Source organism: Hibiscus syriacus, unplaced genomic scaffold (assembly GCF_006381635.1).
Source record: "Hibiscus syriacus cultivar Baekdansim isolate YM2019G1 unplaced genomic scaffold, ASM638163v2 tig00110833_pilon, whole genome shotgun sequence".
Lineage (NCBI taxonomy): Eukaryota > Viridiplantae > Streptophyta > Magnoliopsida > Malvales > Malvaceae > Hibiscus > Hibiscus syriacus.
Window position 1 is genome coordinate 404,424 of NW_024062884.1, and position 55,802 is coordinate 460,225.

Genomic DNA, 55,802 nt, shown 5'->3' on the forward strand with positions numbered 1-55,802 from the left:
AATTACTCACTTTTTATTTACATGTAGGAAAGAGGTGAATATTCACCATAAAAAATAAGATGGACAAATATTATTGGTTGACACCATAGATGACATGGTGAGTCGGGTCCATCTAATAATTTTTCTATTGTTTGAGATAAAAAAAAACTTCAAATTTGAGTTTAAAATCCTTTCAAGGTTATATTGCTTGTGTGACTAAAGGGAGATTTTAGGCGGTAACCAAGACTGATTTTACTTATCCTTAATTGTTTTAAAGGCTGAGTTTCATCTCCTGACGCACACCTTCATAAATGAGGTGTTAAACACTTCTGAGGTAACTCTGGGTTATCTGACCATAAATTTTTAATGGATTCTTATTGATTATCTTATTTTCTATCGTAGGGTGATATTGTAAAATATCTTTATGCTAAGCGAGGTGATTATTCTCTAAAATACCCAAATTCTGAGGTAGTAGTTTTAGGTTTACCCGAGGGGTAAGTGAACCCCGTGAATTTCATGTTTTAAGTCGTTGGGCTGAGTTGAGCTTAATTTGGTTGGTTTTGGACCCAATTAGCCATAAAGAGAGTGTTTTGAATAGTGGAAAGATGGGGAATAACCAAAAGTATAATTTTCCCATTTTGTAAAGTTGAGGGTTTTTATATCTCATTTCATATTTTTCTCTTCATTTCCATCCTCCCCATTTCCTCTCCCTTCATCTTCGATGGGTAGCCATAGCACAAGGTAAGTCTTAAGCCTTTTTCATACTTCATTTTTGTTCTAATTACCCCCAGCAACATCGTTTTGAAGATTCAAGCTTTGTGTTTTTATTTTTGGAAGAAAAAGAAAGTTTTATCATCTAAGCCCAAAAGAGAGTGTTTGCTAGCTAAAGGAGCTTCATTTCGGGATTCAAACATCATGGTAGTGTATTTATAATCATTTGGAGTATTAAGTTTCCATAAATTTCAAGAATTTGTTAAAATTAGTGTAGTTGAGCATATTAGGGTTTAAACTTGACTCAAAATTAAAAGATGTTTTAGGTGTTAATGAAGTGTTTTTATGACCCTTTAAGACCCTAATTAACTCTATAAAACTTTAGTACATGATTTAGAATCAAACAATAGTCGTTATAATGATTTTTGGGGGTCTTTCAAGCCTAATAAACCATTTTAGGGTTTAAGTATCGATATTGGATGAATTGAGATAAAAATTAAGGTTTCAGATAGAGAGCATTGATACTGTCAGGGAAAGTATCGATATTGCCCCTATAATATTGATACTCAGGGTGACAGTATCGATACTGAACCTATTTTTCAAAAAGAGAATGCATTTTTGGTACCGATACTAATAAGAGTATCAATACTTGACCCTAGGGTATCGATACTACAAGTAGAGTATCGATACTACTCACTTTGGATTGTCAGATTTGACTCGGTTAAGGTCCGTAAGAGCTAGGGACATAATTTAGTCCGTGAGGGACGTAAATGGCCAAATGGGCCCAGTGACACTTGTAGTAACGCGTTACAACCAGAGTAAACATAGCAGGCGTAATGCGTCCAAGTATCTTCAGTTGAGCTCGTAGCGGGCATCTATGGATGAAGGATCATTGCGTAGGGTGTACCGACAAGCGATATGACCGAATAAGCAAATTATGAAATAATATAGTCGTTTACCACAAATACGATTGAGAGTATTGAACGTTCAGTTATTGAGAGTGTTGAACGTTCAGTTATCCATTTTAATTAGAGGGCGAATTGAGGGAAAATGTAGTAATAATGAATAAAGTACTGCTACTCAGGAATGAACCCGAGTTAGATATCGGGCTATTTAATAACAAAGTCAGCAAACAACAAACTCAGTAATCGTCAATGAATCACGAAACACATAGAAACTTCTTTTGAGACAAAGTGACTAAAACACCCTTAAGTAACGAACGACCAAAATATAGCAACTTAATAAATAATAGTCGTAACAGACTAATAAGCCTTCAAATAATGTTCTAGATGAGAGAATGTGTGAGATAGCAGCTAGTGAGGATAACATCACTTTAGTGAGTCCATCTATGCTAGGGTATAGCCAGGCTACCTTAGTTGCCATAGTGAGACATTGTCAGTGAGCGAGGCACTTCAGGAGCTAACTAGGGCGCAAGGTCCAAACACTCGCGATGAGTGGGTTAGTGATGTTAGTGTTGTGTGGCCTTTGGGCCTTAGACATGTTTGTATAGTTGCATCAGTTCAATACATCAAATGTGTTAAAAGCTTGGCCAGAAAGCTATGTGAGATTGAGCCAATGCTTCAAATGGGTGGGAATTGTACCAATGTTATGTGACATCGGGTTCACCATCCATGATTTACCTGATGGCTATGTGAGGACCAGAAGATCATTTTGTATGTTAGTGGGAATTACACAGATGTTATGTGACATCGGGTTTCCTCAGTAACTAGTGTCTGATGGCTATGTGAGACCAGATACTAGTCAAGGTACATTTAGATAATACATAGTATGGTCAGGTTGCATTCAGATAATTCACATGAGTGTTAATGTCGCATTTAGATAATGCATATCAGTTATAGTCATTAGGGTTAGAGACCCTTTAGAGGCGTACTCATAGAAAAACTCTCAACAGAGGATTAAGGGAAGCGTGAGACCCCTAATTCAGTGATAGAGCAGTAAAGCCTTGAGTATGTAGCACTTGATCTATATCATGTATGTACATACTGCTCAGTATCATGTCTTCAGCATGCTTGTGTTTATGAAATTCTTATGATGCTCTAGATTAGCGATTATATTGTTGGGCTTTGTACGCTCAGCCTTCGGATGTTTTTCGTTGGTAGGTCAGTAGCTTGAGCAGTTTGTGGAGCACCATCACATCAAGACTTCTAGTATCTCCTTCAAGTGGTGTATTGTAATTTTAGTGGGCATGTGTATTCATAGAACCTTACTCATGTATTTAATTTATTAAACTCATAGTTTGTATTATTTTGGTTTTAAATTATATGTCACGAAGCTTCGGTTTTCTAAAGAAAAATTATAACAGTTATTTATGTTTTATTTATGATACCATTCAATATGTTTGAAAGGAAAATGAGCAGGTTCATGGAAATCAGGGGTTGTTTCGATAGCCCAGTGTGGTACTTTAAGCCCAATCGGGTTTAGTGTGTTACATTCTCTCTAGAGACATTCCCTTAAAGTTTTATCTCTCCATTAACATGATTTCAATCGACTAGTGGTTCTTCATTCACGTCAAAAATGATTAATCATAAAGTGTTGGTTTAACTAGGATTGCAATTGAGATGAGACAGGTCACAAGCTACTTAAGATCGACTCGGTTAAAGCTTGGCTAACACTCGAATCGAATGAACTCGATTTGTGATTGGGCTCAACTAGAAATTCTTTTTTTTTTTGTAATTGGGGTAAGTAAGGCAGTATTTGTTCAAAAATAACTCTAAACAATTTGACATTGCTTGCACCCTTGGTATACCTGGTGCTCGAACTCGAGACCTCAAGGAATAATAATAATTTTTTTTACCACCGAGACCGCTTGGTTCGTGTCTCGACTCGAATTCTTAATGAGATGAAACGAGCAACTTGATACCCCACTTGAAAATCTCGTGAGTAACTCAAAAAAATAATATATTAAATTTATAGATTTCTAAATTACATTATTAATAATATTAACTTCTATATGTTTTTTTTAAATGTAATATAATGTTTTTATGTACTTCAAGTTTAGATTTGAGTTCAAATTTAAATACCGTAAATAATTATATCAATAGTTGTGTATTAATCATATTTAAATAAATTGATAAAATACATGCATATTTAGATTAGAGAAAAAAATTAAATTTTACTCTTTGAAATTAACAATATCATTAAGAAAATATCTCTAAATTTTTTTATTCACATTAATTTTAAATTTATATCTTTTATCATTTTAAATATTGTATCACATGTCACAAATCAAAGTTCTATATAATAAAAAAATATTGAAATTAAGAAAGTTGTCAAGTATAAAACTATTACTCATAAATAAATCAAATTTTAAGGATCATGTTGAAAAGAAATACGAAATTTAGAGATTAAAAGTTACTTTAAGATAAAAAAAATACATGTATAAATATTTTACTCATGGATCGTATAAATATTTTCTGATAGATTGAATTAGATTTTTTAAAATATATTTAGAAATGAATAAATTTTGTTTAATTAATTAAGATAAAAAGATTAAAATGGTTGAGATTCCAATTTTAAGCTTTAAGACCAAGTTCGAATCTTACCACCGTCACTCTTGGTGGGTAATCTATAAATTCCTATGTAAATCTTAATTGTTTTTAGATATGCATTGACCCTGGACTGAGGAACCACCTCTGGCCTAAATTTTTTGTCCCAAAAAAAAAAGATTAAGATGGTGTTAGAGTTTGACTTAATCTAAATCTATTTCAAATCGATCGTAGAAAGTAAAAATATAATTTTATTGAAAGTAAGAAATATATTTACTTTTTAATATCAATTTAAAGTAAAAAATTTAATTTTAATCTATCTCTATTAATTTTTTTTATAACAAAGTAATCATCGCCATAAATAGGCCAAGTTATTAGTGACATGGTTGATTGCTTTTGAGGAACACTCTTTATTGAGCGATCTTAGGATGAAGAGGGACTAAGGGTTAGATCATTGTATCTCATATTGAAATATCCTTGATAAAGATATTTAGAGTCTTTTTTTAGTTGAATGTAGTAAGACAAGTCATTTGTATGACGTGTTGTCGTCGTCCAATCGACTCGAGTTGATTTAGATCATTTCAGATCATGGCCACAGTAATAGGTTATTAGCTGAGTTGTTATATGACAGTCAATAATCTGGATGATTTGTAATACCATTGATAGTTTATTCCGATCTTCAAGTGTATGAATTCATGTATAGACCTTACTAACTTCAGGAACGATTATATATTGTAACGATTACACACTCCGAGTCAAATTTATTTTTAAGACAGTGATTAATTTCATGACAAGTTAATTTATTGTTTATTTATTTTTATAAATTTTCAATCGGTACACGATTATTCAATTTCATTTTATAGTTTCTATTTTACCAACAAATTTATGGATGAGAACATAAAATTTTATGCTTGAATAAATTTATAAAACTTCAAAAAATAAATTTATACAATTTTAAAAGATAAAATATATTATCAATAATAGGTATCAATAAATATTTAAATTATATAAAAATTAAAAATTTAACAATTATCCGTAAGCTCTCTTTCAATTCATACCTAACTAAGGTATATATATGGATGAGCATGAGTCGGGTTTTTGGTCCACCCGACCCGAGAACAAGGAATCCTCCACCCGAGACCCGACCCGACCAGACCAAAACAAGATTTCACCAGACCCAAACCCGACCCAATATATAACTTAAAAACCCGACCCGACCCAACTCGAAATAATAAAAAATATTATTTTTATTCAATAAAATCAGTGACTTAATTGAAAAATAATAATATATAGATGGTATTGAAATGACCATCCAGCTCAGTTGGTAGAGCACAAGGTTTCTTAACATTGAGGTCGTGGGATCGAGTCCCATGAAGGGCATTTCATAATTTGGAGGTCTCCTATAGAAGCTGCTCTCAACTTAGTGTTGGGGGCAGCCTACTATCTTACCTCCCCCTTACCCCATTACATATGGGAATAAGGGACAACCATTTTTTTAAATATATAGATGGTATTATTGTAATTATTCTAAAATATATAAGGTAAAATTATATTTTTTTTTTGATCGGGTGGAGTCGGGTATTTTTCACCCTAAACCTGAACTCGACTCGACTCGAACATCACATAAAAAACCGACCCAACCCGACCCGAAACCGAAATTTGTGGAATAATTTAAGGTCAATTTTATAATTAATTATTAATGATGAAATGTGGTGTATTTATTAAAGCGGTAATAGCGGAATAATCACCCTAACTTATTTAAAGGTGTATCTAATAGATGTATAAATTATAAAGAGGAGCGTCGGTAGTCAACATCATAAAATGAGTAATTTGAGGTATTTAAATGGAAGTATTTACGACGTATCAACGATTTTTCAGTGAAAATATTGTATAATTTATTTTAGGGTAAAACATATAAATAGTTCCTAAATTTTAAGGGTGCTTATATTTTAGTCACCCAACTTTTAAAACTTACAATACAGTCATTAAACTTTTGGTTCATTTTCAGTAAGGCCCCTAAAGTTAACTCCTATTAATTTTATCTGACATGATACTTAATTCCCGTTAAATCCCCATTCTTCTTCTTCTTCTTCAAATTTTGCTTTGTTTGTTCATAAGAAAAAACCAAAACCAAAACCAACACTTTCACTTTCCTTTTCTTAATATGTTTGAGTTGCCTACTTCAGCAATCCAGCAATTGAGGCTATTCAACAGTAGCTGCTTTCTTACCAGGTTCACTTCTTCACTTTCAATTTACTAAATATGTAGTAATCCATGGTAGTTGTGACGATTCTTTATATCATTTTATGTTAATTAATGGTTGTTTAAGTTGAAATTTGATTTGGGTTTTGCTTGTTTGCCGCAAATAATGGTTCCAATCTTTATGCTGATTTTGAGGTTTGATTTTTCTGATAGGGTTTGATAGAAATTAGGGTTTGGTGTAAAATGTTGGTTTAAGCATGAATTCCAAAAGAAAAATAAGGCCTAATGTTAGATTGGGGGAGATAGGAGATGCATCTGCTGTTTTTGCATGTGGGTTTTCTCATAACATTAGGGAAATTTTGGTTAAAAAATATGGGAACCTAAACATGAACTTGCTTCTAAAGTTGAGTTTTATATGTAATTTACCAACGTGTTTTTTAATGGAGTTAATAGATTAGGGCAAATGAGACAATGATTTAAATTTCAGGGGCACAACGTCCCAAAAATACTTTAAAAGACAACTCAATAAAAAGGGTATAGTTTCGGGGGAAATGTGTATTTAAGCCAAAAACATAGTGTTTGAATTTTCACACACCCATACTCAGCGGTGTTCAAAAAAACCCGAAATCGTTAACCGTTAACCGATATAACTGTTATATTTAACAGGTTAATTATCCGAACCATTAATATTAAACGATTTTGGTTAACCAAACCGCTAAAAATGATGGTTATCGGTTAAGGTTACAGTTACAAGTTTTGATAAACGTTAACCGTTAGGAAATTAAATTTATAATTAAATTTATAATTTATTATATTTTTACACAAATAACTTAATATAGTTTTCTATTATTTATAATTTATATATATATTTAATAAAATTTGTATACAAATAAATTTAATATATATTGGCCTTCTTGTATAATTTAATATATATTTGTACACAAATAATTTAATATAGTTTTCTAATCTATATATATATTTAATAAATTTGTATAATTTAATATATATTTAATAAAATTTATTACCAAAATGAAATCTTGTGTTGGAAACTGAGATATTGGCCTTCTTCCGCAGGCAGCTTCGAGCAGAAATGCCCCGAAAGCAAACACATCGACGCAGGGTGTCGCTTTCCCGGTTGAGTGTGCTCTGGAGCCATATAGCCAAGACTGCCCACAACATGAGTTGTTTGTGGTTCAGTTCCATGATCACATAATCTGGCGAGCCCGAAATCTCCTAATCTTCTATTGAATTCACTATCAAGTAAAACGTTGCTGGCCTTGACGTCTCTCTGAATCACAACTTGCTCCCATTCTTCATGTAGATAAAACAATCCTGATGCTACACCTTTGATGATTCCGAATCTTTGTGCCCAATCAAGGGTCACCTTTGGTTGGTCATACAAGTACTTATCCAGACTTCCAACAGGCATGTGGTCGTAGACCTAGAGTAGCTCACCTTTAAGCCGGAAATTTCCGAGGAGTTGGACTAAATTCCGGAGACGGTGACTGCCCGTACTCACGATTTCCGTGACGAATTCCTTCATCTCTTGTCTCGATTCGTGTAAACTCTTTTCACTGCAACTTCGAGTTTGCCGGTTGGAAGAACTCCTCTATAGACTCTTCCAAATCCACCAGCACACAATAGCTCCTTGTCCTTGAATCCTTTTGTATCAATATAAAGATCTTTAAACTTGAACCTACTAGGCCCATACTCAAGCTCCCAATCTTCAACAACTTCAGCAAACTTCATCTTCCTCCTTAAGAAATAAACTACAACCCAGAACATAATGAGATGAGAAAATAGAGCCAGTTGAGGATGAAAATCCAACATACGTCTCATCGTTAACGATTGAAGAAAGATCAAGATGCAAAGATAAAAGTGGATTCTTGGGTTTAGAAACCTTAAATGGAGCCAAAGTTATATCCATTCGTTTCTCTAGACCATGATATTCGACCCAAACTTGTATCCTTTTCCCACTAATCAAACTCAGGTTTCTAAGCCGACGGCTGCCATCCTCGTAATATCCTGCTGGAGTAGATGCAATAGACCTTAAGCCATTATTATCAACCCCAACGTGATTTTCATTGATGTCATCAAACTCTCTACTCTGTATGGCAACGAGTTCTACAGCAACAACGTGGTTACTTGCATCGCCGTTGTTGGAGCCATTGAAGAGGCCAATATACTGGCTTGGAAGAGCTCCAGGAAGGCCCATGGTCGGCGAAATCACGAATGCGATCCCGTGGCCTCTGATAGTCGGATATTCGGAAGTAATTGCGAAGACGAAGGTGCTAGAGAAGGAAGAAACAGATCCCTTGATTGAATTCTTGAAGTTTACAGAGTGAGGGTAGAAGGTATGGCCTTTTTGTTGGTGGGTTGCATTGGTGAGCTTTGGGAGTCCATTGGGAGTGAATTGTGCGATGCCATCGAGGCTTAGATTAGCTGACCGGAACCCATTGTAGATGAAAATTAACATGATTCATTCCGGGCCTTTTAACAAGTTTTATAAATCCATCAACAGGTCAATTTTAATAAGTTTTTCCTACATATATGAAGATAGAACTCGAAATCTTAAAGGTAATAACAATTTCTTGATCACTGATGTTGGTTCGTACTTAACATTATAGTTGATAGAATATTTTTAATATTTGATTTAATGAGATAAACACTTTTTTGAATAATAAGATTTTCATGTAATACGTAACATTAATATTTTTTACTTTATTTAATTGTTTGACATGATTAAAAACTTCCTATGTATACTTTCTCTTTGTTTTCCTAGTTTGACATAATTTAAAATATTTTAATCAACGAACATAAATTATTTAACCATTTAAATCTATGTTAAAGGCATGATGATGAGCATGAATCAATATTAATGTTTATATAATCATTTACATAGATGATAAAAAAACAAAAGATCAAATTCATCTTAATACATTAATTGATTTTAATATAATCAATAATATAATACAAATTTAAATTATTACTTTAAAGAATGTTTTACAAAGTGTATTAGACTTTTGATTGATAGTTATCTTGGACAAATGACCGAGACTTCTTTATGTAACTTTTCATGTCTTCAATGAACGATAGAAATTAATTTGATCAAACGGTCTATATTTGTCAACTAGAATAATCCTACACGTATTAGAATTTTCTACTCAAATCTAAAATAATCGGGGTTTGGAAAATTCTTCCTAAACTTCTAATCTTCTACGAATATTCTAATATTTTAGAATCTTCTTCCATATTTACGAACATTCCATGATGTTCTAGAACTTTCTATAATATTCTAGAACCTTCCAAAGTGTTCTATAACATTTTAGACTATTATCTTTTACTTGAAGGATTCCTTATAAATTCAGTAGGCAATGCATGCATGCATTTGATACTTGCCAGCACATTGTGCAGTTACCGCTCCCTTATGGTTAATTGAGTTGAGAGTTGGAACGTGGCCCCACGAACACAACTGGCGAACCGAGCTCGGTGCCATAACCTAAACTACTTTGATTATGGGTATAATATTAAAATTAGGCCCCAACATTTATTATAATAGTCATTTTCGTTCATTTTTTTTTGGAACGTTTCAATTTTTTGTTAAAATAACTCAATCTTAATTGACTAACGATCAATTCATATTACTGACATAACATTTTTTACATGTACGTAATTATTTGACATGATACATACTACATCATCATTTTGGTGACGTGAGATATGACACATCAGTAATTTATCACGTGTGAAATATCACATTAGCATGCCAACATATGATGATTGTTAGTCAATTAATTGTTTTCATTCAATATGAACTATTTTGACTAAAAATTGAAACGTTAAAGGTTAAACTATTAAAAAATGATATAACTGAAATAATCATTCGAGTAAATATTGAGGACTAATTTTGATATTACGCCTTGATTATAATTATAAAAGAGCGACAGTGTTTCTTTCCCAATGTCAAGGGGGACTGGACATTAATGAAACGAGCTCAACCATCCTCGTGCGTTCACGCAATTGGATAGTGCACAGTAAAAAAATATCGCACCAGCATTTACCCCACTTCATGAGGGACGTCTCCTCCCTTTTATGTCTCCCCCATTTCTCCGTCCAACTACCCCCACAACCCCTTTGCTTATAACTCCTCTAAACTGCTAAATCCTTTTAACCCTCCATGATCTTTTGCTTTTTTTCTCTTTAGTTTTGTAGTGTCATAATGGCATGTACAGTACAAAGGTGACTACCATGTCAGACCAGCAGCCTCCCCAATTGTCATTATCATTGAAGAATTATAAAACTATCTCCGTAATGGAGAATTTGCTTTGTGATGAGGTATGGCTTTCGGGTCCTGAAACTCCGGACCCTAGCCATGAAACTGACCGTTGTACTTTGAAGGAAGACTCCGAGCAGGCTCTTTTAATATGCCTGAAGAAAGAGCTCAGTTACATGCCTGAGCCTGGTTATCTGGATTATCTCCAGTCTAATAATTTGGTTTTCTCTAGGTTTAGAGCGGTTCAATGGCTTATCAAGGTACATATTTTCTCCTAGTTATCAGATTTGAAGAGGGTTTTATTATTTTATATCAAATATCAGTCTGTTTTCTATGGTTGTATGTTTTTTTCAGACTGGTACTCGGTTAAATCTCTCCACTGGAACAGTTTTCAATGCGGTAAATTACCTGGATCGCTTCATATCAACGAGTCAGTGCCCTGTAAGGAGCAATTTAATTCTGGGTTTCATTTTTTTTTCCTTCTCAACTTTGAAGCATCAAATCATCTACTTTTTCTAGGGATGGAAAAACTGGATGGTTGAGTTACTATCCATTGCATGTTTATCCATTGCCTCCAAGTTCAATGAGACTTCCCTCGCTTCCTTGGATGAACTTCAGGTGAACACAATTTACCATTGTCAGATGATTATGATTACTATTGCATTATATTTATCACTGTTTTTATGAAGAATATTTGGATTGAAGATGCAGGACTTAGAACATTGTTTTCAATCGAGCACAATCCAACAAATGGAGCTGATGGTGTTGCAGGCTTTAAAGTGGCGTCTTGGTTCTACAACAACATACTCCTATATAGAGCTGATTACAATAAATATCATCCATGATCTCAATCATTACCTTCACAATGAGTTAATCAACCTAGTTAATAAGACACTTGTCAAAGCTATATTGGGTATATGCATGTATATATATATTCCTCTTTTTGTTTCTATCTAAGAAAAATTCCGAACAAATATTAATCCGGACCGATAAAAACAATGCATTATCTTGTAATGTTAACTTGTGCGCAGATTTCAAGTTGCTGCCATATCCACCCAGCGTTGTTGCAGTATCTGCTCTACGGTGTAACCTAGGAGAGTTAATTCCTTCGTCATATAATGTCTATATCACCAAAATTATGAAGCTCATAAGCCAAGATCACGAGGTAATATATATATATATATATATATATATATATATATTATAGTTTACTACTTTTGCATTGATTATATAACTAAAATATTCGAAGTGGGGCAGGATGATATTATGGAATGTCGTAGGATAATCAAAGCATGGCTGTTTCATCCATTCTGCAACTTGAAAGTTTCAGAGTCCCATTACTACCCGTCAAGTCCTGTGACTGTTTTGTTGACGGAGAGGATTGATATCAATGATTTCCAAGCTGATCTTTCACTGTTCGGGATGCCATTGCCAAGTTCTAGTGTTGATGATGATCGTGAATCTAGTGGGAATAAAAGGAAGAGAGAAGAAGAATAGAGATATCCTGGAAATGGTTTTTTCACAGTCGAAGACGAAAAGCCATGGTCTGGCCTATGTGATAACAGGAATAATGTTGTATACTTATCGTGTTTTTGCTTCAGAATTACATGCATTTAATCCTTCTACAGCTATCAAATTAATAGTGTGATTGATTGCTGTGACTGCAAGTATGTCTAGACTTTAGATCTGCCATTTCATTTACTTGTTAAATTCACACAAGAATCAATCTGGTGCTATAATTCTCCAGTAGTCCATGATCAAGAAGTACACATTACAAATAATTTCAATCTAGGGATGAAATTGAAATATTTAAAAGTTTAGGGTTTAATTTGAAATATATATCATATTTTGAGGACATATGATGCAATTAACTCTTAAAAGAATTATTATTATCTTGAGAGATCTTAGGTTTGAACACAACGATTAAAAGAAAAATAATGAAGAATTAAAAACACCAAAAATACATAAAGCGTTATTAATTTAAATTTTAAATTTTGATTAATAATAATAAATTAGTAATTAATTCTTGATTATTCAGTCAATAGATCAGATATTAGTAATTAATTCCAAAAAAGTTTAAATTTTGATTAATAATAATAAATTAGTCTCAAATATAATATAAATTAATTAATTATAAGTTTAAAATTATTAATTTTACTTAGTCAATCACAATTTAGTTTAAATTAAATTTTCATTATTTTGAAATGGGTTAAATACCCCATTCTTACATGAACTATATCAAATTCTTGATTTCATACATATAGTTTAAAGATTCTCGATTGCATACATGAGGTTTTTTGTCGTCAATGATTTCACCCACTTCCGTCAATGAAAGTGACGTGAAATCCTACGACCATGACACGTGGCACTTTAAAAAACATGTATTTTTTAATTTTTAGGTAAATTACACCATTTATCACTAAACTATCTTCTTACTCTTATTTTAGTCATTAAAGTTTAAATTCTTTTAATTTTATTATTAAGCTATACTATCCCTAAACCAGAGAAACGATCGTCTCCCCCTTCTTTCTCACAATCAAAGGCTTATGTGCTCACCAACGTCACCGGTTACTTTGATCGTCGACTAGTCCTACTAATGATGACCCTAAATCGCCCTAAAACAAACAACACTTCAAAACCTGCTTTGAAGCTTACCCAATGTCGATAACGACAAAAATAACAACAGTGACACGATCCACTGGTTGGGTCCTGATCGAATAACTCAATGGGAGGGGTGGTGAGATGTAACATCGATCGATTTAACTGACAATCGCAAAAAATTAGTGACAATGAGAAGTTTTTCGATGAACCTTCTAATCATTCTCTACGGCAAACAACAACGAGTCTCAGTGAGTGGGTCGATGGGTTATGATCAGACGAGGGAGGAGCTTCCACGGGTAAAGGCGGTGACGTTCACCATTCAACGGTGGCCGAGATCGATGATGGTGAGACCTGTACGATTCTTCACAATTTTCAGATGAACGACGTCCGGATGGGGGTAACTGATGGTCGGGTTAAGGTCGTGGAACGATGGCAAAGCTCCAAGGGTGGTGTTAAACGCCACGATCGGCTAGAAGAAGGTCGAACAACGACAAGGGAAGGGGCAACAGTTGAAGAGAAAACCATGTATTTTTTTCTTGGAATTGGTTTTTGTTTTAAAATTTTAGTGACTAAAATAAAAATGAGAATATACTTAAGTGATGAATGGTGTAACTTACCTAAGAAAATATTTTTTTTAAATTGCCATGTGTCATTTTATTAATGGTCGGAAGATTTCACGTTACTTTCCGTGATGGAAGTGAGTGAACCTGTTAACGACATTAAAATTATGTATTAAATCGAGAACTTTTAAACTATATGTATGAAATCAAGAATTTAGTATAATCCATATATGAAGGGGTTTTTTTTGAAATTAAAATTGAAAACATAAATAGAAATAAATAATACTATTACTAGGGTACAAACACAAGCTCTAGTCTTGGGGGACCCACTGTCTTTTAAGCTTAAAGTAGATAAAAGTTTTGTTTTGAAAATTGGATCGGATCGGTCGGTTCAATCGAAAATCGTTGTTTAATCCGGTTCAATCTAAACCGATTGAACCGCTATTAGTGAACTGGCCAGAATCGCTGAACTGTTCGAACCGGATCAGCTGAAAACCGGGAAAAACCGAAATTTTTGTTTTTTTTTTAAAATTAAACCAAACAACGTCGTTTGTTAAACGAGTCAAGTCGAACTCGAGTATTGCTGAGCTCGACTCGAACTTGAAAACTTTAAAAGTAAACTCAACTCAAACTCACAAGCTAAAAATTATCAAGTTCAACTCAAACTCGAAATATAATATTAAAACTTGAACTCAAAAAGGCTTGAACTCAAAAAAAAATTAGAAGCTCGATTGAAGCCTAAAATTCGAGCTTGATTGAAGTGTAAGAATAGTTCACTCAATGCTCACTAAAAGGCTCCATGATTTTGAATGCCAAATTACCTCTATTATTTATAGAAGTTAGTTGTGATGCGCTTCTATGTTTTTTAGCAATGTGAGATTGTTTTGTTATCATATTTTTACTCTTTAGACTTTTGGGATACTCTTCTATGTTTCTTAGCCATGTGTGATTGTTTTTAAAAAAAAAATTAAACCAAACAATATCATTTTGTTATTATTTTTTTTAACCTCAAATTTATTTTTTAATTATAGTTATATAATTATATTTATTATTTAATATGTTTTACCTTAAATATTATGTTGTAGTTAATTTAAATCATTTTGTTTCACTTGATTTTATGGTTTTTAACTTATATATGTTATGACTTGCTTTGAATATGACTTGTGATATAAAAAATTATTTTTTTATTAAATATTTTTGGTATTTTTATTTAATTTTTAAATAATTATGACGTCGTCCGGTTCTTTCAATCGGTCGAACCGATTCGACCGATTGAACTAGTAAATCGGTAGCATAACCGGTTCGTTAACATGTCCGGTTCTGAAAACCAAGGATAAAAGCACAGATAAACCACACGATGGCTTTTGGCTTTGGCTTTGGCAGACTGAAAACAATGGCTACTTCTTCACTCATTTCCTCATCATTTCTTATCCCAAATAACTTAACAGTTCAACCCCACAGCCAGCAGTATCATCACAGTACAAGCTTCATGAACCGAGAACCCTTCAAGGTCCTAGCTGCCAAGCTTCCTGCTGGGGTACTTTCTTTCTTCTAATTGTTTCATCTTTTTTTATCTTATAGGTTCAAATATTGCTGGGTTTTTGTTCTTACCAATTTTGTATCTGTTCAAAAAACCAATGTTTCAGGTTTGAGTGCCAAAGGTAGAGCAAAATTCAAAGCACCATTTCTGGGGTTTACGAGGAAGCTGAAATAAGGAATTCCACGGCCTGTATGATCGGCATAATTGGTGTTTTCGTTGTAGAACTGGTGAGGTTTCTACCTATTGGCAATAGAATTATGGTGTTGGCTGGTGCTCTAATTGTGAGGGTTTTTGGGTTTTGCAGATACTAAACAAAGGAATACTTCAGATGATTGGGGTGGATGTTGGCAAGGGTCTTGATATTCCTCTGTAAAGATTCAATTCATGGAGGCAAGCATTGCTTAATTGGGAGCAAGTAAAGACATTTTTGTTGTATTAAAAGCGAAAACACATTATCTACTCCAATATCTTAACTCTGTAACACTTTTTGGGTATCATATGAAATATTTCAGTTCATCTGTTTTCAAGCTGCAAATTCTAAGTTTTGACTGTAAATCTAATTTTTGAAAGCATATAACTTTTAACAAGTTTCTATACCATATGCTTCTCTTCTATTGAATGTAATTTATTGCCAAGGATATTATAAGCAAACTAATATTCTAACACATTCCTCACACAGCATGTGGAGGTGGTGAAACGATTTTTACAGCGGCTCCGAGGTTTTTCGTGTTTATTCGTCAATGCATAAATGATTTCCACAATCGAACAGGTACAGGATGATCTACAGCACTCAGCTTATTCGAGCTTCTATAACGGGCACCTTAGTGGAAGGCTCTGAGATGTCTAATGCATATTGAAACAATAAACAAGTAAGATTTTACCTCTAACACCCGAGGAGGAATGCGTTAAACCCTGAATTCTATGCAGCTTTTCAGTAGCTACTTCACAACATCCTCTAAAAGATAAACCAATCATCATAAGTTCCGAATCTAAAAACTAATGCAGAGCTTCACGTTATGTTATCCCTTTCCGAAGGCCTTTAGCTACGCTTTTGATGAATCTAGTAGCCTCAACAAATGCAGAGCTTCACTTTATGTTATCACTTTCTGCCCTCCTAAATGAGAAATGGCAAAGAAATAACAAGTTCGGTGCCATTGCGGCATCAGAAAGTCGATACCACTGCATATAGATCGTTTCTTAGGATTTCTATCAGTGGTTATTAGTTTTTAACTAGATGGATCAGTTAACTTCTCTTCATTTTAGGGGTATGAAGGTCTATCAGTAACTATATGGATGGAAATATAAGTTTTCTCTATGTGCAACATGTGTATATCTTATACTCATTTTTTCCACTTGGAGAGAAATATGGAGGGTACAGCAAAGAACATGGAAAGAACTGCAACTTGAACATAAACTATGATCCGTTTACTTCGAGAAGAAGAATAGAAAACAACCGTTGACATTTATGGGATGATGTATCCCAAAAGTTGTTGGAAACTCAAACATGTGAAGTCATTGCGATTATAACAAGGTATCCTAATTGTCTGTCAATATTTCCTAAGTCTAACCTGGATGAAACAGTTCATCCCTCCTGTCTTTATCTGATAGAAGCATGAAGTGTTATATATAGGAAGAACATGTGCCATGGTTCCCACAACAGTTTAAACACAGGAAAAACATGAGTTCAGATGAAACATTTACGGAGAATGAAGTGGCGCCCACTTAAGCTTGATCGATTCCGGTGCCTAATGTTCAAGAGCTGGTGAAGGAGGATCCTTTGCAAGTTCCACAAAGGTATGTTAGGGAACTGGAAGATGACCCAAAGATACAGATATGTCACAACTTTCTTCACTTATTCCCCTCATTGATTTGTCATTGATGTTAATGGGGAATAAGGAGGAGCTAAACAAACTAGATTTGGCTTGCCAAGAATGGGGTTTTTTCCAGGTACTGAGTTAGTTCGTGAAGGAATCAAGGCAAACAAGGAACAATGAATAATGTGCCTTTGAGAGCTACGATTGATTGAGACTTTGCAGGTGGTAAATCATGGAGTTGCAAAGGAAGTGTTGCAGAAACTGAAAGATGCTGCAGCTGAGTTTTTCGAGCTTCCACTAGAAGAGAAGAACAAGTATGCGATGCCACCAGACGACATACAAGGCTACGGGCACGCATATGTCGTGTACGAAGAGCAGATACTGGACTGGTCGGATGCACTGATACTTGTGCACTCTTCTCATTATAGGCAGCTCAAGTTTTGGCCTAAGTCAGCAAGAGGCCTCCAGTATGGATTCATATGACCTGACCAAAGAACTTCACTTTTTTTCCTTCATATTTGCTCCATGTTAACTGAAATATACTTCCATACAGCGAAATCATAGAAGAATATTCAAATGCAATCCAGAAAGTGGCAACGGAGCTCTTTCAATCCCTTTCTCTGATAATGAGAATAGACAAGGAAGCTCTGATTGGACTGCAAAAACAATTGGTGCATTGTTACCGAGTGAACTACTATCCTCCTCGCTCCAAACCAGACCAAGTACTAGGTGCTAGTCCACATTCCGACAATAGCACTATAACCATACTCATGCAGGACAACGACGTGTGTGGATTACATATTAAGCACAGCAACGAGTGGGTGCCGGTTAATCCGATCCCAAATTCTCTAGTAGTGATCGTCAGCGATGTCGTTGAGGTAACTAAATATGTTCCCATTGTTGACTGTAAACAAAGACAAAATTTGAGCTGACTTGATATTTTTACATTGTTCATCAGATATGGAGTAATGGCAAGTACAAGAGTATTGAGCATAGAGCTGTTGCAAATTATAATAAGGCAAGAATCTCTTATGCAACATTCCTGATTCCGCACAATGAGGTCGAGATTGAGCTCCTCGATCACATGATCAACCCGAAAACAAAACAGCAGATTTACAAGAAAGTGAAATATGGAGAGTATTTGAGGAGCTCCATGAAGAGAAAAATGGAGGGCAAAGCACATATCAACATGGCAAAGGTTGGAACTCTAGCCTAAGCAAACAAAAATATAAACTATTTGTCCCTTTGTTTATGTTTGTAAACCCTCTTTGCTTTAGTTTCTGTTCATTTCTGCAATGCTTTGCTCACTGCAATTGTTGTTAACAGAATCTCCCTTATTCAACAATCAAATAAAGAAAAATTGTCGCCTAAATAGTTCCTGCCAAATGTTTTTCAATTTCATCACCGAAGTTACAGTTTTAATTGATATAATATCATCTTCAGTCCTAATTGCTGATATATTTTATCAATTTGGTCTTAATTCTAACACAATCATCACTTTATTCTTTATTTTCTTCATACTGACCTTGAGGAGCATGGAAACAACTGTTGGATGGCCTGCCATGTCGGAAATAGTACGGTATGCCTTTCGAAGGATACCCCTTCATCTTACATGAACGAAAAGAGTATTATTAAGGGAAATGCTATTTTAATAAAAAAGAAAAATAGAGTAATATTTAAATATAATTGTTCAAAGTTTTAGTGTCTTGACCATAAAGAATTCTCCTCTGCCGTCCCAAAAGAAAATTTCAAAAGAAAAAATACCAAATTTGATTCGATGTGAACTACTGAAATGGTAAACTTTTGTCTGGTAATTTCAGACACACAGTCATTGTTTTATCAAAGAGATCCAACTGCATATGCCACTAATCCTATTAAGCCAATATCCCATCCCATCCATCTATGTTCCCATATGATTGAGACCATTTTCTTATAACCACTAGTATCCAATATATTTGATCGATTAATCTGGATTAGGTAATGCCGAGGCGAGGGCGACTCTCTCAACCCAATTTACTCCATTCACAATCGTCAGATTCGAACCCACGACATTACTTATGGGTTCTAGTATCTCATCCCACTAGACCAACCGGTGATTGGTGAGAACATTTTTTTTATATAAAATACACTATTTTTTTTTCTATTTTTTTAGTAGGAATCTTTCTTTCAGGGAGGGGTAATATCCGCTGCAACTAACAGTTAAAAAACGGATAAGCACTAAATAGGGGAAGAACATGTGCCATGATCTCCACAAAGCTTAAGCAAAGTAAGCAATGAGTTCAAATGAAGCATTTACCGGGAATGAAGAGGCACCCACCTATGCTCCATCGATTCCAGTCCCTAATGTTCAAGAGCTGATGAGGGAGGATCCTTCACAAGTTCCACAAAGATACGTTAGGGACCTAAAAGATAGACCAAAAGATACTGATTTGTCACATCTTTCTTCACTTATTCCCCTCATTGATTTTTCATTGCTGTTGTTGGGGAACGAGGAGGAGCTAAACAAACTAGATCTTGCTTGCCAAGATTGGGGTTTCTTCCAGGTACTGTAATATTATTTATGTACGAATATGCACAAGGTGAACAATGAAACAGTGTGATTTTTAACAGGTGGTAAATCATGGAGTTGCAAAGGAAGTGTTGCAGAAGATGAAGGGTGTTGCAGCCGAATTTTTTGAGCTTCCGCTAGACTAGAAGAACAAGTACGCGATGCCATCGGACGACATACAAGGGTATGGACACGGATATGTCGTTTTGGAAGAGCAGATACTGGACTGGTCGGATGCACTGATGCTTGCGGTTCACCCTTCTCATTATAGGAAACTAAAGTTTTGGCCTAAGTCACCTCTAATTGAAATGAACTTTCATACAGGGAAATCATAGAAGAATATTCGAATGTGATACGAAAATTCGGAACGGAGCTGATGGAATCATTTTCTCTGATCATGGGAATGGAAAAGGAAGCTTTACTTGGACTGCACAAACAGCTAATCCAAGTATACCGAGTGAACTACTACCCTCCTTGCTCTAAGCCAGACCAAGTACTAGGTGTTAGTCCACATTCAGACTCGAGCACCATAACCATACTCATGCAGGACGATGGTGTGTGCGGATTACAGATTAAGCATGACAACGAGTGGGTGCCGGTTAATCCGTTCCCATACGCTCTAGTCGTGAACGTCGGCGACGTCATTGAGGTATAAGAAAAAAATGTCTCCATAGGTGTTGATGGTCGAATTTTGAGCCTTGATTCTCTTTGTTTGTCAGATGTGGAGCAACGGCAAGTACAAGAGTATCGAACACAGAGCTGTTGCAAATGATAACAGGGCAAGAATCTCTTACGCGTCATTCCTGTTCCCGCACGATAAGGTTGAGATCGAGCCCCTGAATCACATGATCGACCAGAAAACAGAGCAGCAGATTTATAAGAAGGTGAAATATGGGGACTATTTGAGGAACTCCATGAAGAGAAAAATGGAGGGCAAAGCACACACCCAGATGGCAAAGGTTGAGGCTACCTTAGAAACTTTGTAACATAGTATTAAACTACAATTGTGGACAGTGGTTTTCGTTACCGACGTCGTGTACTGGTGTTACGATTTATAGATGTTGCGAACTTTCACAATAATTATGACGAATGTGAATTTGTCGTATAAAATTTATAATGTTTTTAAAATATTACACTAATATATTTTACAATCATGATTTGATGTTAATAAACTATCAGAATGTTCATTTTTTTTATTTTATAAATTTATAATTTTTAATCACTAGATTTATATATATATATATATATATATATATATATATATATATATATATAATTTTTAATTATTTACGTTATTTTTCACTTAATTTGAAAAATATACATTTAATAAATGTTATAAGCATTTCAATCATTGAAAGAGATTATTAAATTAATGACATAACATATTAGGAAAATAATTTAATCTTTAATTTCATTCTTAGACTTCTAGAAATATTAATAACCCCTAAATTTTAAACAAATTTCAATTTAACTTATCAATTTTAAATTAATATAAGAAACAAATTATATTTTAGTTCTCAAAATGATAATTTTATAATTTAACTCTTTAATGATAATTAAATTAATATCGTAATAATAATACAAATTGACCCACTTGAAAATTTTCTTGTTCTCTATCTATATTTAATTTAATATGCTACGAAATAAACAAAATTAAAAAGATAAAAAAGTTCTTGATTTTACTTTTACTTCTATTATTTCTAAAAAAATAATTATAATTTATTAACGATTAACCAATAATTAATCATTTATCAAAATTTATAATTATAACCGATAATTGTGACGGTTCAATCGGTTCAATTAATCAAAGTTGGTGTGTCTTGTTCGTATATTTCTTGTAGTGATATGGCATTGCTCTCAAGCTGAATCTACATAAGATTGGGCTAAACAATTAAGAATTTTTCGAGTATGACGATGAAATCATTTGTGCGCTTGACAGTAGCAATCGATCGATCTTCTGCAGATATCCCGTGATATTACAAAGCAAGTGTTGCGGAAATTGAAGGTGAGCCTTTTCAGCTTCAGCTAGAAGAAAAAAACAAGCCTGTGATTGCCACCGGACGATGTTCAAGTCAACAGTCATGCCGTTGCCGAAGAACAGATACTGAACTGGTCGGATACACTTCTGGTTCACAACTTCTCACTATAGGACGCTAGAGCTTTAGTCACCAAAAGGTCTACAGTATGTATTCAGATGATTGATTTTTTTTTATTTTTTTCTTTTATAAGAGTAATCAGATGACTTTAACCAAATGCAATACGTAAACTAGGAACAGAGCTTTTGGAATGATTTTCCTTCATCGTGGGAATGGAGAAGGAAGCTCGGCTATGGCTGCAAAGGTTACTGAGTGAACTACTACCCTCCTCACTCCAAGCCAGATCAAGTACTAGGTGGTCCACAATCAGTCACTACTACTATAGCAATACTCATGCTTGACGAAAACGTATGCGGGTTACAAATTAAGCATAACATCGAGTGGGTGCCGATTAATCTAATCCCGGAGGCAATCATGTATTCAAAGGAAAAAACACTGAAAAACAGGCCAAAATAAACATATTAGTGCTAATTTTACCAAGATATGATCACTAGCTATAAGTTTGGAGGGCTTGGTCCCAATAAAAGAGGAGCATCTTGCTTTTTCACACTGGAATTCGAATCAGTATTACGTGCCCAACCTCTGAGTGGAGGCTCAAAATGCTGGCTGGCAACATCAGGTGGGGGGTCGTCTTCACCAGGAAGTGCTAAAACTCCCTTGTCTCTAAGGGAAGAAGGCTCCTTATAACATGCACTCCAAAGGGAGTCCACAAGCTGCCTCTCCTCCCTTGCAGCACCTAGGTCTTCGGCAGACATCAAGCTGATACCCTTAATTTGCTCTTCAAGAATTTGCTTCAGCTTCTCATCGTCTTCACCTAGACCACCATTATTCCCGCCTGTCTTGTCCCGGGCAAGCTCAAGGAGACCACGGAGGGAAGCTTCTCTCACTTCTGCGTCCTCACTATTGGCAAGATGCAACATTATACGGGGAAACCCTAACTCACTTACGACATTGCAATCTGATTGATTTTCGTGCAGTAGGTATTGAATCAAGTTCAAAGCTTTCCTGTAAGAAAAAAGCAATTAAATGATAAAACTAGATGTCCAGATACTAACCAGATAAAATAATACAAACACGAACATCGAACTGTAGGAAACTACTTGATATCTAAAAATCATTTAGTTTCACAATGGAGACTCATGGAATGAAACCATAAAACCTAATATCAACAGAAAGATAATGCGGGCTTGGACTGCAAAGACATATCAAAAGATTACCTTTGAAATCTTACATTCTCTGTTCCCAAAGCATCTCTCAAGGCTGCATAACCATTTGCAAGTCGAAATGCTGCAATACCGGGTTTGTTATGGCGAATCAAGGCTGAAATCCAACGAAAAAGGAAGTCATGTCAAGATATTTTCAAAGATTCTGTACGAGCATGTTCACTGAATGAGAAGTATACAATAGAGCAATAATTGTACCCACAGGATATCGCATAAAGTGCTTTGGTTCGAACAGTTACATCAGGGTCGGAGGAAAAATTGGAAAGAAGAGGCTCTAAGCCATTTGCTTCCATAACCAACTGTTGACTCCGGGGATTGTTCTGTACAATGGTAGATACAACTTCTGCAGCTTTAGCTCGAACATTGGCACGCGAATTCTTCAAATAACCAAGGAGAGGGACAAACCCACCAATTGAGTGAAGATCTGCGTCGAACGCAAACAGACCATATAAGCATATATATATTTTTGGATCAATCGAAAGCATTAGAAGTGCAAGATTAATTTTAGAAGGAATAGGGCCAGAAACGGAAAGGACAAGGTTGTTAAAATGGAAATATAAATTAAATCATAGATAACATCCTTAGGAATCACTAATTCCATGAAACACACAAAAAAGATTCTCCTTGCATACAATATAATCAGGGATGGGGGGGACTGTCAATCCCTGAAAGCTTCAAATTCTTATATAATTTAGGTATTCTCTTTGAATTTTCTATTAATAATCCATTTTAGCCCTTAAAATTTCATAAGTTTACCCCCAAACATAAAATTATGCATCTGTTGCCGAAGATAATACGAGCAGGCGAAAATTATAGCTAGATAGCAAACATTAGAGATATATTGCCTCAAATTAAGCACGCCATGATAAAGAAAACTTACCATTGGCCATGTCAATAGACTCAACATGCTCTTGCAATTCATCCAACATATCTGCCACCATCAAATACGTAAACAAAGCTGCTCTTGCAACCCAGAAACAATTTAAAAAACAACTTAGATATTCTGCAAAAATACCATCAATATCAGCAGCCGTAACACCTTGTGCTTCCAATTCTTGCTCTGGAGTTTTCATAACCAAAGTTATCTCTTTCATCCGCTGAATCACATCAACGGTCTGCGATTGCATTGCTTCCATAAACCATTTTCTATCTACCTCGCTGCATAAAGAAAATAAGCAAATAATTAGTAATTACCCACTTAATAATCAATTAACGATCAGAAAAAAGGGTAATCACGGAAAAAAACAGATGGATTACCTTAAATTACGAGGAGGACGAGTTCCATCAGAGTTAGCAATGCTCCATTTCAGCAACCCATCCCAGTTAGGTCCGTCTTTAGCCATGGTTTCTTTGTGCGTACCTTAGAATTTCTTGCAGACAACTTAAAGAAGAGATTCCGGAGAACTTAGCGGAGTTCCCTTTATATACAGAAAGTGAAAATTCCAGGCGATTCCAGACTTTTCTTTTCAGAATGGAAAGTGGCGGAAAGCGCTAGCGCCTACACATAATTCTTGACTGAAGACCTATGCTATGTATTCCGATTGGATTCACACATGGGCCCAAATGGACCATGTAGGTTTGGGTTTACAGGCTCTAATTGACTATGTGACCTTCACTTAGAGTAGTAAATGAGATTAAACAGATCGTAAATGATTTGAAACGTTCAAATTTTGGTTAATATTTAGTTTGAATATACAAGACTCGAGGTTTAACTTGAAACAAATTCTCAATGAGTTGTTAGACGTATGCAAAAAAATTTAGACCTTTGTATTGATGAGTCACATAGTGCTTTTATTCCGGGACGCTTGATCACAGACAACATCATTGTGGCATACGGAATTTTACACACTGTTACTAGGAAGAGGGAAGGTAGGAAAGGCTACTTTGCACTCAAGCTTGATATGAGCAAGACTTACGATATAGTGGAATGTAATTTCATTTGGGTGATAATGTTGAAAATGGGTTTTACGGAGACTTGGATAGACATGCTTCGGAGATGTGTAACGTCTGTTTCTTACGCGGTGGTTGTAGACAATAATTTTTCAGTTCATTTTATTATTATTAATTATTAATTTATTATATTATTATTATTAAATAAAAAATAAATATTACAAACCCATTTTACAAGATCCCCGAGCCCATTTACAATTTGAAGCCCAACAGTGACCTAGAACCGGCCCAGACCAGATGGAAACCCTAAACCAATTTAGGGTTTCAGCTAGGGTTTTCAAGCCCTAGCTCCCAGCCGCCGCTTCCAGAAGGCTCAAGCTGCCTCTCCAGCTTCCAGACGCTGCTGCCGACGCCTCCACTGCCAGATGGTCCAACCAGTCGCTGCCGACGCTGCTTTTGCCACGCCACCTCGCCGCCGTAGATTCCAGAACACCAGATGGCAGCCCAAATCGAGCTCCATGGTGAGTCACCAGCATAGCTATGGTGACTCACCTAGACATCCCTCTCGGGACCGGTCCAAACAGAACCTCGTGGTGGCTATAAAAGCCACCATACCTGCGAAAGAAAAGAAGAACAGACAGCCACAGAGAGACAGAGAACAAAAAATAGAAAACAGAAAAAAAAACGAAAGGAAGAGATAATCACAGCAAGCCAATAACCAGAAAGAAGAGGAAAAGGAGCATCTTACCATCGTAGAAGCCTTTAAATCGTCTGGAACCACCGGAATCATTGTAAAACCGAAGGTAAAACCTTCGATTTATTTTAGATCTAGAACGATCTAGAGCATTTTAGGACAAACGGAGGCCATATTCGGCCTTAGAAGGTCGAGATCTATGCTCTAGAGTAATTTAGGAATTCCGGTCACCGTGAGCGGTGGCCGGCGGTGGCGATCGGCGCCGGAAATGGAGGCCGGTTTTCTCTTTCGGCGAGAGAAAACGAGAGCTTCTCTCTCTAAAGAGAGAGAAGCAAAACCAGAGAAGTGAGAAAGATGGCCCTTAGGGCCGGCTTAAATGGGTATAAATACCCTCATCAAAACGACGCCGTTTTGATGAGGGTATCTGTGTAATTTCCATCATGGGTAAACCATTTCCGCAGTCACTATAGTTTGTAATCCTTACGATTTAGTCACTGAAAGTAGTTTTTGATTATTTTAATTTGGTCTTCTAATTTTATTTTATTTTAATTTAGTCCTTATCAGAATATATATATATATATTTAGGTAAATATCAAATTTAGTCCCTCATGGTTTATTAATTATTATTTTAATACCGATTTTATATTTTTTAATTTATTTTAATTTATTATCCGAATTTTATATAGTTTTATTTTAGTCACTAAATTAATAAAATAAGAAAATAACATGTTTAAACCCTATAATTTTGATTAATTATGAATTAGGTTTTTAATTTTAATTTTACTATAATTTAGTCACTAATTTTAAATGTTTCATTTATTTTACTGCTTTTAAATATATCATTCTAATTGTATTTTTATTGTTTTAATTGTTTATATATTTAAATATTTTTATATTATTATTATATAGTCATAAATATATATGATAAATAATAATTTATATTTTTTTATATTTTTCAATATCGAAGAAAAGGACAGTCTTAATATAACTGGATGTCCTATTCTGGTATTTTAAAATTAAATATTATTAAAAATTATTATTTAATTTTATTTAAAATCAATTTTATTAATATCAAAGAAAAGAGCTGTCTTAAGGCACCTAGAAGTTCTTTTCTAATATTTTTAAATAAATAAATAAATATTATTTATATACTTTTGAAATAATAGGATTATAAATTAAATATATTTTTGAATTTTTAATTTTAATACTAGAGACAATTTATAATTAAAAAGTACCAATTTTGGGCGTTGTAGGGGTGCTAATCCTTCCCTAAACGTAACCGACCACGAATCCCTTTTTTTATTATTAAAAAGAACGAATTTTTGGTTAAAACACAGATCAGTTTATCTTTTAATTTATGTTTTCTTAAAAACTCTTTTAAAAGATATTTTTTAGGTATTCGACCTACCTGACCCAAAAGGCCGATGGCGACTCCTAAATTATTTCCAAAACCATTTATTCACATCAATTTCACCGCCAAATAAATATTTCGTGCCCGGACGAAAACCGGTTACGACAGCTTGGCGACTCCACTGGGGACCTGTCAAACTTCAAAATTAATTATAAATTGTCTCTATTAATTAGAAATTAAAAATTCATTTATTTAATTTTTAATTCTTTTCTTTCAAATTTTTATTATTTATTATTTTTATATTAATATTGTTTTTTTATTCAGGTATTAATTATTTTATTTATCTGTTAGAGGTTTGAACATTTCTCCTCACACACAACACTTGCATTGCATAACATAAAGCTCTATAATTGAGTTTGTCCCTTTTAAGTGGGAGTGAAAGCGACGTCTTCGTGAGAATTTATTCTCCGTGTTAGACCTAGCAAGTAACTTTCGGGGGTTCATATGCTCTATGTCTTCGTGAGAATTTATTCTCCGTGTCAGTCATAGAGAAATGTGTCCCCTCGAATTGAACTCGATCCGCTTAAGTCTGTAATGGACTAGGATTGAGGGTTTGACAGCCCAAGGGGGCATCAACAAGGACAGTTCGAGTACCTTTACTCCTAGAACTGAAAACCTGCATATAATAAACCCTAGAAACTCTCCCAATCTGAAACCATGCCGAAATTTTGTCAGTAGGTATACATAAAGGAGAAATAAAGCTTTAGCTTTTATTTTATTATTTTATGAATAAATGCCTGCGAATTAAAAATCATGCGGTTAGGTTAATTTTTCCAAACAAAGCATGGAACTAGAAAGCATGAGGTTAGGATTTATTATATACCATGATAAATAAATTTTTCTTTCAATTATTTGGTATTAACCATTTTATTTTTTCTTATTTTCCCATGTATGTTATTTTTGCTCTAATTTGTTTAAATTATTTTCTTTTGTTTGCATTACATGATCATGACCAAAAGGTGTTAACTGAAAAGACTGTTCATCAAATTAGAAAGAAATCATAAATGAACAAAAAGTTCTATGATCAAACAAAATATGATGCGGCCAAGAAAAGACATCCTGAGGGAACTTTGAAGATAGAGAAGAGCTATTCACCCAAAGATTGTATGCCCATTGAAGAGCAAAAGGAAATACGAGAAATAAGAGAGCAGATGACCAAGATGATGGATAGAATATCTGTTTTGGCCAAAGGAAAAGAGATTCCAGCACAGAAAGAGAGAGAGCTCAATGAATCTAACTCTGCAGTTTCAGATACGCAAGGGATTTTGATTCCTAACGAATTAGAGAAATTACAGACAGTCATCATTCGTATTCACAAATCGTATGGAGATACCAAAGAAATGGTGACGACTGTACAAGCTCCCAGAGAAGAGAAGAAATCATGTAATCAGAAATCATCAAAGTTTGGTCTGCTCCCGACGTCTAAAACTCAGGTTCAAACCAAAACAAAAGGTGTTTCTCATGTTGATGTTGTACCTATATCATATAAAGATTTGTATGAAAAGTTACTTGAAGCACGAGAAATAGCTCCATATTACATAAAACCGTTCCAACCTCCGTATCCAAATTGGTATGACATCAACGTTCATTGTGAATATCATGCCTGAGCTCAAGGACATACTATCGAAAATTGTCTTGCCTTCAAACGCCGAGTCCAAAGTCTTTTGGATCATGGAACCTTAAAATTTATGGTAAATGATCGACCTGGTTTGGTAACCAAGGGTCCTGATAGATTAATACCAAAAATCTTCAAAGGTAAGAATATCAGTAGGGGCACCCAGAGAGAAGAAAGTTTGCTGAGGTGTGAAGCTCAAATACGTCATTTGAAGATTGAAAACAATAAATTGTGCACCAAAATGGAAACCATACATGAAGACTTCCAGAAGGTCAGTCAAGCTTTTCAAAATGCTGGAATAGGAAACACCCCAGAAGAGTGGATATCAGGGGTCACTAAACTGAAAAAGAGTTGCAGCATACATGAAGATCTTCTCCAAAAACTTTTTGAACACAAATGTTCACTCGCAAAGGAAAATGATCAACTCCAAGAATTAAACATAGGAGATGAAAGAACCCCAGAATGTCATGGAAGAAGCTGCAGTCCAGACAAGCAATATGGCCCATAAGCTGATAATCTAACTTGGTTTTAGAGAAGAAAATGGGAAAGTTATTCCCTATATGTAAAGTTTTGTTGAAGTTAGGATTAAAAGTTGTCCCCTACATGTAAAAGTTTTGTTTGATGTACTGAAGCTTTTGTGTTCAATGAAATCTGTTCTAAGATGATCACTCTTAAGTAACACCTTTTCATACATGCATTTACATTTTGTATCTGTGCATTTTCATTTTGTATTTTTATATCTTTGAATTGCACATTGTGCATTCTTATTTTTCCATTTATGCATTTTTCACATTTTTATTTAAGTACTGTCATGTACTTTAATTATAAAAACATATAAATAATTCATGAAAGGTTTCTGTAACAGTAAAAACCAAGATCATTCATTTATTTTACTGTACCATCATCATGAAAACAATGGAGCAATCTTATGAGGGACTACGAGACCATTGGCCAGAACCATTGACAGGGTTACCTCGGGATACAAGGAAAGAAGTTTCAGATTCAGTACCAGATGGATCAGATCAAATTATCCAGGGAATGGAATCTGATAAAGAAGATACAACTGCTATAGAGAAATCGTGCTATCAGATTGAAAAGTCGAGAAAGATAACATACCCTGGGGCATCCCACTCAAACCCAAAGAATAGCCTCATTAATTATTCACAATATGAGGAGAAAGTCAAGAGGACAGAGAAAGCAATCAGAAACATGAAAGATGTTAGTGCCTACCACAAAGAATTAGAAGCAAGAGAGCTTAGCTTAGTTCCAGATTTGATTATTCCCCATGAATTCAAAATGCCTGATTTTGAGAAATATGATGGCACCAGTTGTCCCTTAATCCATTTGAGAATGTTTTGCAGAAAAATGGGAGGATATTTAAATTCTGATGACCTGTTAATTCACTCTTTCCATGATAGTCTTGTTGGCCCAACAGTAGTCTGGTATAATCAGTTGACCCAAGAACAGATCAAGAAATGGGTAGATCTAGCTGATGCATTTTTGAGACAATATCGGTATGTTAAAGGCTTAGCTCCAACACGTATGGATCTTCGAAGAGTAAAGAAGAAAACCAATGAAAGATTTCAAGAATATGCCCTAAGATGGAGAGGAATAGCAGCACAAGTTCAACCTCCCATGTTAGAAGAAGAAATATCACGTATGTTTCGGGATTCTATTCCCACTCCTTTCTGCGAGTTAATGCAGGCAAATCCGACGAACGAATTCGAGAATCTTGTGACAAGTGGAGATTTAATTGAGAATGTAATCAATGAAGAAAACACAAAAGTCACATACAAGAGCCCAACAGATCAAAAAGCGAAAGCTGATAATGTGAATGTATGTCGCATCCAGAATCCCCGCAACTGCAAAAGAAAAAGAGTAAGTAACTGTTCGGATCGACCAAAGAAAGTCATGAGATCAAGAAAAACTTTAGAAGTGTTCCAAACTTCTATTTCAGACTTATACCCTCATTTGGTTAAAGGTCAGTACATCACACCAAGACCAACTAAAGTGACATCAAATCCTTCTGCTCATAGCTATGATCAAGATAGAGTTTGTAATTTTCACTTGGGGGTATCCGGGCATTCTACAGGCAATTGTAGGCCACTGTTAAAAGAAATTGAGATGCTTGTTGACAAAGGGGTTTTGACACAAGAATAATCAAGAAATGGGGGGCAAATAAGGATGAGAATCCTGATCCTATTACATACCCAACATTAGAGGAATAATGAGGCATGGCAAAATAAATAAGTGGAAGTATTATCTACCACTGTAGTACCTTTCTACTTTCAGCATCTTGTTTGAACTTGTTTTTTGTTCCTTTCTCCGCCTTTTGTATAATAAATAATTTGTGTTGCTTTTATGGTTATGAGCAAGGAATCAAATTTTAATCTTGAGATTATTGAATATCAAGTAGATTAAATATTCTTTTAATTTTTCAAGAGTTATAGATCTATTGGCAAGTGGTAAAATTATATCTTCAATATCCCATCCAATGCCAATTACTCGACCCTTACCAAAACCAAATCCTGACACTACATTTATCTGAGATTCTGAAGAAATGTCTCTATTTGTTTTTGAGACATCAACTCTAGATGTTCACCTTCTCGGATAGAGTTAATTGGTTTATGATATTACCCCTTCCACCATATACATACTTTAAGAGTCACACATTTATCCTTCCAAACACAAAACCATCATAAACTAAAAGACCTCAAAAGAACCAAACTTTCAACTATTCGTGAATATTACTGCAAGAAGAGACGAGATGAGGCATCATGGACCAACTCATTGATGATAATTTCGAGTGATTAGGGCATACTCAAAGAAGAAGGGGAAAGTGATTGATTGAAATAATATATCATGCATTAATTACATTTTTCATGTAAGTAAAATTAATCTTGAATATTCATTCCCCTGGAGATACCTCTTTTTACAAAGGTTTATGTGTATGAGATGATGAATGGCATTGTTTCATTTATCCTTTAATATATATATATATATATATCCTTTGTTATCCCCATTTGAGCCTGAATAATTTTTCTTCTGATTCAATCCTAACCAAGGATCACAATCTACATTGCGGAGCAAGGTAAAGGATATTGGCTCACAAGAATAAAGATTGTCAATACAGTTTATTACGAAGACAAGTTTCCATGAAGTCATGAAAGTTTTGAACTACAAAGTATGTCAAATACAGAGTGCTTGAAGATCAATCCAATCAAGAATAATGGAAAACCTCCAAAATGCAAAAGGAAAAAGAGGTGCTCAAAGCAATTGAAGTATTATACTCATCCAGCAAAGAAAGAAGAAGAAGAAAAAGAAAAAAAAAGAGAAAAAAGGAAAATCGAATAAAGATGGGTGATTTATTGAGCCTCAAGTTACAAAGTTGATCAAGTACAAACAAGAAGAGCAAGAAATGCTGGAGATATGAGAAAATGGAAATGAATCCAAAATTTGGCACTCTAGAGGGATCTAGTTGATGGAAAATTCCTCAGCAAGGCAGATCCAAGTCAAACAAAACAAGATTGACGGCATCAGAATGAATTGATCCTTGGTTGATGACCCTAAACACTATTTGGGCCTTTTTATCCCTTTCTTTCGTAACCATAAGCCATGGCCTACGTTAGTACCTGAAAAGTCCATTCTAATCATACATGGGTTTCTAAGTAAAAGATGATATCTTTAGAATTCATTCCGCCTTCCAAGATTGATTTTTATTTGCAAAAATTAGTTTTTAAAATCTTTAATGCATGATATGAAAAATGATAAAGGTGGGTTCAAGATATAAATTTTTAAATAACATCTTGAAACCAAAGGAGGATTCGAGTTGAAAACCTGAAAAGGCGGCTCGAATATTGAATGGTGCAACAACGACATAAGAGACGATCTTAGTTCTTAATAAAGCACCACACATCTCAAAAACGTTCCTGAGATTCTGGAAACGAGAAGCATCTCTACAAGATGAGCATAACAACCATTTCTTCAAGTTAGTGGAAGCCCGAAGCGACATACTGAACCAACTTGAAAGAACCTACTTTACCAAAATCAACCTACACCTCAAATCAGTCAATAATTTTGACACTTGCCATAGGACTATGATTTTGAACGATTAAAAGTGTAGTTGATTTATTTGATATTCATTAAACTCCTTGTTTATGATTCGATTATATTGTGAACCTGAAAGGGGTAATACTTTGCAAAATTCTTTCATTCTTCAATAAAGAAAGGAGAAAAAACATTTTCAAACAGTACAGTCTCAAATGAGGAAGGTCCTTAAAGCAATTGTTGCTTATTCTACCTCTGTTGTAGAAAAAGAATGAACGAAGCCAGAATAATGAAGCACTTCACATTTTTGAAGGCAAGTGGTCCAAGAAGCCAGAAAGTCTGGAGAATTGAACTTGTAACACTCTCCTATGACATTATTAGCAGCTCATCAAGAAAGATCGTTTATCTCATACTGAGGACAATAAGGATCACCAGACAGATTATTTTCTCCAACCATGAATTCATGTTCTCTAGAAGATTACATTATAGAACCATGAGCAAGTCACTACCTGCACTCTGGTTATAGCGTGATGTTGGCTCAAGTCTTGATACATCATTGCTACTTCTTCTATGCCGATCACTTTCTTTGTCAAGATGATACCCATTATGTCCTTCAGAAGATTGCTGAATTTGAATTTGAGGACTTAGGGCACAGAATAAGATATTGGAACAGATTCTACACTTGTATGCTGTACAGGATTCCAAAAGTTGAGATAACCAGTTTTACCATCAACTAAACCTTTCCATAGGTTAAGGAAGAGTGAGATATGGCAGTGTGTATTTTGGAGCAGCAGAAGAGACAGCTGTCGTAGCAGTCATTACAAGAAAATGCACCAATAAAAATCTTCTAGTTAATCATGATGATGTTTATGCTTCCGGTTTTACCATCAACTAAACCTTTCCATAGTTAAGGAAGAGTGAGATATGGCAGTGTGTATTTTGGAGCAGCAGAAGAGACAGCTGTCGTAGCAGTCATTACAAGAAAATGCACCAATAAAAATCTTCTAGTTAATCATGATGATGTTTATGCTTCCGGTAAGATTGTTACATGGGATGCTACCGACAACAAGGTCGAATCCGCCAAATCTATTCATCAATTGCTCCAACCGATCACCATTCAGTTCTTGCACCTCTGTTTTCAAAAGATATACTAAGACAGTAGAAGGCGATCTTTGCAGCACTGATTCCAGCAAAAAGAAACAAGATATTGATATCACTGGGAAACATGTCTCTAAACAGATCCTTATGTATGGTTTTTAAGGAAACCTAGAAGTATTTCCACCTCATCAGGTTCAAGTGGAGCAACTTTATTCCTTCCAACCCATACTAGATTCCATTTTCAGCACTCATTAAGAACATACTTCTGGACACTCTAAGGTGGCTCATTGTCATAAGCTTCAAGAACCTTACAGACCCTTTCTGTTAATTTGGCACTTCCTGTACATGTTTATAAACAGTTCAACTTTGTTTTTGGATTCCAAGAAGGCCATCATTTCTTTGTCAATGGAAAAGCATCAACACATGGAGGAAGCAGAATAAGAGAAACTCTGTTCTTAATTGGCAGATTATGAATATAGCCTATTTTCAGTGTGACAGCATGAAAATGCTTCGAATCTACAAATTCTGGCTCTACATCGAATAAGCATTATGATATCCTAGTCCAAACATTAACTGGAACAAATATAATGTGCTCAATAGCATCTTTTGGGAAGTGTTCTTTGAGTTATCTGATCTGGTTGGACAGAACCAATCATTGAATTTTGGAAGAATAATGTGCTCAATAGCATCTTCTGGAAGTGTTCTTTGAGTTATCTGATCTGGTTGGACAGAACAATCATTGAATTTAGAAGATAAATTTGCCAATAGCATCTTCTGGAAGTGTTCTTTGAGTTATCTGATCTGGTTTGACAGAACTAATCATTGAATTTGGAAGAATAATGTGTTCAATAGCATCTTCTGGAAGTGTTCTTTGAATTATCTGATCTGGTTTGGTAGGAACCACAGAACCAATCATTGGAATTAAAAGATGAATTGCATGATCGTCTTCATTAAGAAGCTTCTTTTCAAGCTTCTTCTGTTTCTTCCTTTCCCACAAATCATAGCCCAAGTTTCGCCTTTGCTTGTAATTGGGATCATTGCATAATGGCTTCCTATCTTCTACCATAAGAAGTGCATCAGTAACCTTAGCCATTTGATCAGCACATATAAAATCTGTCAATTCTGCAATTGATGAATCTGAACCACATCTCTCCATGGTTATTGAAGCCTCAACCTCTGAGAATCTCATTTTTGTCAAGTATAACAGTTTACTCTCCTCATCAGAATCAGAATTCATGATTTCCTCGATATCAGAAGAACTATCAATATCTGTGAAATCATCCTGAAAGATCGCTTCATAATCAGACGAGTTGTTATCAGAATCAACATGTTGCATGGGTATGGATTTTTTATGAGCATGTACCACTGTATATGTAGTCTTGCTATTGCATCAGATTACTGTTCGCATAAATTGGTTTCTCTCCCCACAGAAAAGTATATTTCAGAGATGGCTTTCACTGAAAGATGATAAGCCACTGTGTCAGCCTGGAACGGATTACCAAACTATTTTCACTGCTCTGTCTGACTAAATCCCTCCAGATACAGAAAATGGCCACCTCATTCAGAAGATACCTATCTCAGACGTTTCTGTCAGAATGATTGAATACTTCTTAAGTTTGACAACATGAAGAATTTCCTCTAGTTACTTGACAATACTACTGTTTAGTGACACCAGAATGAGCATTCAAGATAAATAGATTTGAGGCACAATAAAGCCTCAAGTACTACAACAGTGTATTGTCAAAATTGAACCTTGTAGGGATCATGATATTCAAGTCAAACAGACATCGAGAGTAAACCAGAAATAGAAAATTGAGGCATCTAGAAAGCCCAATTTAGACAGATCTAGAGGGACATATTGAAGGCCAATTTCTACCAGAAATAGAATATTGGGGCATTTGAAGGCTCACAGCAATATGAATATTTGGGCATTTTTGGAGGCTCATCTCAACAAGAAGTAATGTTGAGCACACTTTTAACATCTGTATCAGCAAATGTTGGGGCATTTTAAAGGTTCCTTCAGACAGATCCATTTGGGCATTTTGAAGGCTCAGATTAATAAGAAGCAAATATCGGGGCATGTTGAAAGCCCATTTCAATCAGAATTAGGACTGTTGATGCATTTTTGAACGATCGTATCAGCAATTGTTGGGACATGCTGAAGGCCCACATCATCATCCTGTGTCAAGATCATTGACTTGAAAAAATATTTCCAATGAGACAGAAAGGTGTGAAGAATGAAAATGGTAAAACAGTGACAGTCGAACTGACTATACATAATTGCTTCGTTCATCAGGCAGTTACATTATGATCATGTTGTTGAACAAATGTTACTCAGCAAGTATGTTTTCAAAAACCTAATATTCTTAACCGTATGACAGTGTGTTCTTTGATAAACTACATTACGGTTGCATAAATAAAGATGATCCTCAGGCAGACTATTCGATCCAGGTTTCAGTTCCTTAAGATTTCAGCATTGAATTTGGCCTTCTGTGTCGGTGATAATTGAAAATATTTCTTTGAGATTCCTAGCAAATAGTTCAACTATACTATTGAGATTATGAAGCTGTTTTTCACATCAGTTTTTGCTTCCTGATGACATTGAAAAGGGAGACTCGACTCTCACTTATTACTGTTATTCCCGTTGTTATTGGGATCATCATTGCTAGCCAGGGTGAACTGGGTTTTCATCTATTTTGGTTTTATCATGGGTGTTTCATCCCCAGCGGCAAAATTCCATGAACCTCTTCCTGTACATGGCCCCTATAGCTGATATGTTTCTAATTCTTACAACGCTCATTACAGAAGAAAACGTGATCAGTATCACACTTGCCTTTGCCCGAGATGATATCAAGATCAGTTGGTGTCTCTTCTTCAATTTAGCACTAGCATATCTTGTGGATTTGACTAATTTTTTGTCATACCAACATCACACTTGAATCCCCATGGAGTTTTGTTTTCAAAATGGTCTTGTGACATTATACAAAGTTTTAAACACTATGCAAAGAAGTTTGACCGGCAATCCAAGCAGAAGCCACATGAGATGATGAATGTGTTGTCAAATGTTTTATGAACCAGTGATTATGGTGTTGAACCAGTGTTGCAATCATATGGTTTCCATTTATTGACCCAAGATGAATTTTGTCTTCTTCAACTTCAAGATTAAAAGTGAAATAATGAAGACTTCTTTCTACAGAAGGAGAGATGAAAATTTTGACAACAAGAAACTAGTGGAGCCAACTAAGGTTGAACGACAAGTTGTTGCTAAGCATCTCGACATGATATGGTCCAAGTTGCCTTATTCGAAATCTGATTATGTGGAGACATGAAAGGAATTGGAATAAATCTTCCTTGTGATATGTTTCAAGAGTCAAATTAGAACAGGCTCTACTCTCCTAATTAATCCCTGCTGAGTCAGGCATATCTACATCTACACTCTTCAAAGATGATAGATCTCTTTTTAAAGATGACAGATTCTCTTTTCAAAGATGAAAACTTTATGGGATTTCTACACAAGTCCAAACAAATAAGTGGTTTTATCCAAGACAAGATGGGGCATCAAAGTCATAGCTCTGACTATAGCAAGAGTTCCAAGTAAAACAATTCTTCTGAGACTTTCATGAAGCAAAGAAGACATAAAGATACAAGTTGATCATGGTTCTTCAGAAATGCAAGCTTGATAGCATAAGTTGCTACACTGATATCCAGAGGTGACCCTGGCAATAAATGATGAAGTGGAGGAAACCGAGTTCACCATTTTGAAGTTAAACGAAGATTGCATCAACATTCATGCATCATATTTAGACATTTGCAAAATAGGAGCATTTTCATTCATTTTATACATGTTGAATTCTGACAGGAATTTCAAGGATTTTAGCAAAGATTCAAATCCATCATTCAATGGATCAACATTCCAGGTCGAGTTCATAATGAGAAGAACTCATCTGAAGAAGGAAGAAGAAATTCATAATGAGAAGAATTTGTTCAACCTTTTGCTCAAATCCATCATTCGATGGATTGACATTTCCATAGAAGTTCATAATGAGAAGAACTCATATGAAGAAGGAAGAAGAAGTTCATAATGAGAAGAATTTGTTCAACCTTTTACTTGAATCCATCATTTGATGGATCATCATTTCCAGAGAAAGTTCATAATGAGAAGAACTTATCTGAAGAAGGAAGAAGAAGTTCATAGAAGAATTTGTTCAACCTTTTACTTGAATCTATTATTTGATGGATCATCATTTCCAGAGAAAGTTCATAATGAGAAGAACTCATCTGAAGAAGGAAGAAGAGTTCATAATGAGAAGATTTGTTCAACCTTTTGTCTGAATTCATCACTGATGGATTATTTTTGCCAGAGAAGGTTCATAAAAGAAGAACTCATCTGAAGAAGGAAGAAGTTCATAATAAGAATTTGTTCAACCTTTACTCAAATCCATCACTGATGGAACAGCTTTTCTAGAGAAGTTCATAATGAGAAGAACTCATCTGAAGAAGGAAGAAGAAGTTCATAATAAGAAGAATTGTTCAACTTTTTGCATAATTCTATCACAGAAGGAGATAGATTAGCATCAGCCTTTCTAGAGAAGTTCATAATGAGAAGAACTCATCATTATTCAACTTTTTGAATGACTCTATCACAGGAAATAGGTCACATCATCCCCAGCGGAAAGTTCATAATGAGAAAACTCTTCTGAAGAAAGAGAAGAATTTATTCAACATCTCCATATTAATCAAGTGAAGAAGAGATGGATGCAATCCACAAGAATGAAAATTATCTTGAAATTGGGGCATGTTACCCAATCAACATGTTATTTTGAAAAATAATGAGAAAACGATTCCATAGTTTCTCATTCAATCTTTTCTAAAAAGAAATTGTTGAAAAGTAAGAAAACGATTTCCTTAGTTTTTTTTACTTAGTAAACTATTTCCCTCATCTATAAGTCCTTCAGTGCATGATGTTTCCAAAAAGCCTTCGAGAGCTTTTTGATGTTCTTAAAGCCTTCGGGTCATCTGTAAGTCCTTCAGTGCATGATGTTTCCAAAAAGCCTTCGGGAGCTTTTTGATGTTTTTAAAGCCTTCGGGTCATCTATAAGTCCTTCAGTGCATGATGTTTCCAAAAAGCCTTCGGGAGCTTTTTGATGTTTTTAAAGCCTTCGGGTCCTATAAGTCTTCAGTGCATGATGTTTCCAAAAAGCCTTCGAGAGCTTTTTGATGTTCTTAAAGCCTTCGGGTCATCTGTAAGTCCTTCAGTGCATGATGTTTCCAAAAAGCCTTCGGGAGCTTTTTGATGTTTTTAAAGCCTTCGGGTCATCTATAAGTCCTTCAGTGCATGATGTTTCCAAAAAGCCTTCGGGAGCTTTTTGATGTTTTTAAAGCCTTCGGGTCATCTATAAGTCCTTCAGTGCATGATGTTTCCAAAAAAGCCTTCGGGAGCTTTTTGATGTTTTTAAAGCCTTCAGTGCATGATGTTTCCAAAAAGCCTTCAGGAGCTTTTTGATGTTTTCAAAGCCTTCTGGTCATCTGTAAGTCCTACAGTGCATGATGTTTCCAAAAAGCCTTCGGGAGCTTTTTGATGTTTTTAAAGCCTTCGGGTCATCTGTAGTCCTTCAGTGCATGATGTTTCCAAAAGCCTTCGGGAGCTTTTTGATGTTTCAAAGCCTTCGGGTCATCTGTAGTCCTTCAGTGCATGATGTTTCCAAAAAGCCTTCAGGAGCTTTTTGATGTTTTCAAAGCCTTAGGGTCATCTGTAAGCCCTCAGTGCATGATGTTTTCAACATTTCCATATTACTTAAAATAAGCCGAATGAAAAATTATGTTTTTTTCGTCTTTGCTCTATTCTTGTTAACACAAGAATGAGCAAAGAGGGCAGCTGTAGACAATAATTTTTCAGTTCATTTTATTATTAATTATTAATTTTTATATTATTATTATATAAATAAAAAATAAATATTACAAACCCATTTACAAGATCCCCGAGCCCATTTACAATTTGAAGCCCAACAGTGACCTAGAACCGGCCCAGACCAGATGGAAACCCTAAACCAATTTAGGGTTTCAGCTAGGGTTTCAAACCCTAGCTCCCAGCCGCCGCTTCCAGAAGGCTCAAGCTGCCTCTCCAGCTTCCCGACGCTGCTGCCGACGCCTCCACTGCCAGATGGTCCAACCAGTCGCTGCCGACGCTGCTTTGCCACGCCACCGCTCCCAGCCGCCGCTTCCAGAAGGCTCAAGCTGCCTCTCCAGCTTCCAGACGCTGCTGCCGACGCCTCCACTGCCAGATGGTCCAACCAGTCGCTGCCGACGCTGCTTTTGCCACGCACCTCGCCGCCGTAGATTCCAGAACACCAGATGGCAGCCCAAATCGAGCTCCATGGTGAGTCACCAGCATAGCTATGGTGACTCACCTAGACATCCCTCTCGGGACGGTCCAAACAGAACCTCGTGTGGCTATAAAAGCCACCATACCTGCGAAAGAAAAGAAGAACAGACAGCCACGAGAGACAGAGAACAAAAAATAGAAAACAGAAAAAAAAAAAAAAACGAAAGGAAGAGATAATCACAGCAAGCCAATAACCAGAAAGAATAGGAAAAAAAGAGCATCTTACCATCGTAGAAGCCTTTAAATCGTCTGGAACCACCGGAATCATTGTAAAACCGAAGGTAAACTTCAATTTATTTTAGATCTAGAACGATCTAGAGCATTTTAGGACAAACGGAGGCCATATTCGGCCTTAGAAGGTCGAGATCTTTGCTCTAGAGTAATTTAGGAATTCCGGTCACCGTGAGCGGTGGCCGGCGGTGGCGATCGGCGCCGGAAACGGAGGCCGGTTTTCTCTTCCGGCGAGAGAAAACGAGAGCTTCTCTCTCTAAAGAGAGAGAAGCAAACCAGAGAAGTGAGAAAGATGGCCCTTAGGGCGGCTTAAATGGGTATAAATACCTCATCAAAACGACGCCGTTTTGATGAGGGTATCTGTGGAATTTCCATCATGGGTAAACCATTTCCGCAGTCACTATAGTTTGTAATCCTTACGATTTAGTCACTGAAAGTAGTTTTTGATTATTTTAATTTGGTCTTCTAATTTTATTTTAATTTAGTCCTTATCAGAATATATATATATATATATTTAGGTAAATATCAAATTTAGTCCTCATGGTTTATTAATTATTATTTTAATACGATTTTAATTTTTTAATTTATTTTAATTTATTATCCGAATTTTATAGTTTATTTAGTCACTAATTAATAAAATAAGAAAATAACATGTTTAAAACCCTATAATTTTGATTAATTATGAATTAGGTTTTTAATTTTAATTTTACTATAATTTAGTCACTAATTTTAAATGTTTTCATTTATTTTTGCTTTTAAATATATCATTTATTTAATTTTATTTAAAATCAATTTTATTAATATCAAAGAAAAGAGCTGTCTTAAGGCACCTAGAAGTTCTTTTCTAATATTTTTAAATAAATAAATAAAATTATTTTATAATTTTGAAATAATAATTTTGAAATAATAGGATTATAAATTAAATATATTTTTGAATTTTTAATTTTAATACTAGAGACAATTTATAATTAAAAAGTACCAATTTTGGGCGTTGTAGGGGTGCTAATCCTTCCCTAAACGTAACCGACCACGAATCCCTTTTTATTATTAAAAAGAACGAATTTTTGGTTTAAACACAGATCAGTTTATCTTTTAATTTATGTTTTCTTAAAAACTCTTTTAAAAGATATTTTTTAGGTATTCGACCTACCTGACCCAAAAGGCCGATGGCGACTCCTAAATTATTTCCAAAACCATTTATTCACATCAATTTCACCGCCAAATAAATATTTCGTGCCCGGACGAAAACCGGTTACGACAGTGGTGATCAATGTCTCTGTCGGAGAAAGTTTTGTGCCAGCAAGAGGGTTGTGCCAGGGTGATCCCCTAAGTCCCTATTTATTCCTAATTTGTAGTGGGAGATTATCTTCTCTCATGCGCCAAGCTGGTAGTAGGGGTGACCTCCGAGGGATAAAATCAAATCGTTATGTTCCATCAATATCTCATCTGCTATTTGCAGATGATAGCCTTGTATTCGGCGAAGCTAATGTGAGGGTGGCAAACAAGATACAGGAGGTGCTTCAGCGTTATGGTGATTGTTCGGGACAGTTGATGAATTTTGACAAGTCAGGTTTATTTTTCAATTCCAATGTGCATAATGACAATCGTAATGATGTGTGTCGTATTCTTCAAGTATCGAATTGCTCTAATCCGGAGAAGTACTTAGGTCTTCCGGCGATTGTGGGACGGAATAAGAGAGAGGCGTTCACATACTTGAAAGGCCGTTTCTGCTCTCGTACCCATAACTGGAGTGCCAGGTGTTTGTCTCAAGGGGGTAAAGAGGATTTTATTAAATCGGTATTTCAAGTTATTCCTCTTTATGCCATGAATTTTTCCTCCTTCCAAAGAGTGTGTGGAGATATGGAAAATATTATGGCAAAGTTTTGGATGCAGAATCAGAAAAGATGCGCGGTCTACATTGGAATAAGTGGGATCGACTTTGTCAACCAAAGGCTTTGGAGGGCTTGGCTAATGATTCGTTATGCCCGATTAGTAATATCCATGTGGAGACGAGTGTTCATGCCATTCGAGATTGTCAGTTAACTGCTTCCTTTTGGAATTTATTACATGTTCAGTGGCCTCTGCAGATTTTAGCTTATGATTTTAATGATTGATTTGCTTGGATGATTATGCAGCACAATTCAGATCGTCTAACAGAAATAATATGGGAATTATTGAAGGAGACTCCAAAACAATCATTAAGAAGCTTTCATCGGACTCACCAGATTTCTCAGAAGTTGGGGCGATTATAGGGGAGATAAGAGGTCGAGCAAGGAGTTTGCATGCATGCCTCTTCCACTTCATCCCTCACGATGGTAATCGGGTGGCGCATTTTCTGGCCACAGAAGCCTCGCTCGGACATGCTGATCAGTATTAGACTGAGGAAGCGGCTAGGGGCGGAGGTTTTAGCCGCAGAGGATCGACGACGGTTAGAACCCCCTTAATCCTCCCAATCATGATGCTTTGTTTTTGAAATAGGATCGAGTTATTTCTTCTTTCTCTGCCTGTGTGGTGCTAACACCGTTTTCTCTTCCTTCGTTCGCAGGAGAGGGAAATGTCGGCCGTTCATTTGCTCCTTTTGAGTGAGGGGTTCCTCTCGAAAATATCACGTACGTTAGTCTTAATTAATATACAGTTAAAAAAATATTATCTAATTTATTATTATTTAAATAATAAAATAATAAAAATTATCAAAAATATTATTATTTTTATCGATTTTATTATTATTATACGTTTTATCGATTTTATTATTTTTTCTATTAATTTTATTATTGTTGGACACTTTACGGAAAATATTAAAAAGCATCGATGATTTATATAGAAATTAATAATTTTTTAAATAATTTTTTATCAATTTTATTATTTAAATAATAAAAAAATCAATAATATTTTTTAAATTATATATTAAAGGTGTCACACATAACTTCTCGGTTCCTTTATATTTTGCTTTGTGTTTGTTTTGTTTCATCCAGCTAGAGTCCATTAATTGCCCTTTATTCTTTCTTTGATTTTTCTGTCTGTTTTGGTTTTCTTGTTTGTATAACTTTTCCTTTTAGTTAAATTGAATAAGGGCCAGCTTTTCAAGTTCAAAATTTTTTCAATGAATTGAAACAATTAATTTGGTATCCGATTCAAAAAGTTCCCCAACTCAAAAAAGTGAGTCTATTAATTTTTAAATTAAATTATTATATATTTTTTTATAAAACATATATTATAAAGAACTTAAATCGAACTTCAATTTTTTATTATGAATTTGAGCTTGATAATTTAAAGTTTGTGAATTTTTGAATTGAATCGAGTTTAATACTACTCAAATTCAACTTATTTTTAATCTTTCTTATAACAATCATTAGTAAATTTAGAAATAATCTTTTGCATGGGCATACACATATTAATAACTCAAAATTTATATAAGACTATGTATAATTAACAAGATAAATAAATAATAAAATAATTAATTAATCAATGAAAATTCATATTTTAGTAAAAGTTACCGATAACAGTAACGCCTAGAATCCTGGGTTAGTAGTTCGGGTCAACCCGAGACCCATAAATTGAGCCAAATGACACATTAGAATAGTTTAGACTTAATTAAGTTGAGAGTGGTCTTAAGTTGGGCTCAAGAGTTAGTGGCGATATAAGTTGAAATAGAAAATAGTTAGACTAAAAGTGCAATTTACCCCTTGTTATTTTTAAATCTGAAAACCCCCTCCCTATTTTATGATTTCACGTAACCATTCCCCAAAAACACTATTCCTCTTCCTCCTCCTTTTATTTTTCCTCTCTTCTTCTTCATTTCCAAGGTGAACGTTTAAGGATTTCAAGTTTAGTTTGGTTAAACTAAGGTAAGAATATTAATTTCCACCCTTCAAGCTTCAATTTAAGTTTCATTTCTCAAGTTTTAGACTTAGTTTTCAAAAATGGGTTTTAGGAAGGTTTAAGAGAATCTATGAATTCTAGCTTATTTTTAGTGTATTCAAGTTATATGAAGTGTCTTTAACTTCAATCCAAGAATTCAGTTGAGTTAGTAATTCCCTTTTCTTACCATTGTTTAGTGAAGGAGGTGGGAGAGAGCTCAAAAGGAAGAGGGAAAGAAAATGTGTCTCTTAATTGATTTGGGATAGGCTTAAGCAACAAAGGAATTAAGGTTACACATTCACAACTCCTTCATACCAATTATGGGTCATTAGAAATGCATTCTAGCTTAAGAGTTGAGCTCGAAGCATGTTGACTATTTTTATGGTAGATTTCATGTTTAAGAGTTTTAACATGTTTCTAAGCCTTATTTATAACCTCTTGTTATCACATAAACCATTAATAATGATTGGGAACCTCAAGATGACATTTTGGGTGAGTTTGAGTGTCAAATTCGAGCCTAAGTAGAGTACTTTCGAGCTTGAGTAACAGTACTGGAAGAACAATATCAATACTATTCTTATAAGAGGTATAAAAATCAAGTGATTTTTTAGAAAAATATTGATACTCATCCTAAGAGTATCGATACGCAGGGTTCAGTTTTAAAACCAGACGGATAGTATCGAGACTGATTTAACAGAGGAAAAATTTGATATTTGTACTCAAGGGAGTATCGATACCCAGGGGTTGAGTATCAATACTCCCCATAAGAGTATCAATACCAGAGTTATTTTTACAAACATCGAATCCAAATTTGATATCGATAATCTGGCAAGTATCGATACCTTAGCTTTGGAGTATCGATACCTAGTATGAGATTATCCATATTATCTCTTTTCCCTTAGTAAAATTTTGGAAGAAGAGTTTCGATACCCTAAGTGGAGTATCGATACTCAAGGGTCAGTACCGATACCGAGGGGACAGTATCGATACCAACGTATAAGTTCAAGGCTTAATTTCTAAGGGATTTTTAAGAAGGTTCGAGGTTCCCAAGAACTCTATAATTCCTCTCAAATAAAACTACAAGTGAGAATAATATTAATATTCAAGTACACTTAGAAATGAGATTAATTAGGGTGATATAAAACTAGCCTTGATTGAATACTCTGGAAACGATCAGGATACCCGAGTTACTTTAGTAAATGATACTAGTAAAAATGAATAGAATCAGTCCATATATCCTTAGGTAGTGGGCGAGGCACTTTAAATTGACTAACTAAGGCCGAGGCCGGACACTCGCGAGGGGTGGGTTCGTCGAGGGTGTTGTGTCCGATGTAGAGTTTCGGGCCTCATCCTCGATAGACTAGAGGGGTCCGTGAACGATGTAGCACCCTCAGTCGCTCCATGATGTCTATCATAGAGTAGAGAGTGGGTATACGAGTATACTCACTGATCCATTAGACTTGATAGCTTGAGCATTTATTGGCTTTTAGTATGATTTAGTTGTTAGTGTGGCACTAAGCTAGTGAGCTCAGCGTTTGAAATTTGTTTCCTTACGTAGATTAGTAGGTGGAGCATTCGAGAGTCTTGAGAAGCCGAGATTCAGGCCAAGTCCAGAGCAGAGTACGTCTTGAGTTATTTCTTTAGAGGGCATGATATTTTAGACACTGTTTGTATATTCGAGTCGTAAACCATTTTAAAGTGGTCTGTATATTTTTGAGATATTTATTTTGGGAGCTCCCGATGTAAACATATTTTATATAATTAATTACGGTTACTTTATTTTATTTGGAATGTTTTAGGAGTCATTTTTAAATGAGAAATCAAAGAAAAAATTTTGTTAGCCAGGTTCCGTGTGGCATTCAAATCAGTCAACTGTGTATCATACTGGTTTAGAGTGTTACAGTAACTAGAGACATTATAATAATATTATAAAATCAAAAAAATTTAAATTTAGGGTAAATTATTCGTTTAGTAACTAAACTATCAGTTTTGGTCTGTTTTAGTATTTAAACTTAAAAAAAATCAAAACCATACCTTACATGTAGCTTTTCTTTTCATTTTATTATCTCACCGTTAAAGACCTAATGACACTGCATTTTTTATAAATAAATTACAACATTCATTACTCAACTGTCATCACATTCCTATTTTGATACTAAAGTTTAAAAAAATTCAATTTAACTACTCAACTTTCAAATTACTCCTATTTTAATAACTCTATATTATTCTATTAAAAAAATTTTGTGACATAAAATTTTTATTATTATTTTATTAATATATAATTAAAAATAAAAAGTGAAAGTTATAGTGATTAAATTAGGAGTAATTTTAAAGTTAAGTAATTAAATTTAAAAAAAAAATTAGTGACCAAAGTAAGAGTGAGAAGATATTTGACGGATAAATATTGTAACTTACCCATAAAAAGATGTCACCTACAAATCACCCTTTAAGTTTTTATCAGCTAGATACTAAAATGAAACAAAAACTAAACATTAGATATGATTTTGAAAAATTAAAAGTTTAGGCACTAAAATAAATCAAAACTAATAGTTTAGATACTAAACATATAATTTACCCTTATAATGCCTATGGATTTGTATAATTCTAACCAGGTGTCCCCGCCATCCAAATTCCAACGCCTTAGCGGTGCCGCTTGTCCCCATATCACTAACGTCGTTAACTAGATAACTCAAAAATCAACTAAATTCCGTTAAAGAAGTAATTGCAATCGTATAAACCACGCGCTTATACCATTGAGTGTTCAACGCTTCCTTTGCCCTTTTATCATTTCTATCTCTGTCCACCCTTTTTCCACCTTTAAACTCGCCCTCCCTCCCTCCCTCCCTCCCTCCCTCTTTCTTTCTATACGTCTCTGTAATTCTAGGGTTCTTCTCAATTTCTCTGATTTCTCAATTTCCACGTTTTTATTTCTTGATTATTTTTTTGGGTTTATTTTCCATGGAATCGATTAGATCAAACTATTGGTGCTACAGATGCAACCGCTTCATCCGGATCCGGGTCCGTTCTCCCCATGATTCGATCAACTGCCCCGACTGTGGCGGAGGCTTCATCGAAGAAATCGAAACGCCCTCTCGATCTCCCATCCACCACCGTTTCCCAGCCGCCGCAATGTATTCCGACACGCCAAGCCCCGCTCTCAGCCAAAGTCCCAGCGCCACTCCTCATCTCCGCCGCAATCGTCGAAACGCTGGTGATCGCTCCCCTTTCAATCCTGTTGTTGTCCTCCGTGGACCCACCTCCGAAGCCGATGGTATAGTTGCCGATAGAGGTAATAGAAATTTTGAGCTTTATTACGATGATGGGTCCGGGTCGGGACTTCGTCCCCTGCCTGCAAGTATGTCGGAGTTTTTGATGGGGTCAGGTTTTGATCGGCTTCTCGATCGGTTATCTCAATTAGAAGCGAACGGGGTTGGCCGTCTCGATCAACCGCCCGCCTCAAAAGCGGCAATTGAATCAATGCCGGTGATAAAAATCCTAGGAAGCCACGTAAGGTTGGAATCTCACTGTGCAGTTTGCAAGGAGCCTTTCGAGCTCCACTCGGAAGCTCGTGAAATGCCTTGTAAGCATATATACCATACGGATTGTATTTTACCTTGGCTTTCTATTCGAAACTCTTGTCCAGTTTGCCGCCATGAATTGCCAACAGAAAATAACGGAAATAACTTAGTGGAAAACGATGCTGTTAGAGATGAAGAAGCTGTGGGATTAACCATATGGAGGTTGCCGGGAGGTGGGTTTGCTGTGGGGAGATTTTCTGGAGGTACGATAGCGGCGGAGAGGGAGTTTCCAGTTGTGTTTACTGAGATGGATGGTGGATTCAATACTGCAGGTGCTCCTAGGAGGATTTCATGGGCGCCTAGTGGGAGAAGGTCGCAAGAGAATAGAGGATTAGGACGTGTATTTCGGAGTTTTGTTTCATTTTTCGGGAGGTTTAGAAGTTCATCACGTTCAGGCTCAGATTCTGGATTTGCAAGGGGAAGTAGATCGAGTTCAGTATTTGGGAGGTCATTGAGAAGGGATAGTGAATGGGATTTTGAGGATTGAACGATGGTCGAATGTACCTTTTATCCATTGTTATGTTAACCTTTCTTTCCCATTTAATCTGATACTACATTAACTGCGGTTTTCCTCAAGGAAGGGATGTCTGTATGCTGTATTATTTTACTTTGTTGTAAATAACAACACTTTTGGTGAAGGAGTGAAGCATTGGACGCGTTTAGTTCTTGTCGAAAGAGAAAGAAGCTTTGATGAGTCGTTATGTGCACCAATGCTGCGGAAGGAGAAAGTTTTGTGGCTAGTAGGGCGGGTCATTTAGTAGTTGCTGAGGTACTAACCTCACATATAAATTTATCTTAGGCCTGAAAGGTTAATTCTTAAGTTTTGTCGCCATAATTTATGTTGTTCTTTCTTGCATGTATTTATTATCAGAAATTTGTTGTCCATTTGCAATTCTTAATTCAATTGAGTTAATTATGTAATTTTTTGGGTTTACTTGACTGGAAGCTGATCTACCTGCAGCCACTGGTCTACTTGTTTTATTGTTTGCTTGAATTACTTAATCATGTGATGGATTCTGCAAATTTTAATTGTGCATAAATGTGACACTGCACCAATTGGGGCATGATCAATTAATGTAGATGTGGATAGAGACAGGTAGAAGTCCAATGCATTTGTTGGTTGGACAGTTATCATTTACATTGAGATAATGGGAAGTGGTCCTAGCTGGCCTTTGCTTCTGTTTGTTCCTGATTTCAACATGAAGGCTTTAATTTGTGAATAATTATTATTGAAGAACAGTCTGCCTTTGAAATCTGTTTCTTAACTTCTATATTAACAGGGCTGCTTTTAATAGTATTCATTTCTGATTCCCTATAAAATTGTTTACTAGTTAGAGATTTAGAAAGCAAATACACTAATTTCGAAATTGACCTTCATTACTATATTGCATTTCTAGCACTTTTCTATTACGGTTGTTCTAAGGGTACTGCTTTATTACATCATTGCTTGCATATGCTTTTTATGTTATGAGTACAACGTTTTTCTTTGAATTCATGGTGTCCTCAACATAGAAGGCCTGCTAAAATGCCTTTATGATTCTGTAGGAATCACGGACGACGAGCAGTGTTTGTAAAATTAGGCTGATAATTTAACCTTATGATATCTATCTAAATAATCCGTTTGAATTGCGATGAACCGTTCTTCACCATAGCTCGTGGTTTGCGTGTCATTTGGTGTTAATTTTGTTCAGCGCTTTCTTGAACATCATGCTGCTTGTGAAATGATGTTATCACGTTGGATACTTGATCATGTTAGGATGAAAACATTTGACATCATAGAATTTTATTCTATGTTCAACTTGTTTGCTACTTTTTGTGTAAGATGATATATTTACAGAATCTGGAGTTCCAACCACTGATGGACGGTAGCCCCTAGTAGTATACAAATCTGTTGACACATGCTGGATGCGACCCCGGCACAGAACCTGTTGTGTCTTTACGAACATTCACAACCTTTGCAGACTTGAAACAGACTCTAATATCAGCTGGTCGTCATTCTTGAATTTGATGGTTCTTGTAACTCCCCGAATCTTGAGTTAGTAGTTTGGGTTAACCCGAGATTCATATTTTGAACCCAAAGGATTATTAAAATAGTTTGCACTAAGTTTAGTTGAAATTGGACTTGATTTGGGCCCAATAGAATTAAAGTAAGGTAATGAGTTTTGATGGATTAAAGAGAGGAGGGATTAAAAGTGCAATTTACTCTTGTTTCAAATTAAAGGCTGAAACCGCTGTTATTCTAAGCTTGTTTTACGTGAACTACTCCCCTTTAGCTCACCAAACTTACTTCTTCCTTCCATCTTTTTTTCTTCCTCTTCCTTTCCAAAGTTAAGATTTCAAAGCTTCATTTCTCAAGTGTTTAGCTTTAGAACCGAAAATGTGTTTTTGAGAAGTTTATGAGAATCTATAGATTCTAGTTTGTTTTTAGTAAAATTCAAGTCTTAAAAAGTGTCTTTAACCTTAATCCAAGAATCTAGTTGGGTTAGTAATCCCTTTTCTTCCCTTTTCTTACCCTTGGTTGAATTGGAAAAAGTTCTAGCAGTTAATGGATAAAGGTAACACACTTACAACTCTTTTATACTCCTTGTGGGTCAATAGAAATGCAACATTAGCTTTAAAGTTGAGTTGAGGCATGATGAGTTGTTTTTATGATAGATTATATGATTTAGAGTTATAAAATGTTTAAAGCATTATTTATGACCCTTTATGCTCACATAAGACATTAATAAAAATTGGGAACCTCAAGATGGAATTTTGGGTGAGTTTAGGGTAAAATTCGAGCCTAAGAAAGATCATTCTCGAGTAGAGGTATCAATATTGTATGAATAGTACGAATATTGTCCTGCTATCAGTGCAAAACTTCTTAAGTTTAAAGAGGGAGTATCGATACTCGGGGTCTAGTATCGATACTCAAAGGGTACGTACCGATAATGAGGTATTTTTGAAAACAACGAAGCTAAAATTGGTATCAATACTCATGAGAGTATCGCTACCCCAGGGGCAGAGTATCGATACCGAGTGAATTTTTAAATCATCGAATCAAATTTTGATATCGACACCCAAGTTAGTAACGATACCTCAACTTCAAAGTATCGATACTAGTCGGAGGGTATCAATACTATCCCTTTTCTTATTAGTTAAATACAGAGTATAATATCAATACCCAAGGAAAAGTATCGATAGTGATACTAAAGGGCCAGTACCGATACCATCATACTTTTTAGAGCATGAACTTTTAAGGATTGTAAGAGGGAAATGAGGTTCCCAAGAACTCCACAATTGCTCTCTAATAAGACTACAAGTAAAAACAATAATAATGCTTAATTACACTTAGAAATGAGATCAATTCAGGTGACATAAAACTAGCCTTGATTGACGCTCGGGAAACGAACAGGACACCCGAGTTCCTTTGGTAAAGATAGTGATGTTGATGTATAGAATCAATTCGGATATCCTTAGGTAGTGCACGAGGCACTTTAAATTGACTATCTAGGGCGCGAGGTCCGACACCCGAGAGGGGTGGGTTAGTAGAGGGTGTTGATTCCAATGTAAAGATTCTGGGCCATATCCTTAATAGACTATGTGTGAGCTCTGAGATACTAAACACTCAACCGCATTATGATGTCTACCATAGAGTAGAGAGTGAGTATACGAGTATACTCACTGATGCATGAGACTTGTTAGTTGAGTATTTTTCTGATACACTTTTAGTATGATTTAGTTGTTAGTATGACACTGGACTTGTTAGCTTAGCGTTTAGAATTTGTTTTCTTACGCAGATTAGTAGAGGAGCAATGAAGAGCCTTTTGTCTAGCTTGGTTCTAGACCCATATCCAGAGCAAAGTATGTCTCGAGTTCCTTAGAGGGCATGTATATTTGTAATTCTTGTTTTGTATATTCGAGTCGTAAATTATTTGAAAATATGATATATATAAATTGAATGATTATTACTAGTGTAAACTCTTTATATAAATGTTGTTTTATTCCATTGTGAATGTTTTTAAATGATTGTTTTAAATGATCGAGTAAAGAAAAATTTTGGTTAGTTGCTCCGGTGATTTTATGTGGCACTTTGATCGGTCAATTGTGTGTCGTACTGGTCTAGGGTGTTACAGTTCTGGCATTTACGGATCTAGAGAGGAAAGCACTAGGTGCTCGTTGTAATTGCCTTGGCAAAGGCAAACCGAGACAAATTAACAAACGAGTGCCTTTGCTCCCCTCTATTTTGTCTCGTTTTATGGTTCATGAAGAAATATTGTCATCATATATTATGATTCTTAATTCGTGATAAAGGCATAATATGAAAATGAGTGTCTAAACTATATATTATGTTAATATTATATGTTTAAAGTATTTTTTGTTCGAAGTAAGTGTTTAATGTTTTCAATGTTATTCCTTTGACTGTCAGTTTGTAACTAATAGAAAAGAGGGTTCAACATGTGTCGTGTTTTATATCTTTTATAATTTTTATTTTTTAAAAGAAGAAAAATAATATTATTTTAAAAAACCCAATTTTTTAATCATAAAAAAATCAAAACATTAGGATCTGTTTGGTTTTTGAAAATATAGGTTACTTTCATTTTCATTTTCTTAAAAAATAAAAAACGTTGAAGAAAATATATTTGGTTGTAAAATTGGAAAATGATTTCTAAAAAATGAAAACAAAAATGAGTGAATTATGAAAATGTAAAAAAGATATTTTCAGTATATTCAATAAAATCGTTTTGAAAATTTAAAAAAATAAGGAAACATGATATCTACACTTTTAATTTATACATGTTTAAATCATTCTAACAATAATTTTTTTACTTAATTATATATGAAATCTTCAAACTTTTGTAAAAAATCAATATGGTCCCTGAACTTTTTTACACTCAATGTAGTCCTTAAATTAATTTTTTAATAATTTAATTAATGTAGTATTTTTATATTTAATGTATTGAATATTTTAATAATTGTTTATATTTTATATTTTTAATTTAAATAATTTTTTTAATTTTTTTGAAAAATTAAATAAGTTCTCAAATTTTTTAAAATAATCAATTAAGTTCATCTACCACATCATTGTCCATCGTATACTATCACAACAATATCAATATTGTAGATTGTCATGTAAGTTTGTGAACTGTAAAATAAGTGTCGTGACGATCAACATTTGATTCAACTGTTCAAAGGGCTATATTATTTTTTTCTAAATTTAAGGATAACATTTGGTGCAAAAATTGTTCATGGACTACACTAATTTTTTTTCTCTCAAAAGTTTGAGCGTATCAATTACCACTCAACATAATTTTTATGTTAATGACACTTTTGTGTGCTATTTTTTATAACAATATTTTTGTGTATTTTTTAAATTTAATTAATGTCCAATATGCATTAACATTATACTCTTATTGTAAACTAAAATAGTTTTTGTGTTATGAAATTCCTTAACAATTTTATGGTTAACTCAAATGTTAAATTTATGTAATGAAATTTTTAATAGTTATAGTCAAATTTAATTATCTAATAACTATTTGCTTATTTCTATTTTAAAAAATTAGATACCAAATATATTTTTATTATTTTATTTTTGAATTCGAGTTTTCATTTATATTAATCAAACATATTTTCTAATTTTTAAAAAAATTGAAAATGATTTTTTTAAAACAAAAATAGAAAATATTTTCTAAAATCAAACGAATCCTAAAATTCTTAATTTCAAATTTCATTTTCAACCGTCATCGCTTGCTGCCTTCGTCGCCGAACGGCCGTTCATCTTTCGTTGCTCATCCACTTATCGACCATTGATCTTATCGTCGCTCTAAACCCCTAAATACAGAAAGTTTTATATCTTTAATCTTAAATTTAAAATATCATATAAATGTGATAATTTCCCAGCAATCCTAGTGACAACGGAAGGGTTGTTGACGTGCATTCACAAGAGAATTCATGGGGATTTAAGGGGTGGGGTTTCTGTGATTTCATAGTGATTGAATACGAGGGAGATGACGTTCAGAAGGGGTGAGGGTCGGGGTGAAAGGATTTTTTATTAATTTTTTTCTATAGAAGTAATATTTTTACTTTTTAAAAGTAAAAGTTTAAAAAATTATGAACGTATTAAATAACGATTTTTTATCCGCTATTACGATAAAGACACTTAATAGATTAAGGTCAAAAATATTATTTCGACATAAAATTAATTTTAAGTATAATTTGAATATTTATATGGAAGATTTTTAAATTCTACTAGATGTTATCATCTTTATTGGTCTGAATTTGTCAATTAATTTGAATCAATAATTTTACAATTTTAATTTAGATTATTCAACTTATAATATTATTTAAGGGACTTAAATATTTTATGGTCAAATTGATGATTTTTTAAATAAAAAATAAAAATGGAACCTTAAGTTTGTGAAAATATGAAGTTATGAGTTGTTCTATTATTTATTAAATATTTGTTACTTGAGTCTAATTTATTAAGTCATTGAATGTATGTTTACTATCATCGACGTTAGAGTCAAGTTCTTTTTCTTCGGTATAAGTTTCACTATTTGAGTCATCTATTTTGCCGTCTTCATTGAAATTACAATTTACCATTTCATTGTTATCAATCTTTCTCTCGTCATCCATAATCGCTAATATGCTGCAATTTAAGATTAATGACAATATATCAAAAAAGAGAAAGAGATTGTCATTGATCGAGAAGTTGGTCATGGGTACTGGCGGGTCTCAAAAAAGAAAGGAGTCAAGGTCCTGTTAAGTCGAGAGATATGGAATTGAGATTGTTAGCTGGGGTGAACTGGTCAAATGTTCTGTGCCCAATATGAAACCGAGTTCCATCAAGATCAAAATGAGATAGAGTTCTTTCGAAGAAGAAAATGCATCAAATTGCATAATTACATATATTTAGGCATGAATAGGATCATGTCACTCATAATTGCATGATGACTTAAATATCTACAGGTTTCACAGGGATAGTTGAAGATTGAAGATATTGAAGCATCGAGATGAAGATAACTGGTTTTGAGATGTTGACAAGAATGATGTTTATGCGAAAACTGAGCCAAAGCAGATTCACGTATTCAATGGCTCCCAGACAAGTTTTCACGATGGAGATGGATTTTTAGAAATTTTCTCAAATTCTAAATTTTTGAGTATAATATTTTTCAAACATATATTAATGATTGGTAATGTTTGATTTTCAGGTTTGACCTTCGAAACAGTTCAATCTTAAGCCTTCACGGAAGAGTAGTGAAGCAAGTCAATCTTAAGCCTTCACGGAAGAGTAGTGAAGCAAACTTATTTTATGAAGATCGAGTCCTACACTCTATGAAGGAATAGAGAGCGGATACGTTTGTTGAAGATTGTTCGAGTTCTATACTCTCTGAAGGAATAGAGAGCGGACCCGTTTTATGAAGATTGTTCGAGTTCTATACTCTCTGATGGAATAGGGAGCAGACCCATTTTATGAAGATTGTTCGAGTTCTATACTCTCTGAAGAAATAGAGAGCGTACCCATTTGTTGAAAATTGTTCGAGTTCTATACTCTCTTAAGGAATAGAGAGCGGACCCATTTTATGAAGATTGTTCGAGTTCTATTCTCCCTGAACGAATAGGGAGCGGACCCGTTTATTGAAGATTGTTCGAGTCTTATACTCCCTGAACGAATAGGGAGCAGACACATTTTATAAAGATTGTTCGAGTCTTATACTTCCTGAAGGAGTAGGGAGCGGGCTCGTTATTTGAAGTCTCATTTATCCCGACGTAACAGTGAGTGGTTTAATCTTTTGAAGTTCTCAGAACCGGACAAACTCGATCTAATTATATAGCTCGGTTTATTTCACACCTGACGGAAAAGTGTGATCCCATACTCCGTATTCTTCGCAAGAATAACTCAAGGGAATGGAGTGAGGATTGTCAAAGAGCTTTTGAAGCAGTGAAAAGATATTTGTCGAGTACT

The 55,802-nt window shown here is 34.8% G+C and overlaps 4 protein-coding genes and 2 pseudogenes across 4 annotated transcripts; 4 read left to right on the forward strand and 2 right to left on the reverse strand.

Annotated features, from left to right (window-relative positions):
* Positions 1 to 7,414: 7,414 nt before the first annotated feature.
* Positions 7,415 to 8,874, reverse strand: LOC120143119 (annotated as a pseudogene).
* A 1,835-nt stretch (positions 8,875 to 10,709) lies between these two features.
* Positions 10,710 to 12,168, forward strand: LOC120143120 (putative cyclin-D7-1). Its single transcript, XM_039157526.1, has 6 exons — positions 10,710 to 10,931; positions 11,026 to 11,112; positions 11,191 to 11,289; positions 11,377 to 11,584; positions 11,703 to 11,836; positions 11,929 to 12,168. Exons 1-6 carry the CDS (start codon positions 10,710 to 10,712, stop codon positions 12,166 to 12,168), a joined length of 990 nt encoding a protein of 329 aa, XP_039013457.1.
* A 3,038-nt stretch (positions 12,169 to 15,206) lies between these two features.
* LOC120143054 lies at positions 15,207 to 15,855 on the forward strand (annotated as a pseudogene).
* Positions 15,856 to 17,265: 1,410 nt separating this feature from the next.
* LOC120143121 (protein SRG1-like) lies at positions 17,266 to 20,720 on the forward strand. Its single transcript, XM_039157527.1, has 3 exons — positions 17,266 to 17,319; positions 17,409 to 18,064; positions 20,454 to 20,720. The coding sequence occupies exons 2-3, from the start codon at positions 17,813 to 17,815 to the stop codon at positions 20,718 to 20,720; spliced, it is 519 nt and encodes a 172-aa protein (XP_039013458.1). The 5' UTR covers positions 17,266 to 17,319; positions 17,409 to 17,812.
* Positions 20,721 to 22,152: 1,432 nt separating this feature from the next.
* On the reverse strand, positions 22,153 to 24,477 carry LOC120142985 (hsp70 nucleotide exchange factor FES1-like). The gene is made up of 6 exons (XM_039157416.1): positions 24,311 to 24,477; positions 24,069 to 24,211; positions 23,934 to 23,984; positions 23,256 to 23,477; positions 23,048 to 23,150; positions 22,153 to 22,835 (listed from the first exon to the last, which is right to left on the reverse strand). The coding sequence occupies exons 1-6, from the start codon at positions 24,394 to 24,396 to the stop codon at positions 22,325 to 22,327; spliced, it is 1,116 nt and encodes a 371-aa protein (XP_039013347.1). The 5' UTR covers positions 24,397 to 24,477; the 3' UTR covers positions 22,153 to 22,324.
* A 22,656-nt stretch (positions 24,478 to 47,133) lies between these two features.
* LOC120143020 (probable E3 ubiquitin-protein ligase RHC2A) lies at positions 47,134 to 48,778 on the forward strand. The gene has a single exon (XM_039157447.1). The coding sequence runs from the start codon at positions 47,238 to 47,240 to the stop codon at positions 48,342 to 48,344; it is 1,107 nt and encodes a 368-aa protein (XP_039013378.1). The 5' UTR covers positions 47,134 to 47,237; the 3' UTR covers positions 48,345 to 48,778.
* Positions 48,779 to 55,802: the final 7,024 nt, after the last annotated feature.

What these genes read in the sequence shown, in the direction of transcription:
- LOC120143120 (XM_039157526.1), top strand. Translation starts at nt 10,710, where the DNA reads ATGGAGAATTTGCTTTGTGATGAGGTATGGCTTTCGGGTCCTGAAACT. An exon ending in TATCAACGAGTCAGTGCCCT is followed by an intron (nt 11,113 to 11,190) that starts GTAAGGAGCAAT and finishes TACTTTTTCTAG; the next exon opens with GGATGGAAAAACTGGATGGT. An exon ending in ACTTGTCAAAGCTATATTGG is followed by an intron (nt 11,585 to 11,702) that starts GTATATGCATGT and finishes ACTTGTGCGCAG; the next exon opens with ATTTCAAGTTGCTGCCATAT.
- LOC120143121 (XM_039157527.1), top strand. Translation starts at nt 17,813, where the DNA reads ATGAGAATAGACAAGGAAGCTCTGATTGGACTGCAAAAACAATTGGTG. An exon ending in TCGTCAGCGATGTCGTTGAG is followed by an intron (nt 18,065 to 20,453) that starts GTAACTAAATAT and finishes TTTGTTTGTCAG; the next exon opens with ATGTGGAGCAACGGCAAGTA.
- LOC120142985 (XM_039157416.1), bottom strand. Translation starts at nt 24,396, where the DNA reads ATGGCTAAAGACGGACCTAACTGGGATGGGTTGCTGAAATGGAGCATT. An exon ending in GTCTATTGACATGGCCAATG is followed by an intron (nt 23,478 to 23,933) that starts GTAAGTTTTCTT and finishes CGTTCGACGCAG; the next exon opens with ATCTTCACTCAATTGGTGGG. An exon ending in AGCACTTTATGCGATATCCT is followed by an intron (nt 23,151 to 23,255) that starts GTGGGTACAATT and finishes GTTGGATTTCAG; the next exon opens with CCTTGATTCGCCATAACAAA.
- LOC120143020 (XM_039157447.1), top strand. Translation starts at nt 47,238, where the DNA reads ATGGAATCGATTAGATCAAACTATTGGTGCTACAGATGCAACCGCTTC.